We start from the raw sequence: 61,507 nt of genomic DNA, 5'->3' as shown, positions 1-61,507 counted from the left end.
GCATCACCAATGATGAAAGAGCAAAAGTAGGTAGTAAGTTGGACCCCACCATCACTAGCTTAAGAGAGAAAAATGAGAGAAATCATTTGTTTATTACTTATGACTAGGTAGCAAGCATGTTACTTGATATGAACTACTTATATAAAATATGAAGAGAAAATAAAACAACTACAGGAAGTAATTGTTTTACTTAGCAGCGAAAGGATTGATTCGACCACGAATTATCCTAAACACATATTTAAACTTCTAACGGTGCATTTAACATAAAAATTGTACACATAAAAATTTCATATTTAACCTTTCTGGCAATCAAGTTTTTTATTTTGTATTGGTTCAACTGAGTTATTTATAAACAACCACTAACTCTATCCCATAATATAAAGAAACTAGGAAGGATGGCGCCCGTTGGCTGCCCTACCAAACAAAAAAAATGAGTTAGCGGGTGATATGGGACATAACAATATAAGTACAGCGGTAGAAATATGTTTAAATTTTGGTTTGTTGATATACTTTTTTGTTTATTTTCATCATTGACTATTTTTTAAACAAAAGTATGAAGTTTTTGTTGATTACTAACGTTGTAACGTTGGTAGGAGGAATATATATAGGCAATATTTAAATAGTTGCATGAAAATTGTATGGTACCTTCGAGCAATGTTAGATGCAGCAGCATTCATAGTAGAAGTATGAAGTATACGACGCAATTCTATGTGTCACGCTGACTAAACAACAAATAGAGTGGAAATAAGATACAAAGCATTTTGATAAACCCTAAAATTGGTGCGATAGCTTCAGTTGACATGAAATGAAGCTCGTAAACATAGTGGGCAAAATATGGAACAAAAGAATGCACTATCAAAAAAATGTATAGAAAAAACAAATGCGGGATTTTTACTTTTGATGAAAGGGACAGTGACGATGCGTTTAGGCTCGAAAATGTCACAAGCGGAAAAGAGCAACGTGCTCAGGGACGAGAAAATACGAAGAGCAAATAAAACAACTACAGAAAGTATCATTGAACAACAATATAACAACAACACTGACAGGTGGGAGCTGTGAGATGAGACATAGAAGAAAACAATCAGTTAACAGGACAATAAGAACAAGACAATATAAAGGTAAAAAATGAAGGTAATGGAGAGAATGAAACCTGTACCACTACAGAAACAACCCTCGATTTATGCAGTCAAACGACCAGGAACCCTTGAAACACCAATGGACATGGTACAGATCATGTCCCCTATGAAATAGCAAAAGAATATAATGCATCAATTATATGATAGAAAGAAACTCATAATCAGTTAGTAGAAGAAACAAAATGTGGTGTACATATGAAGCATGGAAGATAAAACTAAGATAAAAAAGAGTACCTTGCCATGGTTGATTTGTTGGTGGAAGGGGCAACGTGACCGTGATGATTAAGCAAGAAAATGATATATGAAGCAGAGCATACGAGATGAATGAGCAAGATGAGGGAAATCTGATAGGGATAGCTTGCTATAGATGGATCGAAAGAAAAAAACAGACTATAAACTAAACCGAACAACCATTATACCCATCATTTTTGCTACCTGTGATGTAGATTGCTACCTGTGATATAGGGCCTTGCAGCCTATGTGCTAAATGTCAGTTAGAAGAGGTTAGGTCAAGACGATGAGGGAGACAATAGACTAATCTAAAACCCATGGACGTTCAAAGTGATAAACTGATAGTAGCTATTTACTGACCCACAACGTAGCTGCTCGTGGTACATAATTTAAGTCCATAGATAACACGAGAGCATGAGGGAGAGCAGCCAATAGAAAACCAATACAATAACGAATAGCTAGTTGCTTGGAGCAACGTGGGAGGTAGCACTGCACGGCCTACAACTAGAAACATATGGACGTGAGCATGGTGCACGCTGGCCCTAACAAAATAAGTCAACCATGGGCCCATGTAGTAGAAAAATGAAGGAGCGAACATGGTGCAATGGCTCATAGGTAAGCAAGGTGTACTTTCCAAGAAAGCAATAAGTGATGTGAACATGGTAGAAAGAAAGACTGGTTCCATGGCCTATGCCACAGGGAGCAAAAAATATGACACACAACAGAGCCGTAGGCGAAATCACCTACTACCAATGAGTTGGGTCCATTATAGGCCATAACAGTCATGATATCACAAGGCCCACATATCAGTAGTATAAACGTATGGAGCAATTCCATGGAAAATAGCACATGATCTGACCAGTCAATTAATCATGTAGTCCACCAGTGTAAAAGCTGCAACAACAACATCCCATATGGGTGCACCGGCCTGGCTAGCTGCATCGGACATAACAGTACATAAGTGAATACGTTGCTAGACCCACCCAACAACCGGATGTACCATGGTACACACAGAGAAAAATAAGCTCAAGCAAGGCAATCACCATCGGATAAGGATCGAACAACCAACACACACGACACACGAGAGCGCATCAATTCTAATGACACTCTAGCCCTAGTTAACATGGCGAACATCGATGATGTTCACGGAGGTCCAAAATCCTCTTGTGCGAGCAAATAGGGTCAAGGTATATACCTAAGATTTTAGCTATAACGGTGGCAGAAAAAGAACTAGAAAAGCAAAACTAAAATCATAATGAGAACCCCCCCGGTCTAGCCGTCCACACGCAGGCCGACCAACCGACCCACCCCGACCGGCCGCGCCGCAGCCACCCGCCCCTAAAACCCTAAACCCGTCGCCTCCCCTCTCCACAATATATACGCACGCACCAACAAAACGTCCCCCCTCTCCCTTCCTCGTTCGACGGCCATGTCGCTCGACGGCAGCTTCTCCACCGCCGCGGCCGCCGCGCGCCTCCTGGCGCGCTGCCCGGCGCTGCGCGGGGACCCGCGCGTCCTCGCGCTCGCCGCCGCCTCGGGGCCGGCCCCCTCCCGCGAGGACGTGGCCGCCGCGCTCGCCGAGCCGCTCCTCCACCCGCGCTACACCGTCCCCGTCGTCGGCTGCTTCCTCCCGCTCGCGCCGGCGCTCCTCGACCGCGCCGTCGAGCTGCTCCGCGCCGCGGGGGCGCACGCCCTGCGCTCGGACGACGCCGCGCGGCACGGGGAGGAGGCAGGGGAGGGGGACGTCCGGGTCGTGGAGTTCTACCTATCCAGGGGCAGGGGCCTGCGGCTGCACGAGCTCGCGTGCCTCGCACTCGCCCGCGCCCTCGACCTCGCCCCTTACTTGCTCAGGTAGAGTGACGGCCATTTCCCCTCTACTGTATGCTGTTCGTGGCTGTTTTGAAGCACAAGCGAAACTAAAATATAATTTATGGGTAAAACTTTTATATACATGTTCTTAGTGATCTAAAACCGAAGGCTGCAAAATAAACTACGGAAACCCCCCTCCCCAAAAAAATTCTCTCTAAATTTAAGTTTTAAAATTCAAAATTTGGCTTATAAGCACAAGCAAAAAGATGGGGCTAGTGTTGCATAGTTGTATTCGATGCAAAATTCAACTCGTCAATTTAGTTCTGTGCTCAGCTCACCGGAACAACTGCCACTCCTTCCACGCACAAGCCTCGATAAGCTATACGCCTTCATGCTCATCAACCTAAATTCTGTAGTTTCAATGTTTTGAAAAACTGGATGATTGTTTTGAATTTGAGTTCGTCTAAGTTTGGGGGGGGGGGTTAATGTGTTAAGCTTGTTTGGATTTAGTCCAGCATTGCACTTCTCCTTGTTATTATCTTTGATGGACACTGTTATGTATTGTATGGTTTGGTTCAAAACAGTCAAATATCAGAATTCCCACGATCACAATTTTGTGTGTGACAAGAGAAACAGGCACCACAAAATACTAAAACTTGTGCCGTTGTAATGATGAAATTAGTGGAGAATTATGCCATTTTCTTAGGTGATGCATAATCCCTAAAAGCCCAGTTGTCAAAATGTAAAGGTAATGCAGTCTAAAGTCTAAGGTCATGTATACTGGGAACAAAGAACAACAGTCTGTTTGTGATTAAAAGTCTAATTTGTCCTGTGACTGCACTGAAGGAAAGTCTTGCCTCCTGTGGATGGTTAAACATCAAGTAGCAGATCACTTCACCTGTAACTGACCTAGAAGGCAATATATACAATGCGGCCTCCATTGTGGAGGTTAACATGCTTCATCAATAGGTTACACAAATTTACACTGCTAACATGATTGCATCTCTACACGCCAGCATCTCCACTGTGCTTGGATCACTGATATGGTCATATCTTCGGCACTCAGCAGTGCCAAAGTTTCCTGTATCCCATGCAACAATTCCTGCACCCGCAACTCCATCCTGCAAGTTCAGTGCTCCATCAGTGTTCAGTTTCATCCATCCCAAAGCAGGTCGAGCCCACTTCTGAACCACAGCCAATGGGGGGGGGGGGCGGCTTCCTCTAACAAAGCTAAGGCAACGGTTGACTTTCCTCGGTTTCGGCCTGGGGGTGGAGCTATCTCCTGTTTTGGCAAATCTGGCGAGCTGGAATCCTGTATGGATCAATATGAAGCTGACATGTATTAGAGCTTAAAATTCCCCCAGTAGTGAGTATCTTAGCTAGCAGCTGATATATGTTTTTAGCTTACAGATTGTATGCTCTAGTATGTCATGTGCTGGAAGAATAATTTAAAAACCATTACCGGGATACAAGGAATTGGAAGAAAAGCCTGTGTGCACTGGTTTGTCTGTTTTGTAGACTAGAAATTTTTTACACACGGCCACCACTAATGAATCATAGCGCACATTTGATTTGGACTTTAGATAATCCTATATCAGACTACTACGGCTGTGTTCTTTTGCCAGCTTATTCTTAGTTTTTTTCTTGGTTTTTGTGTGTATGCTCACCGGATGGCTAAACGGTGTGTTTTTTGCAAAATGTTTTTATATAGAAGATCATCAGCTCGACTTTCTAACATAAAGTTTCAACTTTACAGTGATTAATTCCATCGTTTATACTATTAATTAAATAAATATAAAAATAAGATAATCTTTCATCTAGAAAATAACACAGCCTACTTATTACCATCACTTTCATCTCTTTGACCATTTCACTTACAATTCTCTATGCGACCAAAACATGCAAGTGGAAATACACCATACAGTGACCTAACAACTTTGTCTATTTTTACTTGTGGCAGATATTTACTAAACTACTTTAAGTTTGCTCCACCACCTTTCCAAAGGCTTCTTCCTGGGGTTTTTTCATCGTCAATTCCCATCAAGGTTATATCAAGCAAATTTCTCTGTCTTTTCTCCTAAGTCACCATGCAGAACTTGTATCTATTCTACAGCTTGTTTGAAATGCAATAGTCCTTGGCTGTCTTCCAACTCACTTACTGATGTACATACAAACAACATTAGGAGTACTTTTTCCAGAAATTAGTGCCACCTACTGAACCTTTTTCCCTTGACGGTGCTCTTGCCATAGCTTATTATCTTACTCGATCTTTACCCATATGTTAATCATTGCCAGTTTGCCTAAGAGCTACTTTATTGTGTTTGTTTTATAGTTGTATACGCATTAGGTAATATTTTCATTTTGAGGAATGCATTGGCTCAATATTATGGGAGTTCTTTCCTTTTTACCCCTGACATCTTCAATAGTTATGTTCTTTTCTTGAAACCATGCTATTTTTGTTCTGTTTATCTGGCCAATGCTTGCACATCATTCCACTAGCAATTTGCCCACCTCAATGTAGTAGCAAGAACTCCTGCTAATATTGTACCTGATATTGGTATATACCTAGTACTTGCAAAATTTTTTATTATTAGTACATGCTGTTTTTTTAATTAGGAAGACTATATTGGGTCTAGGGATGGCAATGGGTAAATACCCATCGGGTATTGGTACCCGGACCCATACCCACCAGTAAAATTTCGTACCATCAAAATACCCATACCCGTCACGGGTAGGAAAATTTCTCCAGACCCATACCCGCTTGGGTAAACCTTACCCATCGGGTTACCCATGTACCCACAACAGTTTAGAACAATCTAATCTGTATAGTTTACATATAGTATATTACAGTAGACACTAGATACTTAAGACATCACACATTCATACAATGCGATGGAAAAATGGATGGATGGCTTAAATACCTAGTGTTTTGGTTAATTGGGCTGAGCTAATTTATTATTGGGTCAGGACGTGCATTTCAACTTGCGGGTATTTATTACCCATGAGTAAACGGGTACGGGGATCATAGGAATGTTCCCATGCCCGCGTACCTGTTGGGTGAAGATATTTGCCCGATTACTTACCCATGGGTGATATATTTAGTTCATACACATACTCTAATAGAGTAAATACCCATCGGGTCTTGGGTCGCGGGTCTCCGTAGCCATCTTTAATTGGGTTCAAGTACGATCAAATAACAAAATGTGCATGTACTAGAGTGTTTTCCATATATTGCTCAAGTCAAGACAAGTTCACATAGAGGGGATTCATGTCCTTATATGCTAGGACTTGCAAACTGACATGAGCAAGCATTCACTAAAAATCACAGCTCATTTGCTAGCTAGTTAAAACTCAAAGCACAGCTTAAATCTAAGTTAGCTTGTACTGTGCTTCATGTTGCTTACCAAGTCAAGCTAGCAATGAAACTACTAGAATACTAGTACAATGTGCAGCCTTATTGACATGCACATACAGGAGAATTCACTCAATCCTTTTACAGCTTGGGAGTAAGAGAGCAAGTTGGTAACTCCGGTCTCATGCATCCATTGCCGACACATGCAAGCAGTTAACTAACATTTTGTTGCAAAGTAAAATGTTATGAAACAAGAACAGAGTAGTACTTACTTTTACTTCTTTACTGTCCATATGCTCTAACCGACTTAAGTAAGCAAATTTATATCTTGCACATGCATCTCATGTGCTAGTCAAACTCAAATTTACTTTTCTCTCTCATGAAAGCAAATTAATTTTCCACAGGCTATCGTTATACCGTACGTATATTTGCATATTCTTCATTGGTTTGTTGTGTTTTAGGTCAATGGGGATTCTGGATTGTCCATGGTTTTATTCTGTAAATTTCCAATTTTGACACATCCCATTGCCTATGTGTTAACCTGTTTTTCATAGGAATACATAATGTCTAATTTTTACTGGGTCATCAGTTGGTCTAATATTATGACCGGTGATAATTAATTTTATTTGTTTTCCAGGGACTTCATTTGTTGCTTGATGCCACCCAAGTATCATATCGGTTTCTAGAATTGGAGCCAAGAGTATTTTGTGAGGAATGGGACTGGTCTTGCTTTTTAGACCTTGTATATAGTACTGCTGACTACAGTTTAGTTGACAATTCACTTCATAGTGTTGTGTTGGATTTAAGATGGTGTGCTATACAAATACTCATGGTGGTTCTGAAAGTAAGTGATGAGGCTGTTGAAAGTTTTGGTCTAGGAGCAGATGATGCATTTACATGTTTCTTGAGGTTCTTTCTGATACTTCCATCTCTTGTATGGTTTCCACTGGATGTTGTTCAACATAAATTTATGATAACCGGTTATGCTTTTAGATGGAAGGAGTTTTGCACAGATACTTCGTTGGAGAAAGCCTCTTTATATCTTCAAGCTGTAGAAGTCAATTGTAAAATTGATGCAGATGGACTCACTTCTTTGTCTGATTCTATGCCAGATTGGCATGAGTTTGCTGTGGGAAGGCAGCATAGCAATGGAAGTAACATATGGTGTGAAAAAAACTTTCCTCCATTCCCTATTTTTCTGTATCTTTTGTTGCACTCATCTTGCTTATACTAATTTTCAATTTTTCCATCTGTTAGTCCATTTGTGCTCACTGCTACTTTGAGAAAGAGTTATGAGGTAGCTTTAATGGCAGTAAACCAGAAATGGCCCATACTTCTCTATGGTCCAGTTGGTGCTGGAAAAACTGCCCTAATTAACAAGCTGGCACATATTCGTGGAAATCGAGGTATATGTTTTCTAATTTAGAGCCAATATGAACTATGTTTATGGACTCTGCTAGAGATTTTTTGTGCAACTGCGCAAGTTGAAAAAAATCACTGTTAGATGTATAAAAAATCTATATAACCTAATTACAATTTTGACGAAGCACTGATTTTATCATTTCTTCAGATCGCAAATGAAGGGAGTTGAGTGAACCTAAAACTGGTTGCTAGATTCATTGGGCCTTTTTGTGCACATGGTCTCAGAAAGTTGTCTTTGCAATTTGGTTTTCAATAACTCTCAAGTTTTCCATGATAACGTCTTATTTTGTTATTGAATAGTTCGTTTGGTATTGATGATTTGATAACAATGTTTTCTACTTTGTTCAAGGATTGTCAGAATCTTGGATCCTTTCAGGCTTTTACTAATCATGCCATACCCAATAATGCTGGTAATGTTCTTTGCAAATGTATTAAGTGCTAACAGGTATTTTTATTTGCAGTGCTCTTCATCCACATGGATGAACAAATGGATGGCAGGACCTTAATAGGAAGTTATGTTTGCACAGAAAAACCTGGTGAATTCAAGTGGGCTCCTGGTTCTCTTACTCAGGTCTGGAGTACTATTCTCTATTTAATTGATTTTATTTTCATATATTTCTCTTACCATACTATGATGAGCAGGCTATTATCAAAGGTTTCTGGATTGTGTTTGAAGACATTGACAAAGCACCCAGTGATGTGCAATCAATCCTACTACCTTTATTGGAAGGTTCAAGTTTCTTTTCAATTGGTCATGCAGAGGTGAATTAGCCTTTTCATTTTGTTTGTTTTAGATAATTATAATATGGAGGTTGGATATTTTTCTAGATTCTCTGTATATCTTCAAACAGCAGAAATACTTCATAAATGCCAACTACCTGGAGGTCTTTACTTGTCTGAATGTATAATACAGGCAGTTGAAGTTGCTGAGAATTTCCGTTTATTTGCTACAGTCACCACCTCAAGGGTTGATGTATCACATGCCCCGGAAGGTTTGTCCAATAGGTTAAATATCTGTATAACGTGTATGTCTTGCTGTACTCAACACTATCATAAATTTATTGCTGGTAGTTATGCTCTGGAAAGTTGCATAGAAGTATAGAACTACTGATTTATGTTTTTGCTTCGGAATCACAAATGCATATTTATGTTTTAAGTCCTTAATTGCGATTCTACATTTCCACAAGCTCAAAATATGAACCAAACTAGTGCCATCTGCTAACTCACAATCATTGTTTGTTCTTTCTTCAACCAGGAAGACTAAACTTTAGTTCTCTGTGGAGAAAAGTTATGCTGGGAGAACCTAACCGAAAAGACATGATCGATATAATTCATGCGTGCTATCCAAGCTTGGAAGCTATTTCCGCTAAACTCATTGGTAGATGCAATCTTCTTCTATTATTTTATTAACTATGTTGCGATCGATTAGTATTCCTTCTGTTCTTTTATTTGATTCCGTTGACTTTTGGATCTACATTTGACTGTTTGTCTTATTCAAATTTTTGTGCAAATGTGATTATAAGTCATGCTTAAAGTGCTTTTAGCAATGAATCAAATGACAACAAAATAATTAATAATTATGTAAATCTTTTAAATAAGACAAATGGTCAAACGTAGACTCAAAAGTCAACCACGTCAAATAAAAAAAAGCGGAGGAATAACTTCTTATATGTAATGTAGATGCCTTTGAAAAGGCCAATTTGCTGGTATCTTGCCAGTTTGGTGGGCTCAACTTAGCTGGAGGTCCACCTGAATGTCTCACGCAAAGATTTTCATTAAGGTGCATATGTCTTGAAGTATATTCCTTATTTGCACATTCAGTACATTCTTATTTGCCTATTCGGTTTCACAACTATTCTTTATAGGGATCTGCTCAAATGGTGCAAGAGAATACGTGGAGTTGATCTCAACTTCAAGGGTCTGGGATTATCATCTAGTTGTTGCAAATTAATTCATCTTGAGGTTTTCACTTTCTCCTCCTATTGATATAGTTTGGTAGTCCCTGTAATCACAACTACTACCATTGTGGAACGCGTGAACTGTGCTGGAAAGCCTTTTAAACTCTGTATCTGGATTGGTTCTGTGGTAAATACTTATGATATCATCTCTCAAGAGTTATACCACTATATTGTAAAGAATACCTACGGCACAAAAGTTGTGCTTAGATGCTATAAAAGACTAACTGAAAAAAGTTGACATGTTTTTCTTTTAGCAATTTAAGACTGCTTTGACAAATGGCAATATTAGTATTATTCTGCTTTTACAAACATATCATTTTGGGAAAGTGAACTGTTTTGTTATTGTTTTTCATTTTCAAATTTGGATTAAGGGATCATTCCCAACATATCACAAGAGTTCTATTATCCTTGGTTTGATTTCCCATCCCATGATGGATTTCTAATCCCTAGGAGCCACTCTAATTTTACATAAAATTAGAAGACTATTTTAATATTCTAGACCTAGATGCTGAGTGGGGTGCCACCTACTCTGCCCAGGGGTCCATCCTTTTAGAACATCTACTTACAGTATTGTTGTGTACTGTCATTATTGTCACAAATATAAGGGCATATATTAAAATACACTGTCTACCGGGCTTTATTCTTAATGTTGTTATTTTATTGTTCATGAACATTGAGAAGTAACTTGAAGAAGTTCTATCCAGCCGTTGGTTTTACAAGTTCTCAGGCACATTTCTAACCCTCTCCTTTTAATCTAGGCTGTTGATGTTTTTGCTTCCTCTTTGTCATCTCCGGATAAAAGACTACATGTAGAAAGAGAAATTGCTAAAATACTATGTGTCCCCCATGGAGCAGAAACCATATATCCTTCTGACAAGCCCATTGTCCAGGCATGTGTTTATTGTTTGCTATATGTAACACCTTATTCATTCGTCTAGTTTTCATGGAATTAATGATTCATAATACACAGGCTCGTCATACTGACTTGCAAGTTGGCAGAGTTACTCTCCAGTGCAGCAACAAACCGGTAATTAGCAATTCTTTATTTGTGAAACATTTTTTGGGGCTACTCTACTGATGCCCCTGTTCAAATGTGCAGGCTCTTATTCAGAAAGGACCTTTTGCTGATATTCGGCGTACATTAGAAGTTCTTGAGAGGGTAGCGTGCTCAATAAAGTTCAATGAGCCTGTTCTTCTCGTTGGTGAAACTGGCACTGGGAAGACTACTCTCGTGCAGAATCTTGCTTCCTGGCTTAAACAGCCGTTGACTGTGGTGGTACTGACAAAATAGCTACATGACTTACTCTAATAAATCATGATTGCATATTTACCACTGCAAAACCGTTGATTATCAAGTTTTTTTGGGTCAACTTGGTTGTTTCCTCTTATGGCGTTCCAAAAGAAAATAATAGTATTACATAGATAACATAATCTCTTGGAAGTTCCTTTCCTCCATGTTTTAGTTGTTGAGTCCTCACAATCACTACCTTCTAGAATCAAGCACATGGTGCCTTGACAGAGAATAGGTCTCAGGATGGGCATGTCATTTGCAAGATGATTCTTGTTAGAATGTCAACATTTCTTTCCAATCTTCTGCACGTGGTAGGAGTTCCCACTTTTGGAGTGACTAATGTAGGAAGTCAAAATATTCTGTGGTGATATGCAAGTTAAACTCGTGCTGCACAATCTTTGACATTTATAGCGCACTCATATTTTTTCTTGATTTTTCCAGAACTTGAGTCAGCAAAGTGATATTTCTGATCTCCTTGGTGGATTTAAGCCTGCAGATGCTCGATCAATATGCTTTCCTCTTTATATAGAGTTCAAAGATCTTTTTTGTCGAAGTTTTTCTGGAAAGGTGTGTCTATTTGACCTTATTTGCAGTTAGCTTTAAAGCTTAATTGTGCTATTACTCCAGTAGATTAGGTTCAATGCTTTATTATTAGATAAACCTTAAAACATAAAACATATCATATATGGCAGTCACTTTTGTAGGCTTAAGCTTTTGGCACAGGGGTGATTTAGCTGTGCCAAATAAGCTGTAGAAGTCAGAAGACTTGATTTTCTTCTTATTTATCAGCATTTTGACCTTTTCAGGACAATGAGGCTATTCTTCACCATTGTGATGTGTATGTAATGGAGAAAAAATGGAAGAAGTTATTACGCGCTTTGACAAAATGCGTCGAGAAAGCTCAGAAGTTAATTGATGTTAGTTTGAGGTCTAACAGTGGTTCGAAGAGAAAAAGGTCCTTACCTGCCCAAGTTATTTCTGACTGGGACTCCTTTTTGTCCAGGCTAAATGCGGCTTGTAGTCAACTTGGTTCATCATCTGGTATGTCATTTCAATTTGTGGAGGGTGCTTTTGTATCAGCTTTAAGAAATGGCCATTGGATTTTGCTTGATGAGGTTAACCTGGCACCCCCGGAGACTCTTCAGAGAATTGGCGCTGTACTGGATGGAGAGAGTGGAACACTGTGCCTGGCTGAAAGGGGTGATGTGGACTATATTGAGCGCCATCCTTGCTTCCGGATGTTTGCATGCATGAATCCAGCAACTGATGCTGGGAAAAGAGAGCTGCCATACACTTTTAGGAGCCGATTTACTGAATTCTTTGTTGATGATCTTATTGATGATGATGATCTCCGTCTTTTTGTCACTAAATATCTGGATGGCCTGCATGCTGCTAAAGGAGTTACAGACAACATTGTTCGATTTTATAAAGCAGCAAAAAAGGAATCCGAGGAGAAGCTGCAGGATGGAGCTAATCAGAAGCCCCAATTTAGTTTGAGGTCTCTCTCTCGCGCATTAGCTTATATTAAAAGCGCAGAGAAAAAATTTGGCTTCAAGAAAGCTCTTTATGATGGCTTCTGTATGTTCTTTCTAACAATGCTGGATGCCCAAAGTGCTAAAATCATCAATAACTTTATAGTATCTCTTTTGTTGGATGGAAGAGTGCCACCGCAAATTTCTTTTGCCGACTACTTCGTTGAAAAGCCTATGCTAGTAAATCGTTCTGAATCTGATGAGTTTCTGCGCAGCTATGTGTTAACTAAGAGTGTCACCGAGCATATTGTCAACCTTGCCCGTGCTGTTTACGTTAAAAAGTACCCTGTTCTCCTGCAAGGTCCCACATCAAGTGGCAAAACTAGCCTTGTCAGGTTTCTTGCTGCAAAAACTGGCCATGAATTTGTCCGTATCAACAATCATGAGCATACGGATCTTCAAGAATATCTTGGTACATATGTTACTGACAGTCATGGGAAGCTTCAGTTTCAGGAGGGTGCTTTGGTGAAGGCTGTACGTGAGGGCCACTGGATTGTGTTGGATGAGCTAAATCTTGCACCATCTGATGTCTTGGAAGCTTTAAATCGGCTATTGGATGACAACAGGGAGCTCTTTGTGCCAGAGCTTCAAGAAACCATACCTGCTCACCCTAATTTTATGCTCTTTGCTACTCAAAATCCACCTGTGCTTTATGGGGGACGTAAAATGCTGTCTCGGGCGTTCCGCAACCGTTTTATTGAAGTGCATGTTGATGAAATCCCAGAAGATGAGCTAATCACAATCTTGGAGCAGAGGTGTGCAATTGCCTGCAGTTATGCCACAAAAATGGTTCAAGTTATGAAAGATTTACAAATGCATAGACAGAACAGCAGAGTATTTGCTGGCAAACATGGTTTCATTACACCACGGGATTTATTCCGTTGGGCAAATCGGTACAGACTTTTTGAGGGGAAGTCATATGAAGACCTAGCGAAAGATGGCTATTTACTTCTCGCAGAGAGATTAAGGAATGACAATGAGAAAATTGTTGTTCAAGAAGCATTGGAACGCCATCTTCGTGTTAAACTCAGCATCTCCAACCTCTATAACATGGTACCAGTCTCATCTTATATGGTATATTGCTAATTTTTTGTTAATTTCCTTGCCATAAAAATTATGGATGACTACTTGTTAAAAATGCTTATTCCTAAATTACATTGGATGTGATATTATGATGTGTGATGCTGCCATGCTGGTACTATATGGTTAGGGCATTCTGAACTAAACAATTTCTAAAAATGCTTGCATGCTACTCAATAGGTTCTAAATCATAAATATATAGAAGATGTTGCATACTGCACATCACTGGGATTTAAAAAAATGCTTTCAAAAACCAGTAGCCCACAACATGATACTGAATTTACAGCTGGATGAATTAACTTAATTCATCCTACATTGAAAGCAATTACTGTAATGCTACCGGAACATCTTATTGTATGTTTTTATTTGGCTTAGTTGATATTTCCATTTGACCCAAGGGTCATCTTGTTTAGTGTCTTTTGGTGTCAGCCAAGGCTGCCTAGGTGCTTGGCACCATCCCCACAATGGCCTCTGAGGCTCTGAGCTGATGTTTCCCAACTAGGAGGCTGACTAGCATTCTAGGTGCTTGACGCCTCTCTTCATTTGCTTGCCACTTTCCAGCCTAGAATGTACTGAGATTATGCTAACTGCTGGAAGCTACACCGGAAGGGTGACTGTAGATCAAGCACCCTGCCAGACCACCTGGGGTCCATTTTCCTTTAATAGTCTTACATTGAGTTTGTGGTTGATGCATTACACGGTGTTGTGCTTCTTAATTAAGCTAATGTGGGACATCTGTAGTGAAAACATTATTGTAACAATGAGTTAAAACACAGGCTAAAGGGAGCCCAAGTTCTATTCTTTGATTACTGTTGTATGTGCATTCAACTGGAACTGTTATTAACCGTGCAGAAAGTTTCTTCCAAATATTGTTTATTGCATGAAATATTGCACAATGCTTTTGAGTGCTGATACATTTAAATTCAACAAGCCCTTTTAATCTGGCATATCATCGAGTGGTTCTTTGTGATTGCAGGAAGTCAGCTGTGACAATAACCTATCTCGTGAATCTATAAGACTGAGAGTAAAAGAAACCATTGGAAAGTGAGTTCTTTTTTACTTTAAAATACAACATTTAACTTTTCTTGATCTAATGCAATATGTATTTGGTCATGTTTGCAGCATCACGTGGACCGAAAGTATGTGGAGGTTATACTTCCTCATTGAGCGTTGTTACAGGTCACGTGAACCTGTCCTCCTTGTTGGTGAAACCGGAGGAGGGAAAACAACTGTTTGCCAGGTCCTAAGTGCTGTCCTTGGAGTGAAGCTACACATTTTAAATTGCCATCAGTATACCGAGACATCAGATTTCATTGGGGTGGGTTGTTTATCTTGAAATCATGGCCGGATTCTGTTTTGCTACATCCCATTGTTTTGTGCTTTTGCAATTTTTTCACTACTGTCTAACTGTTATTGGCAGGGGTTCTGTCCTATACGTGATAGGTCAAAAATTGCATTGGAATTCAAACATCTTATTACAAAAATGAAGCAGATGGAAATTTTCATTCATGTTGCAGGAGATATGGTATGTTACTTTGATTCTGGCATACATTATTTCATCCCTGTGCATTACGACAATTATCAAATAAATATACAACAAACTCTGAGTTAAAAAATATCATCTAATTTAATGACAAAAGATCCTACAACACATGTATATGTAAATTCACCCACATATGATCTAGATCGACTATGCATAGAGCAGACCATCCACTTCAATATTTTTTAAACAGTAAGATTATATATATCTTCTGATGTGGTCTAACTGATATTCCATTTGCAGCCACTCCCCACTGATATATCTGGAGCTGTGAGTGTGGTGAATAAGATAAATGAAATACTTGATAGATACAGAAAGGAAAAAGAACTGTTTCCGCAAGTACCACCTCATGATCTTGATATCATGGAGCAAATTAAGTTGGATCTGATGCAACTTCACAAGAGGTGGCAAGCAATTTTCCTTTGGCAGGATGGATCACTCGTGCAAGCAATGAAGAATGGGGATCTTTTCCTTATTGATGAAATTTCATTAGCTGATGATAGCGTACTTGAACGTCTGAACAGTGTTCTAGAGCCTGAAAGAAATTTGGTATGCTATCTTTTTTGGGTTGCTATTTTCAATTCAAACTCCATGCTTATTCCAATTAGTAAAGTAGCGGGGCATACAACATTGAGATAATTAGGTTAAAGAAAAGGAACCAGCCTTGCAGATTAATGATCTAATTGATCAAATTGCACGTTTAGGGGCACAAATGATGAAGTTGTAGTTTAACAGGCCTATTTTAACATAACTACTACGGACATCATAATCTATTGCAGATATAGTTTGTGGCTTTGTGCATTGCTGAACTGTTCAGTTTCAATCCATATTGTAGATTTATGTGTCAGTTTGTGGTATCCTCTGGAATTTACATGTCGAAAGTCCTTAAAACTTCTGGTAAAATATTTCTGTTGCAGGTCAATGTAAGATGATTCCTGTTTATCAATGCTTAAAACATGAAATTGTATGTAAACTGAAGCATCAACCTTCAGAACCCTACCATATTGGCCAATGCATCCTTACCTCGTAATGAAAAGGAACCAACCATCACAATTTAAACATTCAGGATATATATTTCTTATGCATAATACTTTGGGTATTTAAAATCTTTTTTGTCCTTGCTAAAAAAGAGGTACCAATTTTGCAATGAGTCATACCAGCAAATTATAGTTTTGCTTAGCTGTTTCTTGGTCCCACCATTAGTCCATGAAAGATTGCTTGTCCTACATTGACTGCTATTGCTTGTGAGGGTGTACTCTACCTTTGTTTATCTTATCATGCTCTGTCTATCCACTGATGAGATTCTTTGATTCATAAGTGCGTATTAAATAATACTGTAAGTTTTTTTTTTGAGCTTCAGTTTCATATTAATGATTACTCCTACTTTTACTGTTGTAGTCACTGGCTGAGAAGGGTGGTTCTGTGCTAGAGAAGGTTGTAGCACATCCAAGTTTCTTTATCCTTGCAACAATGAATCCAGGTGGTGACTATGGAAAGAAAGAACTTTCTCCAGCTTTAAGAAATCGATTCACAGAATTGTGGGTTCCTGCTGTTGCTGATGTTGATGAACTTAAGAGCATAGCTATAGAGAGGTTCACCAAAGCTGAGGTTTCTTGCTTTGGAGATTGCATCGTTAATTTCTGGATGTGGTTCAATCAATTGCGCACTGGAAGAATGCTCACAATACGAGATCTGTTGTCTTGGATTTCATTTGTCAATGTGACAGAGGGAAATCTTGGTGCACAACAAGCTTTAATACATGGTCTATTCCTTGTTTTACTAGATGGGCTCGCATTGGGGATGAGTGTTTCAAAAGCTGAGGCTACTGAATTGAAAATGACTTGCTTGTCCTTTCTTCTGGAAGAACTGCGGAAGGTTGTGGGGAAACAATTAAACTTAGACTTAAATGATCTAAGGAACTATGGCTGGGGTCATCATACAAGAGAAATTAATATTGGCCAACCAGATCATTTTGGCATCGCACCATTTTATATTGATAAAGGTCATTTTGCTTGTAAGCAACATGGTTTTGAATTTATGGCACCAACTACCAGTAAGAATGTTTTCCGAGTGTTGCGTGGCATGCAACTTCCAAAACCTCTTCTGTTGGAAGGTAGTCCTGGAGTTGGGAAAACAAGCTTAATTGTTGCGTTAGCTGGATTTTCTGGTCATAATGTTGTTAGGATAAATCTATCTGAGCAGACAGACATGATGGATCTTTTAGGTTCAGACTTGCCAGCTGAAGGGGAAAACGGAATGGAATTTGCATGGTCTGATGGTATTCTTCTTCAGGCTTTAAAAAATGGGAGCTGGGTTCTGTTGGATGAGCTCAATCTTGCTCCCCAATCTGTCCTGGAGGGTCTGAATGCCATTTTGGACCACCGTGCTGAGGTCTTTATTCCCGAGCTTGGTCAGACATTCAAATGTCCGCCGTCCTTTCGTGTCTTTGCATGTCAGAATCCTTCGTCGCAAGGTGGTGGGCGGAAAGGCCTTCCGAAGTCCTTCTTGAACCGCTTCACCAAGGTTTATGTTGATGAGTTATCAGAGAGTGATTACTCATTCATATGTAAATCACAATATCCGTCAATTAAGGACGACATTCTAAAAAAGTTGATTTCCTTTAACAATAGGCTCTACATGGATACAATGATACATAAGAAGTATGGCCAAGAAGGATCTCCTTGGGAATTTAATCTACGTGATATTATTAGGTCTTGTGAGATGATAACTGGCGCTTGTGTGACAGCATCAGGATATGCAGATACTTCAAAGGTTGACTGCTTTTTAAATACAGTCTACCTTCAGCGAATGCGAACTATAGCTGATCGTGAGGAAGTTGTCAAGCTTTTTGAAGAGGTCTTTCAGATGAAGTATAGGATTCATCAAACAAAAATGCTTTATATTAATCCACAGTGTTTGGTGGTTGGAAGTGCATCTATTAGAAGAAATCACTTCCACTCCTGCAAAGTTCAGAATAACCAACTCAACATTCTCCCTGGTACCCTTCATAGCATTGAAGCTGCCATGCACTGTATCAATCAAGGTTGGTTGTGCATTCTTGTTGGACAACATTCATCTGGGAAAACTTCATTAATCCGCTTGCTTGCTCAGTTATCTGGCAATACATTAAACGAAGTAAATCTGTCTTCAGCAACTGATGTGTCAGAATTGCTGGGATGCTTTGAGCAGTATAACTTCTTTAGGCACTATAAATTGGTCATCTCTCAAGTTGAGCGTTACGTTGATGAATACTTCAGCCTGAGTATTGACATACAATGGAAGAAATTGATTGCAGAAAGGAAGAAATTGTTTGTAAAATGGTTCGAATTTGTACTTGCAAGGAAGTGCTCTTCAATTCACACTTCAACCCTGATTGAAATGAGCAAAAATTCATCGTTGCCATCACTGAGCTTGGTCGGCGACATAGTTGAGCTTATGAAGTGTGATCTGGAAATGTTTGACTTGCCTATATCCTTTAAAAAAGATGACTTGAGTAAAACACTGAGGTCTATCTATTACTTGCAGCAGAGTGAAGCTGTTCACCAACCTGTTAAATTTGAATGGGTTGCTGGAGACTTGATCAGGGCCATTGAATATGGTGAATGGATTGTTTTGGACAATGCAAATTTTTGTAATCCTACTGTATGTTTACAAACCCTCATGGTTTTTCCTTTGGTCACTTTATTTTTTCTTTTGCTAACTGTTCTATTTTATTAACTTCTATTGTAGGTTCTCGATAGGATAAACTCTCTTGTTGAGCAAGAAAGGTTAATTGTAGTTAATGAATGTGGTCTTGTGGATGGGAACCCTGTAATTCTGAAGGCTCATCCCAAGTTCCGAATGTTTTTAACAATTAATGCAAAACATGGTGAAGTTTCGAGAGCTATGCGAAACAGGGGAGTCGAGATCTTTCTGATGAACCAAAATTTAAGTATAAAAGGTTGCAGCAATGCATCTGAGGACAGTGAGAGGAAGGACATTATACGGTTTCTAGCTTCTTGTGGTCTACCAAGAATGGAGTTGGTTTCGTCAATGACTGAAGCACACTTGTATGCAAAAGCTGCTGGATTGCGTCTTGGTATAAATATTACACTTCTTGAGATAACAAGATGGGTTCAATTGTTCAAACAACTTCTAATTAAAGGAAATCAGTTTCTTTGGAGCCTTCATCTAAGTTGGGAGCACACTTACCTGCCATCATTGGGTGAAGTCAATGGCTCTAACATTGTTGAGGAAGCAAAAATTAGGTTTTTGGTTCATTTTGATGGTGGTTCAACTGATTTGCATTATGGATTTTCTTTGTCCTTGCCTGGTGGTTGGCCAATTGAACAAAAACTAAAAGACTTCATCTGGTATTCAAAGGAAACTTGTGTCCAAAGAAATTGTATGTATCTGCAGTCATTGGGTTCCCAATGTGCTGCTTATCAGATAAGCACTTTGAAAAGTAATGCATCCTTGTTGGGACCTATTACTAGCACCCACTCATATGTTCTGCCTGCCACGAGCTTATTTGAACTGCAGTTTCCAACCATTTCTGATCAGCGGTCTGTCAAGCCTTGTGTAACTGGTCTTTTCAACTCAGAGTTAGCTGATCAGATGCTTTTTATTGCCGCAAATTGGGTAATGGAGCAATCTACTGAAAATGATCTTAAATTGTATGCCATATGGTTCAAATGGTACAATCACCTTCTCCAGCCTTACTGCAACTTCTTTGAGAAATACGGAAATATTCTTAAGCAAGAAAGTGACCATCCTATTTGGCATAGCATCCTTGAATGTTACAGGGAAATAGTTGCTTATCACAAGATTGATGTTGTTGCTCACCCTATTCCATTGCTTTCAATGAAATTGCTGGATATGGCTTCTTGCGTCACCCTTAAAGATTGCCATAACCGGCTTCGTAACTCTCGTAATGGTCTGAGCTTGTTGCGCCTTACACTGCAGCAATGGCAATCTGAGACAAATTTTCCTGATCATGGTATAATGAAAGTTACTATGCTGCCAGCATTGAAGTCCCTCAGATGCTTGGAGGGTGAGGTACTCAAGATGGTTGTGGAATCATGGAAGCTGCTGCAGATATATTCCTGTCTCCTTGATTATCATAGGTCAATATGGAAGATGATACTCCTGTCTCAGTTTGAGGGTTTACCAGTTGTTTGGAATCTTTTAAAGAAGGAAATACTTAAGTTGCAACCAAAATTTCCAGTAGAAGTCGGTGTCTTTTTGGTAAGTAACCATCCATATCTTTTTCATTGTGATTCCATAAAATGACTGCAAAATGACACCATCGTTGTACAGATGGAAAGTGTCAATCTCAACAGCCTCCAAGATTTCAGTTTACATTATGACAAACCAACTTTATGGGTTTATGGTGGCCATCCTATTGTTCCATCATCTGGCGGAATCTTCTACAAAATCCAAGACATCTTAGCATTTTCTGCAAATGTTTGGCCAAGGAAGAATCTTTTGAAGGGACATATTGATGGTAATTTTGGAGTATATATTATGGGTCGGAGCATTTATATATCCTAAGATTTTAATCACCTTCTGTTGCTTGCAGACAATCAACACTTAATTGATGCTATGTTGTCAGCCAATCAGGACCTTAGAAACCTTGCTATGGAAGGTACTCCTATATTTTTCCAATAGATCATATTGAGGCTGGTAGTTTAGAATTAGTTCCATGTTATGCCTATATTCAGAGGCTGCCCTCTGTGTTTGTAGAGTTCTTTCTTTGAGTAAAATTCACAAAACTACAGATAGTTTGATCAAATTGTCACAAAACTACAGATATAAGGGTGTGTATCACAAGACTACAGATCTAACACCAATTTTTTTCCACAAAACTACAAATTTAAGGCATTGTATCATAAAACTAATGATTTAACGCTATTTCTAACTTTACAGTGCCTTGCTGATTCTACTGTTTTTTTTGGTCAAGGTCTTTCTATGAGTTTTCTTGCTGCAACTATTACTGAGGAAGATGATTCAACAGTTTTGGCCCAATTGGATGAAGTTCACAAGGTTCTTTTGTACCTGGTGTAATTTTGTTGTATGATACATTTTCCCCTATTTTTTGTTGTCTTACTATTTTTTCTTTATTTAGAGGCTTGTTGAGAAGGTTGGCTGGGAGAAGAAAAATCTTGAATTGTCATTGAAGGCTTCAAGTGCTGAAGTAAAATTCTGTTGCTCTGTCTCATCAGATGCTTTATGTAACATACACGGTTTCAGTGGTTGGGTAGCAAGTCTTCCTTTTCTCAACTTGAAGAGCCTGAACCTGGATACTGTTTTACTGCAAAGGCTGTCCAAGTGTGCCCACTTGGACTCCTCTGAACCTCATCAGGTTATCCCCTTCTCTCTATGTTTATTTTGGTACTTTTCCTGCAACAACTGATAAAGTGATAAGTGGTAAACCCTTCAGATTTTGAGGCATGCATAATTTCCTAGCATTTTTCTCTTATGACACAGGTTATTGCAAACACTGAATATCTGCTCAAGTATGCTATGGATTTCTCATTGAGATTATCGTCAAGATCTCCCGTTGAGTTTACTCAACATCAGATCATTTGGTGGATTCAGCATGCTTGGGCTAGAGTTGATAACGGTAAAAGGCGATCTCTGCATTTTGGACAGAACATATCAAATTATTTTTTTAACAGCTTACAAGTTGGCATTCACATGTTATGCAGTTCATGTAAAAGTTTCTAGTTCTATTCTTGAAATGTGGTACAACTACCACACTTTTTTGTGGACATATTGCTCTGGAAGACCGAAGGTTTTTCCTCACAAGACTCTTCATACAGTTCCAGAGTTATATTGAGATATTCATGATTCCTTTATCATCTGATTGTTTCATTTTCAGGTTCAATTCTCAATTACCCATGATGAAACCTGCGACCTTGCACACCTGACCAAATTGGATGCAATTGATACCATCATGTATGATTTCTATTTTCATCCATTTTTTTTCCTTTGTTTTTGAAACAGTGAAGGGATCTTTGCTTTTGATGGCTGTTGTATTTCCCTGCACCTAACTTCTGGGATACTGAGATGTTTCTGCCTTAAGGGATACCAACTGTAAATAATTTTCTTAATACCCTATGTTTCTGCAGCCAAGATAATTTACATGTGATGGATTATCAGAAGAACTGTTTAGTGCTTCGAATTTCATCAAGAAGCCTCTGGGAAGGTGTTTCATTCATGGGAAACTTTGTTCTTAGTCTCCATTCTTCTGCCAATTCCCTCTTTAAACAGGTAGCACTCCATTTATCTGTGTTTGCACTGGGGCACCCTTTGGAATATATATTCTGATGGTCTATTGCAGATCATAGTTGTCCATAAGAAGCATTTCAAGCAAGAAGAGTATAGCAAGTTAGAGTCCATCCTCTTACAACAGTCCGAACATTGTGTAAAGGTTTGTGCACCATTCTTTTGTCATAGTTTGAAACCTTACGTGGTACATGTGGTTGCAAGTTGCACAGCCGTTATATTTATTTATTTAATCTGTGCCACCCCTTAAGCTGATGTGTCAGGATGCATTGATGCTACATAAAAACCAATATATTCTTGTCCATTTTAAGGGGACTGACTATTAGCTTTGTTGGATTAAGTTATATTTGGGAAGTTTTGGGTGCAATGATTTGGGAAAATGGATAACTGTAGCCTTGATTTCCTGTGCATCTATTATAGATATTTTTGTCTATGTGAAGCTAAAATTGATAAAGTAGCTTGGTTTCTTGGAACAAACACAGTGCTGTATATGACAAAATAAGACACTTACAATACGACAGAGGATACAATTCCCAAAATACGAAACAAGGATAGTTTAATACATTTGCACGGCGGTTGCTACAGTTCTTGTTCAATCTATAATCAAATACCACACCTTTGTAATTTTCTTTTATAGTCGTAAACTTAGCCAGCAAGCTATGGTTAAAGAGGCTGTTCGGTTTGAGGAACCAAATCATCTAGGATAGGTAGATCCATCGCAAGATCATTCCTCAAATTTGGTTGGATGACTCCATTCCTCATTGCTTCACTTGGTATATGGCCCTTCTGTCCCAAAATATAAGAAATACCGGAGGATAACACATCTACTAAGAAAGTAGGTGGAATCGAAAGGTGGATGGTTGTGGTTGGCTGAGATGAGGAATTAGGTGGCAAATTTAAATCTTAGTGGGGCATGGTTGTGATTGGTTGAGATGAGGGAGTAGGTGAAGAACTTGCTACATTTTGGGACCAAGGGAGTACTTTTGAGGGATGAGGTTTTGAGGGATTGGCCTATTTCATTCCTCAAACCAAACACACTATTTAGGATCAAGTGGTCAATGGATCGTCTCAACCCCCAAACCAAATAGCGGTGTAAATGTATTCCATGGTTTCATTTTTGTCTTGTCATTTCTACTTTTGTGTGTCAACAATTTCTACTGACAATTGTGACATTTTTGTTGACAGCAGTATTATTTCACTTTTAAGCTTTCTTTGCTGGTGGTTTGTATTTTCATGCATGGCTTGCTCTATTTCAGAAAGAAGATCTTGACACTGCCTGTGCACTGTTATCCTGTTCAAGTCATGGAGTACTGGCTTCACTCTCTGGCTCACATGAGCTAATAGGGTCCTTGCTTCTGGAGCTGCACTCACCGTCCTCACAGGGTGCGTTCTTTTTGGATCTCTTCTGAATGAATGATTGAATCGCCACTTTATAGTTTCTGAACCATTATGGTCTTTAGGTCCCTTAGCATAATCTAAATTTGTGTACATATATCGTTTTTTCTTTGAATTTTCTAATTGTTGCTACTGTATTCCAGTTCATTTTTTGATATAGTGTTTTTTTAAATGGTAACCCAACACAAACTTTGATATCTGGAGACATTACTAACAGCATTAAGATGTGGCATGAGCTGTGACAAGTCATTTGCACTTGTCTTTCCTTACTGTACTTTTTTACTGGGAATCATCTAATGCATGGTATTTTGACTTTTGCCCTTTTCTTTGTTAAAGGTCTTGTTTGTTTCAATAGACACTCTGCTTTTGATTTTTTTGCCTTTACCCTTGTTTTTATTTTCCCGAGTTCTTGTCTACTTCAATATATACAACATGCTTATTTTAACTATTAACTTTTCATGGCATGCAGGTTATTTGATGCATCTTGGGGCTGCTTGGGTGTACATTGGGGAATTGCGTTTCCGGTTATTGTTGAGCTCATATAATCCAGATCCTGCATTTGAATCTGCTTTCATGCACTCTCATATCCTGGAAAAGATTTCACTACTGGAACTTGAAGGAAAGGTGAATGGTTTCTTATTTCTTGGGTGCATAATTTGAACTATGTCCTGAATTAACATGCTATGCAGAATGCTGTACCATGTAGTAAGCTGTTTTTTATTTGATATTGAAGTATCCTTTGCCACACCTTTCTCTTTACTTGTTATTTAGGACATTAATAATCTCTGATATACTCCTTTGACCTTCACTTTGCCTTATCTTATATAAACAGAATCTTTGGTGGCATAAGTGAATGTGTTTTTCATGATACATATAATTGTCATTTTCACATTACAAATCTTAGTACTCCCTCCGTTTCATGTGTAAGTCACTTTGGATTTATCCAAAGTCCAACCTCTTGAAGTTTGACCAAGTTTATGGAACAATATACTAACATACACAACACCAAATTTAGTTTATTTAAATCCACCATTGAATATTTTTATAGTATATTTATTTTGTGTTGAAACTTGAAGAGGTTTGACTTTGGACAAACCACCCAAAGTGACTTATCATACGAAACGTAGGGAGTACTTTTTTTGTACTAATATTTACCAAAACTGCACACATTCTTAAAAATGACATCTATTTGAGAATGGAGGTAGTTTAATGTTACTGTGATACTGTATCCCAGTTCTTTAGGGAGAAAAATCACAACTAGTAAGATTTGTAAGATATTTAAAGCCTGGGAAATTTCTGGTGGTTGTTCTATAATAGGTTCGTCATCAGTGTGAGGAATTGGCTGGTTCCAGCTCTGCAAAAGATGGGTATGATCAGAAGCTATTGCAAGAACTCAAAACCAAAGAGAAGAACATTCGGGGAAAGGTATATATGCCATTCATTGCTTAATACTTAATTTGGAGTTTTAGATATTTATTTATGTCCCATCATATGATATTTCTAAAGTGCATGATAGTTGATCCAAGCTGCTAGGATTTCTTTCACTGGTTATTCCAACAATAGTTGAGAACAGGCTGTGTTCCTGTAAACATTCATATTTTATCTTTTAGGCGCAAGCGAAGAACAGGACAGAATAATGCAGTATGCTTTGTTAATGTTTTAAATATGAGTGCAGCTACTTGATGAATCTACCCAGGACTCTTAAAAATGTCATAGCAATCTGTAGCAACCAGTATGTGTGGCTCTATTCTCAGCCAAGGGTATGCTGGATATTTGTATAGATATGCTATGTTTTGTTGTATTCATATGCTTTCTCTAGGCATATTGGTGATCCTCCAAGCATGAATTGTTAACAGGTGTTACTAATCAATATGTATTAGTATAGATCTGCTTGTTATTTTTCTTATATAGATTGTTAATGCTTTGATAATTATGTATCCCCATACACTTTTTGCAGGTTGTATTTCGACCTCCACAGTCTAAGCATAAGAGCATGATTGCAGCATGCTGTGAGTTTGAGGAACGCTTGTCTGAATGCAAGTCATTGTTGACTAGTTTAAATGGCAACGAAATTGGGCAATTAGTGGTTGATAGAGTCTGCAATTGGCAGGTTAGTTTGGTTGGGACTGATTTTGTTGTCTTCTAGCTAGAGTAGTTTGTTCTAGTGGCAGTTATCGCTCAGCTATATTGATTGGCCTTACAATTATGTCATGGCAGATAACATCAAGAAATTTTATCAAGAGACTGACAGAGGAGTATGGGGAATATGTTGATTTGATTCAACCAATTCAAGTTGCTGTATATGAAATGAAACTTGGGTTGGCAATTGCTGTGTCTGGTTATCTTGAGAAAGAATATCTGAAGAAGATAAAAGAAGATGATATTGAACGAGCTCTGGTAAGTGTTGCAGCTATGTTTGAATCATACTTGGTGGTGCACTTCTTGTGACCAGATTTGTACCCGTGTCATCAAACAATAGCTGATAATAGATATGCCTTAGGCTATTTTGTCTCCATATATATTCACTAGCAAAATGCCTATATGTTGTTACAGAACTAAAATATCACATCGGCACATTGCGAACTGTTTTGAATTTTAGAGCTTAAGTGACTTCTACTGTTCTACCATATGTTAGGTTTAGAGAGGGGATGAACAGTGGTCCCACCATCCCTACTCCCATTTAAAAGAGTACATATATACACGTTAAAAACAGAATTTAGTTCCTTGCCTAGTGACTGAGAAAGGGCATACTCAATATATGATGCTGATGATGCTACTTTAATATTTTTCTGTGCTGCAGGGTGCAATTTTTGCTATTATGCAATTTCCCAGTGCATCTGTTACTGGCAGTGTCTCAGTTGACATGCGAGATTTAACGAAATATGGAATTGATAATCAACTGGAAATTCGCTACAGTGAGGTCAATGACCTTACGATGTTGAAGAAGCTAGTTGCTGTGTCAAGTCAATTGAATGTTGCTGAAGTGGTTGACAAATTGGTTAGTGGATGGAAGTTCGTACCATCTTATTCGATTCATGTTGTTTCTCTGGTCATAAAAATTTAAAGATCAAGCATTTAGTAATGCTTCTTTTGCACCCATTACAGAGGTCTCACTCCCAGATGCTAGTATCAATCCATCATATCTCTTTAGTGCGGACAACATACCGTGTTGGCTATTCTCTTATCCTGGATAAAACATCTTATCTGGTAAGTATTTTGTGTCATGTTCAAGGATATAATATTTTGTGGCGAAGGGGAACATACTATATTATAATAGAAGGAAGTAACAGGTAATGGACTTAAACCTCGACGGCACAACGGAGCCGAACTCACGCCGCTCAGACTAGACATGGCCGGTGGGCACTATGATGACTCAATCTAATGGCTACCTTGACCTAGATAGGGCCCTCCTTATACCAAGTACTTCCTAGATTATCATACCCCACCGTCACTGTCTTGCCTGTGCGGCTTTGAGCTAGGCTCCATTGCGGCGTCAGGGTTCAGGGCCTCTAATCACTTCTATTATAATCTAGTCTGCTCCCCTTTGCCCCAAAATATTCTGTCCTTGCACATGACAACTCGGTACTCATCTTCACAATTACTCGAAAGGGAAGGTGTGGTCTCTTACCTGCTTATTTTTGCAGTCATTAAAGGAAACTTTTGACCAGTTTACAAGCATGTGGGTTGACATGAAATCTAGTTTGAAGGCCAGGGAAAATGATGATTCACAGTACTACAAGTTCCGGTCCCGGATCATTGATATACATGACATCTTTAAAGGAGATGTGCCATCACTTTCAGATATGGATGCAGAAGACGATGCTGTAGCAGATGCTGAAGAAAAGTTAGAGCAGGATTTTCTTAAAATTATGGTATCCTCATATGTTGTGGGTTTCTTTTCCAATGCCTCAATTTCATTTTTCTTATTTATGTATCAGTGTTGTATTCCTGTTTATTTCAGGAGAGAACTGATGAGCAAAACAGTGTTGTTGAAGACACATGGGATCTCATACCAGAATCTATTCTGAAATGTATTGTAACAATACATAACCAGTTATTTGGTTCGCCAGACCTTGTTGAGAAGGTAAATAGTTGTAGGAGAAAGAGATGTAATCTTTTTTGAACTCCAGAGCTTCTTGAACACATAATAATATTTTGTGACACTAGGATACCCATAGGGTTTGGGAAATGAGAATAATGCTCTACCTTCTGTTGTTGCATGTTTCCCAGTCTAGTATCTATTAGATCAACGAAAGATAAAAAAAAAGAGCTGTTGTTGAATAAATGCTTTTGTATTATCCTGTACATTATAACTAAGTGGTAGTTTCCTTTGTGAATTTACTTCAGCCTAGTAAATGCCGAATTAGTGACGATCAGAAGATCCAATCTTTTCTAGACTCGTATGATCTTGGAGCAAGAATACTGAAAGGTAAAGTGCCATGTGTCATCATTTCGAGCAGTGCGGTATTTTGACTTGCAAGAAAATATTTCTGTATTTTGACTTCAAGTATTTCATGATTATTTTTCCAGACTTGCCAGAATTGGTAACGTCAACATTTGATGAGAAACTCATGCCTGAGCATCTACTTCGTATTTGTATTGAATATCGACAAACTTGTGCACCATCTCAAGAATGCAGCAACTATAACACTTACAAGGTAGAGGATATTTTAAATTGTGCTACATTGATGTTCAGTTACTGTCATATCTGATACATTTTCCTTTTGCAGGATCAGAATCCTTCTGTACTGTTCAAAATGGTTGATCCACTGACTGCACTTCAAGAAAAAGTTAGATACTTTTTGGATGAGTGGCCTGGTCACCCTGGTCTTCTGAAAATATTAGACATAGTTGCTTCCCTTTTGGCAATGCCCCTGAGCACTCCGCTTTCAAAGGTCTGGTATCCATAAAGTATGTGTAAAACTTATTTGGATCTAAGTAATAATTATCACACAAATTCCTTATTCTTGAAGGCATTACTTGGATTGCAACTTTTGGTTGGGAAAGCTCAAACATTGCAAGAAAATGACTCCAAGTTTTCCTTTAAAGGTAATCCTGAATCTTGAGTATCCTTTGACTGTAGCAGGACATGGAATCTTGCAATATATCTAGCATCGTTTTTTGTATCTCAGCTTCAGGTGGTAAGAGTGTAAAATGTAGAATGTTGAATGCTATGGTGCTTTGATAGTTTTATTGATCTCACTTCCAAGAATAAACACACTTCCCACTTGTCTATTTATTACTGCATTTTTTTGTAAAACCAGACCAGCAGTTGAGAATTTAATATAGATTCCCTCTAGTCATAAATATTTGATTTTTAGGACAAGGATTCGGTCAAACTTTTGAAACTTTGACAATCAATAACTTTTTAAACACTTAGGCCCTGTTTCTTTCAGATTAAGATTATTATAATCTAGATTATTGAGTTAGATTACTATAAGCTAGATTGTTATAATCTGTAGTAGAGTAAGCTGTGAGTTATTTCTTTCTTAGATTATTAGAGCCTAGATTATTCGGTTTGCAAGTCTAAAGAGGAAGTGGGGTGGTATGGTGAGTAATTTTTCACCCAATAATCTAGAAAAAGCTCACCTAAATTAGCTTATCAGATTATAATAAGCTGGACTCCAGATTATAATAAGCTACTTCAATAAGCTGTCTGTTTCTTTCAGCTTACTCCCAATAATCTGGATTATAATAATCCCAAGCCGAAAGAAATAGGGCCTTAGTTTAAAAACAAAAACAAATGTTGACCCAAGCCAAAAGGAATAGGGCCTTAGTTTAAAAACAAAAACAAATGTTGATATGGTAGATCTGCCTTGAAATGTAATATCATAATATTATAAACTTAGATTTTTACTGTCCCCGTCTCATATTATAGCTAATTCTAGCATTCAAATTTTATCTCAGTAAATAACTACTTCACCCACCTCCTCATCTCAACCAACCACAACCAAACCATCTCATTAATTTTCTTCAACTACTTTCTTATCTCAACCATTCACAACCATCCAATCCCTCATTTAATGACCCCATTCCTTAAATCTTTCCAGAAAGGGCAAACATATGTATATTATGAGATGGAGGGAGTATAACATTATTCTAATATAAAATTGATGGTTAAAGGTTCAAAATCTTGACCGAATTTGAATGCGCTGATTAATGGGACAATTAGTACTATAGGATTGCAGTATTTCTTGGTCAAAATTTGAATCTAGAATTGCATTTATATTGGGATGGGGTTAGTAGGATTTTAGGGATCATACCAGAAAACCGTCTGTAAACACGTCGCTTTATGAAAATAAAATGAAAAACCTGAGGTTTTGTTTTAGCATTGCCTTAAAACCTAGGTTTAGTGAAGTTCCTGTCATATGTAAGATTCTCTTTTCAGTCCAAGACCAAGTGTTATTCCTTCAAGCTGACAGTTATATTTGTCTTCTTGTGTTTTGTTGGTTATGATTTGTTGTGTGCTCTCTCTTCTCTTTCCTCTTTTGCCAAATGTTCCAACATCAACTTGTATTAATTTTCTTTTGTCCACAGACCATCTTCCACCATTATTCATTATCATGTCTTCATGGCAAAGGCTTGAGCTAGAATGTTGGCCTACACTGCTTGAGGAGGTGCTGGGGAAGTATGAAAGCAATGCTCTAAAAGTGAGCTCTACTATGGTTTGCAACATTTGTTAATAATTTATAATTGCTTTTTTGGCTAACAGAATATTCTTGGACTTATGCAGCTATGGTTTCCACTGCGAGCATTGCTTACACAGTCCTCTGATATTTCATCGAATGATGAATTATCTATAATCAAAAGGTGTCCATCTGTGTTTACTCTCTCTATTTGTCTGCCTATATGTTTTCTAATGTATTGCTGACCTTAAATTCAGTGTTGAGGAGTTTATTCAAACATCAAGTGTTGGTGAATTCAAGAGAAGATTGCACCTCCTACTTGCCTTCCATGGTGAGATTTCTGATGGTGCTGGTGTTGGTGCTTATTCTAGGTGAGATCAAGAGACCTGGTTTGCCTTGTTCCACTTTGTTTAGCACAGCATGATTGTTAGTTTCCTTTCTCATTGCCCATTATGATTTTTCACCATGATGGAAACTGCATGCTTTGTTTGAAAATTTGCATCAATTTTCTAACTTGCATTTCTCTTGATAGTTCTTTGCTGAAGAAAATCAAGAATATTCTGTACAACATGTTTGGATACTACATGCAGTTCTTGCCACTGTGAGTTAATTCTCTGTGATTTATTTGAAGTATTTTTGTTCATTTCATCATGGTGGGTATTAGTTGACATTTTCATGGCATCAGTGTTCTTGAGCAAATCGAAGCTGGTAAAGGATCCATAGAAAAGGACTTGAAAGATCAGGTCAAGCTTTACCGTTGGGAGCAAGATCCACACAGCACTTCTTCTATTGAAAATTTCAAGAGGACGAGGCAAAAAATTTTTAAGCTTCTGCGGCGTTTCAATGTATGTGGTGATTGCTTTCAGTCAGTTTCTTTTATGTGAAAATGCACCAATTGGGCCATGATTTGCAAGTGCTATCATTTTTTTAGATAAGTGCTATATGTTGCCATTACATTCTGCAATTGTTGCCATAAAATCTCCAATTGTCTGTCCCAAATTTTGAATCTATCTCTTTATTGCAAGTCATAAGAACTGGTACAGTATTTGTTTCCAGAAAATTAAGTGATATGTAGATTAGGGGCTTTAAGCTTAAAGGGTTGCTTACTGTTTATTATTGATCTCGGCATTCATTAATTATTTAGAAAAATGCATTTAATTGGATGTTCATTTTATAGGATATTTTGCAAAAACCTGTGATAGTCCTGCTAAATCAAGAATCAACGGCAAGAAAAGTTCCATGTTGGCTTGATCAACAGAGGCCTGAATCAGAGTTTCCCGTTGACACTGGGAAACTTAGCGAAAGGTTGTCCCATTAAGATATGAAAATTTTGCAACCTCACCTATATTGTCTACTTAATCTGATGTCCTTTCTGCCAGGTTTTTGTGGTACACTAAGTGGGTAAATCAGGCTAAATTATCATTTCAAGCTTTAGAACAGACAAATGTTACTGCTATTGGAGTTCCTCACAACAAAGGTCTGAGGCTGCACCCATTCTCTCTCTGTCTGTCCTCATGTGTTTCAAAACTGCCATTTTGTGATCTCCTTTCATAGTGAGATTCTGAATTTTTATTTCAACAGAGTTTTTGCGTGTAGTTTCCCACTATAAAAACTGCCGGCAAGATGAAAGTGAACTTGAGGACAGATTTAAGTTCTTTTGGGCGGCAATTGAGCGCATTTGTAATGCAGCTGATTTCGGTGCTATTTTGAAACATGGTAAGAAGAACCAGAAGAAAACTGCCCTATCCAATTTGTTCAAGACACTTGAGGAATGTGGGCTATCAAAGCACAGATCAATGGTTCATGAGGTACATTACATGTCAAAAGCTTGTCTTCCACATCCCCCAATTTTTTCAGCTGCACATTTTCTGCAAGAAATTGAAAGCAATACACTGTAATTTATGGTTCCATTTCAGTGGGGAAACGAGTTGGATGCACCAAGCCCATTTCTAGAGCAGTCATATATCATGACACATTTGCTGCAGCAAGTCACCTCACAGAAAATATCTGAAGATGCTAGCGTTGCTCATGCTACACTATTGAGCACGAATAACTGGAAAAGTGCAAACCAGCACTACTTCAAATGTTTGGCAATGATGCAACAACTTCGACAAATTTCCTTGAAATTCAACAAAGATCTTGGTTTAGAAGAGGTCAGTTTTTCTTCTAGTATTCATGTACTTGGGTGATTCTAGTATCAAATTGTCATTTATTGTTTGAACAATTTGCAGGTTAATAGGGCTACATCATTTATGAATCATCTTTTGTCCACGTTGTCTGAACAAAGGCATTTTGCTTACAATATGTTTGAGCAACTGAATGAGTTTCGGCATGCGATTTTCTTGTTAGGTTCTGGAGGTACTAATTTCTTGATCTGTGCATTCATTTTTCTTGTTTTGAAATTGAAGTGGTAAATTTCATAATTCCTTTGTAGGTGATAGCGACTACCTATCGTCATGCCAAAGTGTACTGCTGAATTCCATGTGGCAGCAAAAGGTAGGTTTGCAGTATGAAAGGTTCACAGTTGTTTGGGTTGACAATTTGACTTATCCTTTTTCCATTTTTATGTAGGAATTTTTTGACAACATACTGCCTATGATCATGGACACAAACTTGCTCCTCAGTAACTTCATGCATTGTCATTGTGACCCTTGTGACAACATCCAAGTAGAAGTTTCTGCAATATCATCTCTTTTTCAAAAGTTCGTTACAAGATTTTCTGAATCGAAGGTAAACTTATTTGTTTTTACCTTCTGATTGGGCCTGTTTGGCCAACTATTAACCTCTAGACCAGGTTAAACGTGGGGCTTATAATTGGGTCTAATCCAAGGACATTAAGCACTATTTCTATTAAAAGCTTCAAATAAGTTGGGTGCTAGTGCATTGTGGCTAAGACAAATACAAGCTTGCTTATTGGAGAAGCTACACCTTTGTCAAGCAGGCCCTGAATACTATTTCTATCCAATCTTCAGCAATATGTGCCTAGTAACTCTGTTCTATTTTACAGGACTTGTTAGACACACACTTACTTGGATCCAATAATATGATTGTTGGCTCGCACAAGAATATACCTCTTGCTACAAGAGAGATGGAGCAACTTGTTGCTGCAAATTGCCAGCTTATCAACATGTTTAGGGAGGATATCCAAGTTTTATGCCACCAGGATGTTTCGATGAGATCTGTTAAGAAAGTTCTGCTCTCTCGGTTTGAAGAGTTGCTGATGAAGGTTTGTGTTAACAAATTGTCTTGTATTTTGATGTCTAGACTGTTAGCACCGAAGTTTTTTTGAATTATCTGCATTTTGACTAGCTTTCACTTTACTGTGCTGCACATAGGACAAGGAGCTATAGATCCCACAAAAATGTCATGGAACTTTATAGCTTCTTTAATTGCTCTATTCTATTCTTATAGGAGTGTCTCATTGGAAGTATACCCTATTCTGGGGCAGTTATATGCACTTTACATACATTTTGTTTCAAAAACTTCTATTTTACTTTTCATCTCGTCTGTTTTCTGGATATTGTGATGCTTAAACATGCATTATTGGCGCAGGGGGGTTTATCAATGGCGATTTTATCCAGAGAAGTTGATGAAGACAAACATATTTTATCCTCTGGTGTCCAACATGATCTTGAAGCTTCATACGCAGAAGCTTTCAATGAAATCTTTTCACTTGCTATTGGTGTTGTTGGAAAACTTGCTGATCGTGGAATATCCACTGATGGAACCCATGATTCATGGGAAGGAAATATTACTTTGTGGAAAGATATTTTGCAGACATATGTCATGAACCTTGAAATCTGCCATTTGTGTGATTCTAGTAAAAAACTTACTGTTTCAGTGGTATGCCCCTTTACTTTGTGCACCTCATTTTTAGATCTCTACGGAACTGGATGTATTTGCTACATTACCTGATTCTCACTTATTACCAACAGAGGAGGCTGGTCGACATTAAACCTGTGTTGTGTTCTAGTATAGAGATGCAATTAATGCATCTTCATGCTTTGCTTGGTTTGGTCCTGTCAGCGGCTGAAGGCATTCTTTCAGAACTTTTAGAAGCTCATAGAACAGTAAGTATTTCATGCTTCAACAATTTTCTACTGATCTCTTTTTCCCTGTTTCAGGTAAAACAGTCTTAGAAAAATTTCTAATCCTCTTTTCTGATGGTTTCAGACATCTGAAATGACTCATGCACTTGGGGACCTTTTGATTCATCTATTTGCGGAAGGCTTTGGTTCCACAGATGATACAACTGAAGATCCCTCAGATGGACCACAACAGGATGCAGCTGGAACTGGCATGGGTGAGGGCGAAGGTCAAGAGAGTGCAAGTTCTAAAATACATGATATATCACAACTAGAGGGGACAGCTAATGAAATGGTTAGTGCGATCTTACCATGCTTCCATTCCTGACTCTCTCCATTGCAATTTTGTCCTCTTTCGAGTTAGAATTGAAAGAAAAATATGGAACCTAACCATTTTTCCTGATATTGTGAACAGGAAGCTCTATGTAAGCCAGATCAAGCTCCTAAGAATGATGATGATGCAATTGAAATGCAAGAAGATTTTAACGCGGAATTATCTGATGTTTCTGAGGATCCTGAAGGCAAGGATTCAGAAAATGAGGATGATGACATGAACTTGGAGAATCAGATGGGTGATACTGGTGATGCAAGCGAAATGGTTGGCAAGAAATCTTGGGATAAGGACGAAGATGATCCTAATACATCCACTGAGAAGTATGAATTGGGTTCATCCACCAAGGAGACAGAGAAGAATGATAGGGAACTGAGAGCAAAGGACGAGGGTGCTCTTGAAGAAGATCTCATGGAGACAGATTGTGATGAGCAAGGCAAGAATAATAATTTGGAGGATGATCCTACTACTGGTGAGGATGTTGATCAGGATATGGATGATGTAATGGACAAAGCTGATGCCTATGATGATCGTACAGGACCTGAACTCCCTGAACCAAAGGACGTTTCTGAGGATGTGGACATTGAGGGGACAGACCATATGGATGAAATTGATGCTGACGGCGAAGAACTCAGTCCAGAAGAGGAAAAGCCAACTGATGGGAGTTTAGATGCTTCAGATGATATGGAGGGTGAAGAGGCTGCACAGCATGGTGACAACGAGATTGATGGTGAACAGGAGCATGCTGAAGATGGACAGATGGAGACAAATAACATGGAGAATGAAGAACAACAAAAGATTGAGTCACTTGAGCATCCATCACAAGGTATGCAACCCAATAATGTTGAACTGGACTCTAACAGAGAATCTGAATCCAACCTGGCCAACAGCACTGATATGAACACTGCAACTGCTCCTTCTGTTAATTTTTCAAACAATGAGGTCCCTGGTCTGGAATTATCTATGCCCAACTCTGCTGATGGCTCTAGGTTATTATCTAACTCCAAGCCAGACCTACAGACTGATACTGAACTATCACAGCTCAAACAGACGAATCCTTTTAGGAGCATTGGAGATGCAATGGCGGACTGGAAAGAACGAGCCAGAGTCTCAGCTGATACGCAGGATCATCAACCAGATTCTGAACACCATATTGATGATGAAAGTGCTGCTGAATTTCGTTATGTGCCGGACAGTGAGCAGAGCACCTCTCAGGCACTGGGCAACGCAACAGCTGATCAAATTAATGAGAACCTACAAGTCAAACAGTCTTCCATGGAGGATGAAAACCATGTGCAGAAAGAGGAACATAATACTGAGAGGACACCTGGAGATGAACATAATCTTGAAGTGCCGCACCTGCAAGCTTCACAATCACGTACCAAGTCTGAAAATGCCAACTTTGAGCATAGAGAGTTTCAAACTGATACATCTGTTCAGGATTCAGTCCAAGGTGAAACAGATAGCACTTTTGGGGATTTTGTTTCGTTCAAACAACCTCCAACAGATGAGAGAATGGTTTTATCGGACTTAGCCAATGACAGGGAGTTATCTACCCAGATGGAAGTGGACGCCAGTGATGAGGATATGAAAGGTGCTATTGTTGACTGGAAAAGTGTTGAACTCACAACTATAAAGTTGTCCCAAGAACTAGCTGAGCAATTGCGCCTTGTGATGGAACCAACTCTTGCAAGTAAGCTTCAAGGAGATTACAGAACTGGAAAGAGAATAAACATGAAGAAGGTACTTATATTTCTCACGATATTGTCTTATTCTAAAACAAGCTCTGCAAATTTTAATGTATTCACTATGTGATGGAGTATTGCCCTGTCCTCGCGATCTGGTGTATATATATATGGCTCGTGCATGCAGATATTCAGGTGGCCGTCATGGTCATGAAGCAAATTACATACACATGTGCTCCCTCCAATTTCATAATTCTTATCGTTTTAGATGAGAGTGTGGTTAAATTTTTAAAACTTTAACTATTAATAACTTCTAAAATATTTTATTTGAAAATACTAGGATAACATGTATAGATAAATCATAAAGAATATTGCTCTTCTTTCAGGTTATTCCCTATATTGCAAGTCATTTCCGCAGGGATAAGATATGGTTGCGCCGTACTAAACCTAATAAACGGAATTACCAAGTGGTTATTGCTGTGGATGACTCACGAAGTATGTCCGAGGGCAAGTGTGGAAAAGTGGCTATTGAAGCATTAGTTACAGTCTGCCGGGCCATGTCACAACTTGAGGTTGGACAGTTTGCAGTTGCAAGTTTTGGGAAAAAGGGAAATGTCAAGGTGCTACATGATTTTGATCAGGTCTTCAATGGAGAAGCGGGAATGAATGTAGGTTTGATGAAACTGATTGCACGCTCTTCTGTTTTCCAATAAACTAAAGTCACGAGCTGTTGCTCATTTTCCTTCTCTGATGACAGATGATCTCTAGTTTGTCCTTCGAGCAAGACAACAAACTTGAGGATGAACCAGTTGCTGATCTCTTGAAGCATCTGAACACAATGCTTGATGCTGCTGTGGCACGGTCACGCACACCGTCGGGGCAAAATCCACTTCAGCAACTCATCCTAATAATATCCGATGGGAAGTTCCACGAAAAGGTACAACTATTTTCCGTCACTTGAGCTTACAGATCTCTCAGTGCCTATTTTTTTGGTTGTAACGTTTGCTTCGTGTCCATCAGGAAAATTTGAAGCGTTGCGTCAGGAACGTTCTTAACAGAAGGAGGATGATCGCATATGTACTCCTAGACAGCCACGAGGAATCTATTATGGATTCACTGGTACGTACCTCCCGAGTTTCACTAACATGGTTTGCACGGCTACGTAATTAACTGAGCTCGAAATGCTTTTGACATTGACGTGCAGGAGGTATCCTATCAAGGTGCCAAACTAACCATGGGAAAATATATGGACTCCTTTCCATTCCCTTACTACGTCATGCTGAAGAATATTGAAGCACTTCCTCGTACGTTAGCTGACTTGCTGAGACAGGTACAAATTAACGCATGCCTTAGCTCCTGCTATTTACTAGCTAATCTGACAATGGATGATGCATTGATGAATGATCTTTACTCATCTGTTCTTCTGTTCTCTGCTGCAGTGGTTTGAGCTCATGCAGAGCACTAATGAATGATCTTTTGGATGCTCATCGGAGCAACCACAGGAAGGATATCCTCGCGGCCCTCGCTGTAATTTGTGTACAGAATACGAGGGAACCAAAATTTTGACCTGTACTAGGCTTCTGGCTACCTATACTCCGATAACAAGTACTGTTCAAGGCCTGTGCTGTGTACAAAATATACCACATTTCGTTGTAGATTGCATCTGAGAAATGCAAGAAATTTTGTAGCTACTACTATGAAGAGCTAGTTATTGATTCCCCTTTTTGCGCTCCAAATCATCGCACAGGAAAATCCTCTTCCTCCCAGCTGGTCACTGCCCTCTCAATAGGAGCTGTGGCTGTTGTGCTGACATCTGTGCCATGCAGGGTACTAGGCATCGTCCTTCCCTAACGGGGAATTCCCCATCGGGTCATCACCACGTCCCCATCCTCGCCCCTGCGAACCATGATAGGGCTTATAATAAACCTATCCTCAATTACCACGGTGATTTTTTCTCCGTAGTTTTCCCCGTTTTGTTTAACCAATAAGTCTTTATCATAATTTTGCAATCCGTTGTAGGCGGGTATAGGAGATGGGTATAGGAGGCGACGTGCCAACGGTCGGCAGCCCCATGCAGGGGGCATCATGTTGGTGTGAAAGGTGGAGAGGGGCCACACTCGTGAAGACGGGTGGACGGAGACTTGCAGGCGGCCGTCGACGAAGAGGGGGTGCTGCCGCAACGGAGGACGGCGGATCGAGGGGAGGAGGGAGGGTCGGGTGGCGCCGCCACGATGGGCGGCCGTTTGACGGAGAGACGACGCAGCGGGGAGGGGGAGGGTGGCATGGTGGGGAGACGATCGGCCACCAACACAGCAGGAAGGGGGTGTGGCGTGGCGGGGCGATGAGTGGCCACCGTGGCACGGAGCCGCCGCGGAGAGGAGTGGGTGGTCGTCGGGCTCCTGCTGCTCGGTGCAGATAGTGGTGGAGGGGACGGCCGGTGTTGCTAGGTTGAGTGGTTGATCCACATTGACTAGGTTAGGCTTATATATTATGCCCTTTGGGTTTTATTTTTTGGGCCAAAATCTTCTAACAGTATAAACAGGTCACCGCGGGAAATGAGAACGGGCCCGTCCCCGCTAGCCCCGCTGGGGATAAATTTGATACCATTTGCATCCCCGTGGGTAGTATATTTCAACCATCCCGTCCCCGTCCCCTAATAGGTGATTTTACTGCGGGGAATCGGGTTTTTACTTCTTATATTTTCATTTGTACTCGTCGAACTTTAGACTATTAATCTTTCAAATCGCTAAGAATATAGTAAATTTTTATTTTAACACCATTAATTTCCTCTATCCGGCATCTTCGGAACTAGGGGTAAAATCAAGAGGAATAAAATGAGTATTAAAATGGCGGTAAGAACCATTTTTCTATACATATATATATATATATCAGATTGTGTGTACCAATTAAAGACAAAACTGCAATCACTTTGCATGTTTTGGCTTATCATTTACCCCCACATCCCTATCCCCGTCCAACGTGTACCTGACGCCTGCCACCGTCATCCTCATCCTCTCCCAGTAACGGTCGGGCCCCACCTTCCGGACTCCTTTGCGCTCTGGGGCCCACTCGCATTGCCGACTCCCAGAATTTTTTCTAAAAGGAGAAAAAAAAATTACAAAACCGTTTGCGCTCGCGCCACCCTGTGGGCAACCCAGCCACCGCTGGCTTTGTGCTGGACTTGTTTATTCCCTTTTTGTTCTTACTCCATTCATTGAGTTTTTTTTTTTGGAGGGAAGATCGATGTTCGATGGTGGACATAGCTATGGAGTGTCTGATGTATGATGAGTGCATTGAACTCTGTAGGCAGATATTTTTCTCCAGCTCACTCTGCAAGTGCGGCTGAACTAGGGGGCAGCCACTCCATGTTGTTTAACGTTTTTTTAAATGTTTAACTATTTATTTTATTTAAAAATTTAGTATAAATATAAAAAATAATAAGTCGTGGCTCTCTTAATAATAAATTGATAATAATTTTTGAATAAGACAAATGGTCAAATATTACAGGTAAAAAAAGTCAAACATCTTATATTATGAAACGAAGAAAGTATCTTTTTTTAACAAAACTTCTTGTTATTTCACACGTATAGTTGTTAGATGTCAGTTTGGTCAGTGAATGGTTTAATGAAAGTGAATGGTTTAATGAAAGACTGAATTAAGAAAAACCCAAATACAACCTAAAACACACTATCCCTAATAATTTCCCCTACGCAGGCAGGCATCACACTCATCTTCGTTTGGTTGTGCGTGTGATTCAATTATGTATCAAAGACACGAAAGTTTATCTCTACTACTATAATAATTATATTGAGATTTGATAAAATATGGAGGAGGAGAAAAATATTATTGTAGCACTGCTTAAGTATTTGTAAAAACAGTCTCAATGCATATTTCATATATCAGTAAAATTATTAACTTAATAAGTACTATGACACTAACCTAATCTAATAAAACCTTACGGGCACAAATAAAACCTTACGGGCACAAATTAAACACATGTGATTCCATAAGAACCGGTGCCGTTCACGGCACCTACCCCCATAGGGGCAGGCACAAAATAGGACGAACACCCCGTTACCGCCATATTTGAAGGAGAAAACAGAGACAGAAAGAGGAAGGAAAAAAAAAACGTGTCTTTCCCCGCTATAAAAACCGCCCGCCGTTTCATTCCGTTGTGTTGTTTCGCTCATCTTCGTCTCCGCCGCCGGCGACGCGTTCGTTCTCCTCGGCGTGAGCCCAAGAACCGGCCGTCTCCACCTGAGCCGAGCCTGAGCTCTCTCGGAGATGGAGCTGAATTCTGAGCAGCACGGGTAAGCAAGCGCAGCGAGCGAGCGTGAGAGAGATTGGTTTTGGTCCTCTGGTTTTGATTTTGAGCGATCTGGTTCCGTGAAATTCAAATTCTCACCTGTGTCTGTGGTCGTTATGAAGCTGCGCGCATTACACGAGGGGATGCAAGATCAGGGCGCCCTGCTGCGGCGAGGTGTTCGACTGCAGGCATTGCCACAACGACGCCAAGGTTGGTCGGGGTTCTAGTCTTCTTCGCTTTTTTTTTCTTTCAAATTTCAATTTTTTGGGGGTCCAGTTCCTCTCCGGAGAGAGGAAAGTCGATCAAACGGTGTTGATGCTGGATAATTTGTCCGTTGCAGAATTCGCTCGAGATCGATCTCAGCGACCGGCACGAGATTCCCCGCCACGAAATCAAGAAGGTGCTTGCTCTCTGTTCGCTTCTCACCATCTGCTTTCCTTTTCTTTTTTTCTCAGTGCTGCTCTCTGTTTGCCGTCAAACTTATCTCAATTCGCTACGTCTGATAGAAAATAAGGCTGCGACTGCGACTGCGACCTGTATTTGATTGCGTCTCCGGAGGGTCCCGTACCTCGATTTCATAAAATCTATCAATTTCTTCAGGCCAAAATTTAAAAATCCAATTTTGTTTGTCATTTAAGTCTGGTGGTGATGCATGCCTGGGGCCACTGCCATGAAGTGGCCAAGAGAGCTCCATACCTGCACCCAAAGATTTTTCTTTTCCCTTCTTGAGATAAGGCCCTATTCTCAAAAACTTTTCTTAAAAACATCACATTGAATCTTTAGACATCTAAATAAAACATTAAATATACATAAACATTAAAACTAATTACACAGTTATGGGGAAATTGTGAGATGAATCTTTTGAGCTTAGTCCATGATTAGACATAAGTGCTACAGTAACCAACATGTGCTAATGACGGATTAATTAGACTTAAAAGTTTTGTTTTGCGGTTTTCAGGCGAAATCTGAAATTTATTTTATAATTAGACTACGTTTAATACTTAAAATATATATATGATCGTACGTGTGAATCTCTCTCAAAATTTTTTTCTAACTGAATGGGGTCTCCATGGGGACAGATTCTTCTTGATATTTTTCCATTCCACACTCCACTTGCCACAAGGGCTAGTTCCATACTCCATCCGTCTATAAATATAAGGGATTTCGACCACTTCAGTCCGTCCACGTGTATAAGAGATGACAAAGCATTTAATCTCTTAACCTGTTAATTTTTGTACCTTTGTTGTGATCTTTCTGTTGAAAATAGCAAAATCTCTTATATTTGTGAACGGAGTGAGTACTTTTGTTAGCAGTGACCAATCTGTGGTCCACATGATTGGTTATGTCCATGTGACAGTGTCACTAGAAGGATGCGGCTAGGAGAAATGGGGTGAGAGGCAGAGCAAGAAAGGTAAAGGACAAAGGCAGGTCTCACCATCAGCCAAGATTAAACTCAGCTGTGGTCATCTGATTGATTGATTGCTTACTGAATAATTGAGTACATGATTGATGCAATTAGACAGTTTGGATATGTAGATTCATTATGTGGCTCAACAGGTGTCCATAGTTAACAGTGCTTTTTGCTGGGAAGGCCCAGACCGGGCCAGCCAATTTCATTAAGAGGGGAGAATGTACAAAAAGAGTTACAAATTGAGTTTACAAACTCAGTGGAGGTTGCTGAGTCCGGTGTAAACCGGGGAAACTCTAACGAATAAAAACCGAAGAGCTATTCCTCACGTTCTCTAAAATACCCCGCTAGTTAACAGTGCTTCAATAGTCAAACTGATACTGCAATTATTACTGATTATATCCTGGGGGAATCTAGTGGATAAGGATTTCAGTGGCTGTTACGCTCTAGTCATTATCATCAACTTTGCTAACCAAAGATTGTCGAATCACTGAAACTGTTTTACTTTGTGGTGTATCACAGGTTATCTGCTCTCTCTGCAACAAAGAACAGGATGTAAGTTGTCCATGTTAAAGTGCAATAGAATTTCCTGAGTGTACTACAGTTGAATTTCTCGAGTGTACTGACTTTTTCTGTATTAATCACATGAAAATTGTTCACTTGATCGACAGGTACAACAGTACTGCTCTGGCTGTGGGGCATGCATGGGAAAGTATTTCTGTGGAAAATGCAACTTCTTTGATGATGATGTAAGCATATCTGGATAATTATGATTCAAAGTTACACCCAAGTTTCTAATGTGGCGATGTAATTTTGTTTCAAAACTATTTGATGCTTCTCAACCTGACAAAAGTACTGGTTTGGTTTGTGCCAGGTCTCAAAGAACCAGTATCACTGTGATGGATGCGGCATATGCAGGCAAGTCCCAAATCTACTACCTCTATGAAACTTCTGATGCATTCACTATATTTTATTAAGAATGATCAATCTTGGATACATTCTCTATTTTCTTCAGAACTGGTGGTGCAGATAAGTTCTTTCACTGCGACAAATGCGGTATGTTGTTGTTCATTGCCCTTTTTTACCTTCTCGCCAATTGTCTCTGATAAAAAGATTGGTCTAACACTCGCGATGTGTCTGTCATCTAAACAGGTTGTTGCTACAGCAATGTGCTGAGGGATTCTCATCACTGTGTAGAAGGAGCAATGCATCACAACTGCCCTGTCTGCTTCGAGGTGAGTCTTGCTTTCGACAAAATTTGGTATTCAGAAAAACAACATTCCTATTTTTTCCCCCACAATTTTTGATCTGACATAACAAATCTTCTCCTTTTTCCAAATAATAGTACCTATTTGACTCGACGAAGGACATAAGCGTGTTACATTGTGGGCACACGATTCATCTGGATTGTCTGAACGAGATGAGAGCGCATCACCAGTAAGTGTTCTCGAGAAACTTATGGTGCAATCTTTTTGTTTATAATTATGTTTATAAATTGAAATTTAAATATAAAGTAAATTTTAGAGTTTTTTTATTATATTTTATTTTTTAGTCTTGTCTTTTAGATAGTTAAAAACACATATATAATTCTTTTTTAACAAATATACCATTTATTTTTTTAATAAAAAACCAAACAATCACCCTCGAGTCCTCGCCATGTCTGATCTTCCCCCCAGCTTCGCGTGCCCGGTGTGCTCACGGTCCGCCTGCGACATGTCGGACGCGTGGAAGAAGCTCGACGAGGAGGTCGCGGCGACGCCGATGCCGGAGTTCTACCAGAAGAAGATGGTAACGACCACCATTCCTCCCAAAACCCATTCTTCAGTCAGTGAAACAATGCGTGCCTGAACTCTGAAACAACATCCATCTCTTCCTCTTCCTCCTCTTCCAGGTGTGGATCCTCTGCAACGACTGCGGCGCGACGTCGAGCGTGAGCTACCACGTCCTGGCGCACAAGTGCCCCGGCTGCAGCTCCTACAACACCAGGGAGACGAGAGGCGGCCCTGCAGCCGCGCGCTCCAGGGTTTGATCCGCATCAGCAGCAGCAGCAGCAGACCGAGTTAGCATGCAGCAGCTCACACAGTTCACAGCCAAGGATGCAATCGATAGCTACAAACAAGAAACAAGATTCTAGCATGTAGAGACAAGATGCATGTAGTCAGAGACGAGTTGTTCCTCCGAATTTAGCCGGGAGAAAAATGCGAAGGCTCGCCGTCCGGAGAGCACAAAAAATAATAAAAAGAAAAAAAAGAAAAGGAAGATGAAATCGAGAGAAGGAATGTCGTTTGGTGCAGGCTTTGCACCAGGATGGGATGGTGATTTTTGCCTTGCTGCGTGCAGCAAGTTGAAATAAAGCTTTGTTGATCGAAATGGGCCGTGGCCCACAAGCCCGTACGTTTGTGTTTCCAAGCTCCAACCATTTACTAAATGATAAATTTATATAGGGTTTGTCTCTCTCTCTATATATAAAATCTTTGCTTGTTGCACGGTCCCTGTCACAAAATAACTTTATTTTTTACGTATCCTATACATACAAGTACAAAAAGTAAAAGACAACATTCTCTTCACTTTATCAAGTTCAATGTTATTGTCTCGCAACGCATTTGTCCTTTATTTTTACTCGCTACAATACACAATAATTGCTTGAAAAATAAATTTATTTTAGAATAAACGAGTAGCCAAAAATGATATTATTCAGGATGGATGAAGTAAGAATTTCAGGCCACAATCAACAGACAAGCAGACGGCGCCACATTGCCACATTTTCTCCCTGTCATTTTCACATATCATTGTTACTTAATTATACAATAATAAGTTGGGCTCGGTTGGTCTTGACCATGCACTGGATGAAATATTGAAATCAGTACAGCAAGTGACACATAATCGGAGTACTTCACCTACTGAAATTTGAAGACAGATGAAAGTCTCAGCTCCATAAATGCAGACAGCCAATTGGCCTAGCCAAACGTGCACATCTAGCCAATCCCTAGAGCCCGAGTTTTAGGAACACTAAAAAACTAAATTATTCTTTATTAATAGAGATACAGTATTGATTAGTGGGTATGTGATGAGTATTGAAAGGATAAAATGTCTTGATTTACGAACCAACAGTAGACAAGAGAAGTTGATTTATTTTAGGATACAATTTAAACTCCAGAAACTGATTTATTCTGAAACAAAGGGATTTAGTAATATCAGACTTTTTTTTCCCTCATATGGTTCGGACGATAGCCCATTTGACAGAGGTCGAGAAAGAAGTAACCGGTTAAAATCTAGAAAGTTTTTTTAAGGTTCTTAGCTTATAGTTTATCTTTTAGATTATATAACTATACATTCTCATAATCTAAACATGAATCTTGACTGTTTGAAGAGTTAGAGGTTCTATAAGAAGTTATAGATATCAAAAACTTCTTCAAACTACCCTACTTTAGAGCATTCCCAACAGCTCATCTATCACATCTTTTATTCTGAAAATAGAGAATGGAGACTTCAAATTAAGCTTCAACAGACCGACTATCTTATCATCTATTTTTAGAGATCATCCATATTAGAAGAGAAAACATTCATATTTGGATGATCTCTCCATCCTTCAAAGAAATATAGAGGATGTCATATATGGATGATCTAGTGGAGTACAAAGAGATATGAAGGATGAAACTAGTTTAGATGATCATATGAATGACCAAATTTATATGAGCTGTTGGGGATTTGCCTGAAGAAGATATCCTCAAAAGGTGACTCTCATACCAATGTACAAGTGAGCATCTTAGCTACTAAACTGGTCAATAATCAAATTCATAATATCTTTTGTTTTTGTCAATGAACCTGTCAGCCATTTTGTCCACTGCAGGTCACGACCAAACCGGTCAGTGTGGTGGGGGTGGGGCCATCAGCCTACGGCTTAACCAATAACCATATATATGAAATCTTCTTCTATCTTCTTTCCAGTGAGCCATCTCATTCGATTAGATGAAAAGGATTGCACAACAAATTCTCGGTGCCCATCCTCTTTACAAATCACCTGTCCTGTGATGCATATCGTGCTATGATATCATGCTCTTCCTCCCTGTCTACCACAAAATAAAAAAGCTGGGATGTTTTATTTCCCTTTTACAACTAGATCGTCATAGTGTCGTTGATTCGACCATCTGTTGCCCTTGAAAGTACTCCCAATGTTCAATATTTTTACCCTATCTTTTCGCTTCTGTTTTTTTATAAGCTAAATTTTAAATTTCTAATCTTAAATTTAGAGTTGATTTTAGAGTCTTTTTATCAAAGTTTATTTTTCAGCATAGCTTGACTTTTAGATCACTAAGAATATGTATATAATATTTTTATTTATAAATTATTTTTCGTTTGTAATACGTTGTCAGAACAATTATCCTTTTTTCACCCAAAAATACTTATTTTTTTACTAGAGGAGTGCACAGCTCATAGATAATATCGTGCCAATGAGGCCTCCCTAGACACTCGTAGAAAATATATTTGTTTCTCTTATTTGTAAGTTGCATGTAACTTCTTGTATTGAAACTTCCAACTTCCCTATAAATTTGGTGTAGGAAAATGTTAGCTTTCTTCGCATGAATTTGCAATAAATATTTAGGATGAGTTGTTTTGGGTCAAAACAGGTTAAATCAACTTGCTCACATAAAACAAGATAAGTCATAAGTGCATTATTAGTTACACTAATTATTTCAAACTTGAGAAATGAGTTTATTTGTGGTTTTAAAGCAACTTTTCTATAGATTTTTTTCAAAGTGTAAGTAATAATGTGTTAATGACTTATCTCGTTTTGCTTGAATAAATTAGTTGAGAGCTCCTTTGGAACAAAGGAGTTTTGGAGGAAATTTGAAGGATTGGATTTCTATGCAAAAAATTCTTATATGGCCATTTGGAACAAAGTATGCGTCTTCTAAATTCTTGTGATTTTTTTATAAATGCCTCAAAACATAGGGCGCGTTCGAAACCGACCCGGCCACCTTATCTAATCAGTGCACGTAAAACGAAGAAAGCCATTAGCACATAATTAATTGAGTATTAGCTTTTGCAAAATTGAAAAATGAATTAATCTGATTTTTAAAACAACTTTCATATAAAACTTTTTTTCAAAAAATACACCGTTTAACAGCTTGAGAAGCATGCGGACGGAAAAAGAGGGAAAAGTGTTACTGCTTGGTCGGTTTCGATCGCAGCCATATGAATTTTAATTAGTGGATTTTCAACGTGAGGTCCAACCTCTTGAAAAAAATTCCTTGTGTATATCTCTCTTCTAATTCCCATGTTTTTATTGTGCTCCGTCCAAGCGGTTATTCCTATAGTTTTTCTGTGTTTCTCCAATTTATAGGGTTTAGGTTGATAAGACACTCTAATCATCTATCTATTCCATTTGTTTATTTGTGTGATTTGAGAATAATGTGTTCCAAAGAAACTCTCAGCCTGTTTCAGTTGATCAAAAGAACTCGCCCTAGTGTTTGAACTCCGGAGAATCTGAGCTGCGGCAGCTAATAAACATACGCCCGAGGCCCTCAAAAGCGTCGTCAACGCAATCTTGGTACTGAAGATATGTAAGTGTAACAGCTAATTAGTGGTTGCAATCATGCAAGCGTATGTACATAGTGCATCTAAATAAGTATTCCATAATGACACCTGGAGTCCTGGAATTGAACATATAGGTACGTAGCGGCCGGGCTCCGGGCGTGGCCGGCCACGGCCAGGTGTGTCGTGCGACTGCGACATGTACGTTTTTTTTTTCTCCAGCGCGACCATGTCCCTATCAACAGGTATGCATGATATCTCCACGTACGCACGCGTAATTTTACGTATAGTACAAGTGCTACCTGCCTTTTCTCGTACAGTGTCGCTTTGTTTTAGATTTATTCTTAATCAAATAGTTTCAAGTTTAAATAAGTCTATACTGCCTCTCCATTCCGTATTATAAAATATTCTAGGTTTGCCTATATTTATTCATGTATCAATATACATGTTTTGTATATTTATCTACATTTATTAATATAAAAATAAATCTGGACAATGTTACACAGTCTTATAACGTGAAAGAAAGGGATAGAATAAAATATACTGATATATACATCATCAAATTGGTTCTATAAAATGAATCATTAAATATATTTTTATAGTATATTTATCTTATGTTAAAAATATCTTTTTATAAATTTGGTCTAACTCCAAGAAAATTAACTTAGTACAGACCAGAAACGCCTCCCGGGTCATGCCCGGTTGCCATGCCATAGTCGTGATCAAGCTCACGCTATTATATTCGCCCGCCTAGGCGAGAGAGATCGATCCTCCGTCCCTATCCAGCCGCGGTACGCTTCTGCTGCCAACCACAACACGAGTCGACCTTTCCACCCTCTCCTCCAGCCTCCATCGTCGCCCGCGCCAACGTAACACCCAGCCCGTGAAAACGCCACGCCACGCCACGCGCACACGCGAAAACAACCAAAAAAAAACCACCCCCCCGCCCCGCGCCGCGCAAACGGCACGTTGCCCCGCTTCGCTTGCCCAGCTGCCGCTGCCGCTGCCGCTCGCTGCCCCCGTGCGAATGCGATAAAAGAAGCAGCCAGCCAGCTGCCGGTGGTGGTGGTGGTGAGTGTCACTCGCTCGCCCCGGTCAAAGCCAGCGAGCCAGCGCGCGCGGCATCCATCCGTCCCGCCCGCCTGCGTGCCACCCGCTTCGTCTCCTCCGCTCCGCGGTGTCCCCCGCGCTCTCGCCGCTGCTTATCTGCGGGCGGGGCGGGCAACCGCGAATCTGGGTCTGAGGGTGGTTTTGATGATGGGGTCGCCGGGGGCCGGGAGCAGCGGCGGCGGCCACGAGTGCTCCTTCAAGATCCTCCTCATCGGGGACTCCGCCGTCGGCAAGAGCAGCCTCCTCGTCAGCTTCGTCGCCGCCGCCCACCTCGACGACGACATCGCCCCCACCATCGGTACCTCTCTCCCTCCCTGCCCAGTGCCCCCCCCCCCCACCCCCTCGGCCACACCACGACGACGACGACGAGGCCCCCGCGTACATGGATGGATGCAGGCCACCGATCGCCGTCGCGGGCGTACCACTACAGCACTAGCTGCTCCTACTGTAATTCCGCGAGGATGCTACCTATCTGTCGGTGCGCGATTCGCAAATCCAAACCGAAGGAGGTTGGATTTGACATTGGACATACTCATGCAATGCGCCTCAAATTGTTGCTTCAGATTCTATACTCCAATTCAAACAAGTAGAGCATCTTGTACTAGCTAGCTGGGAGCCTGGGAGTATTATTTTGCAGCTCAATTAATACAGCGACCAGTTTCATAGGGGCGATCCTAATGTGGGAGTTCTCCCTTTCCTTCTTTTTCTGATTCAGTTGGAAGGATAATGGATCAATAGTAGTGGTAGGTGAAGGGTTAAGGACTTGGTGTTTTGGTGGACAAACTTTGTCCTTTTTCATGTCATAGCTGTTTTCTGCCTTTGCTCCTACTACTGAACAAGGTCCCGGCTTTCTTCTTGTTGGTTGGCCAAAGTTGGGAATTTTTGGTCCATGCTGCTAAACTGGTAGCCCTTCGACTTTGGTCTTTACTACTACCCTCCATTACATATTATAAGATAATTCAGTTTTGTTGTAAATCGAATTTCTTCCAGAGCAATATTTCCAACACAAAACAAATATACTATAAAAATATGTTTAATGGTGAATTTAATGAAACTAATTAGGCATAGTAGATATTTTCGTGTTTTTCTATAAGCCTGGTCAAACTTGAACAAGTAACGTGTTAATGTTGTAAATGAGAAAGTAAATTTAACCAGTGCAAAATTCTACATGGTCTCATCTTTTCTCTTATGCTTATGCTTATAAGGCAAAATTTGAATTTTAAAACTCAAATTTCAGGTTGGTTTTGGGCATTTTTCATCGTAGTTTATTTTCATCCATAGCTTTTAGTTTGTTAAGAACACTTAAATAAACGTTTTATTCATAAATTATTTTTTTTGCAAATAAGCCATAGAAATAGCGAAACGATGAACTCCTACATCACTTGGTCTTGTGTATGATATGCTGTGTCATACCTGTTATTTCACATGTTTTCTAATATTTGTTTCACACTGATTGGCAGGAGTGGATTTTAAGATCAAGTTCCTTACGATTGGTGGAAAGAAACTGAAGCTGACAATATGGGATACTGGTGAGTTCACAACTCAGATTGTAAAAAGTTGCCTGCTTTTCGATGATATTTAGCTTCAGGCGGGAATATACAATGTTTGGAAAGCCTTTCTGCACTTTGATGGTGTAAACAATTCTCATGCAACAGTAGGTGGTTGATGATCTGTCTCTTGTGTAGTGATAGAATTGTTCTTGGTACAATATTATTCTGAGGGGCCAGCAAAAGTTTGCTCGAGATATTAACGTTAGGAGTGAAGCACAGATCATGATATGGTTTATGGGCACTTATTCGGTATATCCATCTAGAGATTGTCCTTCATGTCTAGAATTTCAGCATGGTTTTTGATCTAGCAATTAAAGAGGGCCTCAGTAACTACTAGTTATGCACGCAATAGTTATTTGGTGTCAGAGGAGTAGTTGAATTTTTCCTGTACAGATCTGACGACGATTGGACATCTTGAGATCTACTAGTGGAAGCTATTGCAAGCACCAAGTAAGACAATCCAAGAACAGTAAGAACATGCCTAGACTTCAATAATTGAGCGCCCTAAACTAACAATTATGCTTCACTTTTCTATGCTAACATACTTTGCTTTTCACTAATTTTGACGTTCGACATCCTTTTCTGCTGTCATTACAATTTGGAATTGTTTTTGTGATTGCTTTGCACCTTATATATTTGGTGCTGTCCCTCCATGTTGCACCTGCCCTCTGCTTACATCATTGCAATAGGAGGTTCTAACTTATGATTCACAGATTTATAGCCCCACCTGTCTAGTTTCTGCCTAAAATATTTTGGTTCATCCTCCCTGGTACCCCCTTCCCTCCCTACCATCATTCCCATAAGAGATTCCAATATTCCAAACTTATAGCACTTTACGTTACTTTCTCTAAATTTGTTCAGTATTTAACCATTTTATCCAGTCCTTACAACTGCGGAACTAAATGGATCACACTATTATCAAATAGAAAATGAATTATTTTATGGTATTTCCAATATCTCAAATCTTCTAAAAGCACTGTTCTGTTCTGTTGCAGCTGGCCAGGAGAGGTTTAGGACGATTACTAGTTCTTACTACAGAGGCGCTCAAGGCATTATTCTAGGTAATAACAATTTTGCTAGGTAGGATTGATTGCTCAAATTATAAATATGTTGTTCTGCACTTATCTAATTTGTAAGATCATATCTTGTAGACCTATTAAGTTTGTATACTCACTATTAGGTCAACTCCCATGTTTTGTAACATATCAATGCTTGTTTCATTTTGAGAGTTTTGCCCCCAATAAGTTGTTCCGCCTTGAGTAATCATGCGAAACAGAGGTCAAAAATTGATTGTATAATCCACCGCATTGTATATTTTTAAACTTTTATGAATACTGCTTTGAATAGGTTGTGCCTAGGTTGACTATGCAGAAATACTTTTGTTCTGCCATCTGGTCATTTTGTGTTCTTGTTTTCATGCTTCAAATAAGATGAATGTCTAATCTGTTTTGTTTACTCCTAGTATATGACGTCACGAAGAGAGAAAGCTTCACAAATTTGGCTGATGTATGGACTAAGGAAATAGAGTCCCACTCGTCAAACAAAGATTGCATAAAAATGCTTGTTGGAAACAAAATTGACAAGGTACTATTTGGTCAAAACTAGTTATTTCTTGGGAAAAGTTTGTGATCCTGGTCTTTTGTGAGTTTCTTTTATTTCATTGGCATTAGTTCCACAAAATAAAAAATTACCATTGAAGAGCCTCCCATGGGAGCATAATTAATTTTTTTTTTACAATCTTGATGGTTCATCTTTCAGGAGGACGAAAGAACTGTCACAAGAGAAGAAGGGCTTGCCTTTGCAGAAGAATCTGGGTGCCTGTTTCTTGAGAGCAGTGCAAAAACACGAGATAATGTTGAGAAGTGTTTTGAAGAACTTGCGCTGAAGGTAAAGCTTGATGTAGTTTCTTTTCTTTGATAACAGTAACAGTTTTGAATTTTAAGATATTTATAGTTTCTGATTAAGGCCATGTTTATTTTTACGTAGGATTATAGTAATCTAGATTATTAAGTCAGATTACTATAAGTTAAAGTAGGTAACAAATGGTAAGTTAAAGTAGGTAGCAAATGGTAAGATGAGTAATTACTATAAAGTATCCAAGGTCAGGGGGTTTTTCACCACGCAAAAATCTAAAAAGAACTTTTGGAGGAGCTTATCAGATTATCAGATTATAGTAATCAGGCTCTAGATCATAATAATTTGTCACAATATCTATTTGTTTGTTTTAGATTATTTCTAATAATCTAGATTACAATAATCTTAAGTGAAAACTATTAGGGCTTAAGGTACTAAGTTAAAACAAATATTCTTCTTTTCTAAAGATTTATATCATATATGGTTTTACCCTTCTTGTTGATGCTTTCCATCTGTAGTGACTAGTGAGGCGTGTAAAGTTCTATTAAATCTCATGTCTGTTCCTTATTTGCTAAAATTTGTGATCATAAACACGAAGAAAGTGTGTTGCAACTTCAGTTTCTTGTTGGCTATACGAGTCAACTGATGATTTTGCTATGGCCCAGATCATGGATGTCCCTAGCCTCTTAGAGGAAGGCTCTTCTTCAGTCGTCAAGAGGAACATTCTGAAACAGAAGCAAGAAAATCAGGCAAAGCAAGGTGGCGGATGCTGTCAATAGATCATGGCGTCCAAGCAAGATTGTGGCATCCAACCCGAGCTGCTGTTGTGTGTTTGTAAATGAGTTGTATCTAAATGATCTGGGAGTAAATAGGGGCGCAAGGGAGTCAGCTTGTGAGGTTTTGGAGAGTGATTAAAATTGATTTTGTACAAAGAACAGCATTTTTCCTTTTATTTTTTGTTTTTCTGCTCATTTTTTTATTATCTTAACCGAACTTGCTGTCTTTTGTTTATCTATTGATTTTTTTGTCAGAATTACGATGAAGTGACCAAAAACTTGTCGATGACAATTCTAGGTAGAACTCAGCCCTGTTTAGTTGTCAGAATTTTTTTTCCAAAAATATCACATCGAATCTTTGAATACTTAAATGAAGCATTAAATATACATGAACATTAAAACTAATTAGGATCTTGAGCGGATCTTTTGAGCCTAATTAGGATATAATTAGTCATAAGTGCTACAGTAACTAATATGTGCTAATGACGGATTAATTAGGCTCAAAAGATTTATCTCGCTATTTTTAGGCGGAATTTGAAATATTTTTTTTATTCGAGTTCGAAAATTTTTTTAATATCCGATCAAGCGTTTGATGTGACTTTTTTACTAAAATTTTTTTACGACTAAACAAGGCCTCAACGTTGATGTCAGCTACTGCAGACAAATCGCTGTCCCATCCAAAATTACTTTATTACCCCTCACAGAAATAGTTTGCTAACTGCCCATGGCTGGGAATTTTAAAGCAGTTATTAACCCAACAGAAGAAAAACAGAACTGCAAGTTCAGTGGAAGGACACGATCATAAGCAATTTCGTGGGAGGGAGCAATTCACTCGGTACTAACGAGTGTTCCGCACTACGGCACTAGTAACGGTGAATGAGATCGGCGAATGCTGCAGGGTTCTTCGCGTAGTGATCGATTTCAGCCTACAAGCCAAAAAAAAGCAGATTAATATGGGCCAAAGATTACTAACTGGTCGAAGTAGCATGTCAAGAAAACGAAGAAAAGGGTTTCCTTTTTTAAGCTAACCTTTCGTACTGCTATGACGGCAGTAACAAGTTTATCACCGATTAAGTCATGCAAGATTTCGTCTGCAGCTAGTGCTTCCACAGATTCTGTCAAGTCCTGCGGCATCCTTTTGAGTTTGGAGGCATAATCTGCAGGATTCGATTCTGCAAAAAAGGACACAATCACATGACATATTTGCAGTGAAATTCTGAAACTATGGACAAAGCAATGAGAAACTTCGTACCAGTTGGTTCAGGCAACTTAAGGCCTTTTCTGAGTCCATCAATCCCAGCAGCAACTATAGCAGCAAGGCCCAAGTGCGGATTTGCGCACGCATCGAAGGCTTTAATTTCGAAGTTGCTGACGAGATCAAGAGGTATCCCAGGTGGGCATGCAGTTCTCAGTGGAGCCTCCCTGTTCTCCTTCCCCCAGCACTGGTATGCTCCGCTCCATGTATTTGGCTGAATTCGGTTGTAGCTATATACAGAAAATCCAATGAACGAGATTGTTAAAAATAAGGGTACATGACAGAATGATTTGAAATGGTTGCTAGCTATTCTGGCATTTATCAAATGAAGTATATTGACTTGTCTAGGTTCTAGGGCGCATTGACACCAAATTGAGTTGCAAAAATGTTCATCAAATTAGATGGGTAATCTTGTTGCTTTACTATTATATATTACCTGTTTGGGTGAGGAGCAGTAAACGCCAAGATTGATGGAAGATGATGATATACTCCAGCAAGGAAATTTTCTCCAACTCTTGACATTCCATAGTAATTATATTCACTTGACCCCATGAAAACATTCTGATCATTCTCCCATAAACTCAGATGCACATGAGAACCGGATCCTATATCATTCAAGTCGGGTCTGGAAAGTGTCCAGCAGAACAAATTATCAGACACTAGATGCTGAAGTCAGGTTCTATTTTAACAAATTTTCAGCTTAGGCAAGCTGTAGAGTTATTCATCCATGATCATAAATATCGAAGAAACAAGTTTGTCTCACAGATATGACTTGTATGAAAAACTGATCCATCAACTTACTTTGGAAGAAAAGTCGCAAGTAGCCCGTGCTTTCGAGCAACTGATTTAATAATCTCACGGGCATATATCAGTTTGTCAGCAGCAAGACTGCACAACACATACTTCAGGGCTATCTCAAACTGCCCTTTTCCAGATTCAGCATGCAGCTGTTACATTTTTGTATTTGGAAAAAGGCAGGAGTAAATCCATCACATCATTTCATATGACATATGATCCAAAGGTAATAAAATAATAAAAAAAGTTCTAGTTCTAAAAGTAGTGCCCGACAAAAAAGATAGAACTATTTACCTGCTCAACCACAATATCTGCAGCTTTAAGAGAAGTATATATTTCTTGCAACATAGATGATGCACCATCAAATGCTGTAGTTGAGCAGTAGGGACTATTGTCAAATGGGACCCACAGCTCCTTTTCACCACTGCATGATCATTTAATTACCGAGTAAATTGCATATTTGCCATTATCATTTAGCACAAATAACACGGAACTTTTGACAGGTGAATTTTATAGAGGTGGAAAAACTGTGTACCTTACTAATTTTTTGCGTAGGTAAAATTCATTCTCAAAACCTGCCTTCATTGTCTGAAAAGGACAAACACCTTAGCATTAAAAGAAAAGGTAGAAACCAATAGAGTTAACCAAAAAAAAAAACACTTCTCGAAGGTATATAAACAAAACCATGGGCTTGTGATTACCACATTAAACTCATCTAGCAGAACTTTTGTGACTTTTCTCAAGGTATTTCTGGGACAGTACTCCCAGGCTTCCCCAGGCCTTATTTGCATTTCAGCCATCACCATTTCCTCACGCCTTGACCTTGTAGCAACAGTAATCCACCGTTATGATGTTCAGAAGTGAAATTATTCAATAAAGAACTAATGTTGCCATCATTAAGTAAACTTAGGTATACATTAACAAGGATGAAAACGAAATCAATATTATAACAGGTGGCCTACTTGGAAAGGGTATCATTGAAATATACATAAAAAAACAAGTTTACCATGGAAGCCTCAATAATGTTGACATATCCGGTACAAGCCTGATCTCTCCTACACCAGTAAGGTTTGATCCATCTGCTGGACCATCAGTAAATGAAGTCATTCCCATTGATGCAAAAGTCAGACCAATACCCTTCTTCCTTGCAATATCATAAAATCTTCCTGCTGGCACAACCTGAAAATACGATCTTTTGATAAAGAAATATAATTTATAGCTCCATTTTCTCAGAATTTATTGTTTTTTAGAAAAAGGAGCTCAATCATTCACTAAAGGAGTAGGTACCTAGGTCTACAATAGGATTTTAACCCCATTGGATAGGGCGGTTCAACAACCTCCTTACTACCAGGTTGTTAGCTTTTTCCCCTCAAGAGTTAGTAGTAACTATTGCGACATGCAAAGCATGCAGTTATTCAGCAGTACCACAAGTTCTACATTCTTTGAGTCCATTTTTAAAAAGGAAAACAAGAACATGCATGAAAAAGAGTTCATGAGAATTAGTATTATTTGTGCAGAGCAGCATATAGTTTAAGACAAACATAATAACAGGATACTTTCAAGCCATAAGACAACTAGAAATGGCAAGACTACTTTATATCATGTTAACAATGCAGTATATGATAGGAAAGATATGCTTACGCGGCACCTATGTTGACCTGAAGCATCATTCCAGACAACTCGAACAAAGAGCACATCTTGTTCAGATAGAAATATGCTGTTGTCAGTGACGGTTGTTATCTGACCGACTGATCCATTGGCAACATTCAACTTGTATAGACACATTGCATTTCGTCTAAATATGTCCTCAATTGCGTCAGTAGCTTCTTGAATGCTAAGGTCACCATCTTCACATGCAGCTGACAGAACATGGTAAACAACATCGCGTGCCCTCCTTGCACCTGCAAATTAAGCTCTCTAATTTTCCCCAAGATATTTAATATATGTACTATATACATAATGAATTTTCATCCAACTTATGGAATAATTATGGCTAAAGAATTTACCTAGGTAGTATGTCTCTGGAAAAGCATAACCATCTGTGCTGAACATGACCTAGAAATGGAAAGCATGACATATCTTCAAAATTCGCAAAAAATTGTTGCAGATATATAAGTGAAGATACCACACCCATCAAGATTCTTGCATAGTAGATCAGAATGGAAGTCTTTTACAAAGGCATCTTGAGGGAATACTACAATGAGAACTAACATAATGAAATTTAAATGTACTTCACGCATGGAGGAGGTAATAGAAATTTCCAGACCTCTACCTCTAATGCAAAATATTGGAGTAATCCTACAAAGCAACAAATATTTAATGGGATTTGTATTATGGAACCTTGCATGCTAGTGCAGTGGTTCCTGTGTTTATCAGTTCTATTTTTTTTCCTAGAACGCCAGTTCTATTCATATATCAAGATTTTACATGGTATGATAGAACAGGGACAATATGATGTTGAGTTACCAAAAAGAAAAAGACAAAGTTCAGCTTTCCATAAACCAGTGGAACATAGAGGAAAAATGTTGGTTGTTTCAACAACCTCAAAATTTTTGTAGAAACAATTATTCAGAAGACAGATATTTTACCTTCTTTATGGGAGCTAGCTCAAGAAGCTCTTTAAGTGATGATGTCATTCCCTGAACACTAAGTTTTGGAATTGCCAGGCCAAAATCAAGGTATACCTGTCCGTGTTTTGATTAAAATAATTTAAACATAAAATCCATCAAAGACAATGCATAATTCATCAGGTAAGGATCCCACCTGGGAGTACACTGATGCAAGATAGGATGCTTCCTTTGAAAATGGATAAGAGGCATGTAAAAGAACAATTTGGCACTTGGAGAATCTTGCATCCTCAAGAACAGCACGCAGATGGAGGGGGTTGCACTTTCGCAAGTCTAGGTCCTTATCTCCAAAGCTGAAATAGGGTGGAAATTGATTGATATTGAAATGTTGAAAACAGAACGATCGTATTTTAGGAGTTAAAATGTTGTCATCACCCTGTGTGAATCTGCATTGGCAGGTCATATGATACAGCAATTTCAAGACTGCAAGTAAATAGATAGTCAATCAGGTTTTTATTTGTAATCCGGAGAGGCCTCTGACCTGAAAAGGATGAAATAATCTAGGTGTAAAATATTAATGGATGATCATATGTGATGAACTAAATTACAGTCAACAACATATTCTCTCTTTCCCCTCTCTCTGCAAAAAGTTGATTACCTGACAACTCCTTACGAAGTCCATCCTCTGCATCTGCCCTGCTAACATTTGGATCAATCTCTAAGCCACTTCTATATGCAGCTATGCTTTTCAACCCAACAATTTTGTTGGAAGCTGTGATAAATTAGTTAAGGAAATCAATACATTCTAAAACAATAACAAGCACTGCGCCTGAAAGAAATACGGGGAGGATATGATTTCAGCTTAGTAACAAAAATTTCAGTGAATGAGTCAAGTGTCCAGCTTGATACGCTGAATGATTCCTGAAAAAAGTGTGTTACTCATAGATGCTAACAATATTATGAAAGCGGACGAACTTTGCAAGACGGAGTAAAAGTACAACTTTGGAGGAAATGGGCCTTTAACCATAATAGCTGATCCTACATTCGAGGCACAAAATATCATGTATGTCACGTCCAATGCAGATAATAAACTTGTGGCTAGAGGTTCTCCACACGTCATTCACAACCAATAACAGTTTTTTTTTAAGGTGGTGGCAATAAAAACAGTTGGAACAACAAGACAAGAAAACATACACGGGTCAGAATGATAAAAAAAAATGCACTCACATCATTAATAATTGTTTCTGCCAGCTTTTCGATTCTTAGAATTCTGCCAACTGCAGGAACAAATGCCTTGTGTGCCTCCAGTTCAAGCATATTGTCAAATTGTATACCATCATCTATAAGAATCGCTGATAAGTTGGCAGCCTTGAAGCATTTCGAGCTTATGGACGACAACCCTTCAGCCCTCCTGAACTCCTCCACCTTCTCAAGTGAAGCTTCACAGTTGTACAACGCAGCGATGTCCCTGAGGCTTCTCTGCATTTCACGACGTTTCATTGTTTCAACGACTTAACAAACGTCTGAAACCGTCTATTCTCAGGTGCAACTAAATGACTATGAATAGAGAAAGCAACAATGTAGACAGTAGTAGCAACATTTGCAGGCTGGAACACACAGAGATCTATGGGCCATATGCAGGAGCCTACACTGTACAACAGAGTGCAGCCAAAATGGTCCACATCACATGCCGGCATGGACACTCGCTGAAACGCACATAACTTCTTCTGAGACAGAACAGGCAGCACTGCATCGGCTCGTCATGGCCCCTAGCAACGTTTCCATTCCATGTTCGTTCGCACGCCTCCCCCGGCCCCGCCCCATCCACCACCACTGAGCTCCTGACAGGGCAAAGAGACGGGACAAAAAAAAGGCGTGTACTACTACTACTACTACTTCACACTTTCACAGTGCTAGCTACACAACGGCAAATGGCAAAGCCGACACAAAGCCTGTGGCCTCTGCCATGCCACCAGTTAAAAGAAATGGACGGATTCCGCATATTCTTCCACTGATTAAACGCACCACCAATCTCGGTAATAAATGGATCATAGCGATGAGACGATAAGCTTTTGCTTTGATGCTATCCATTTTTTTTCATTTCTGCCCTGAAACTAGACTCCAGAAACCACCAATGGTGGTGGACTCGTGGTTGCAGTTCTGAACACACAAATTTCTCTCGGGCTAACCAAATCCGGCGAATTGTATTGGATTTAAGACGTAGAAACCGCATCACTCCATAGATTTTTTTTGTTGTTGTTGCAGATAGCAACTCTGCAGCCGACTCAATCGAGCACACACTAGTATTATACTAACCAGTTTGACGAACAGAGTAGGGGAAGCACACTAGACGTAGCCGTCGCGATCTCGAGCGGCACGGAAGTAAACGACGACGTAGAGGAGCGGGACACACGGAGAGAGGTTTGCGCGAGAGCGCTGTAGGCACGGCACGCACCTTGAAGGAGAGGGTGTGGGGCGCGAAGGCGAGCGCGTCGGGGGCGTCGGCCTCGGAGAAGCAGCGGAGGAAGGGGAACGCGGAGCAGGCGGCGGCGGCGACGAGGTTGTGCGCGTGCGCGTCCACCGCCGCCGTCTCCTCCGCCGCGCGCCGCAGCGCCGCGTACTTGTGGTCCATCTCCCCCTGCCGGTGCAAGCCCGATCCTCCCGGCCTCCGGCCTCGTCTCCGGCGGTCGTCGCGGTGGCCGGCTCTCCCCGCGCGCCGCTCCCACTCGCTCGCTCGGTCGGTCGGTGTTTTCTTTTTAATTTTTCTTTCTGCGTCCTCGTTTGACCGCGCGTGGATTTTGCAGCGCGGCCGGCCACACGGGGCGTGGGGTTTTTATAGGCGGAGATGGCACGAGGAGTGGATCGGGAGGAGGCGCTGCGCCGCTGCCGGCCACGTGCTCCTCTACAGGACTACAGCCGCAGCTACTACCACCACTCCTGCTAGTGCCGAGCACGGTTTCAAATACTTCCTCTGTTTACTAACTTTTCACATAGATTTATATATATATACATATATATATATATGCTATAAATCTAGACATATATATATATAAATTATATATATTTATTAATTAATAAATTTAGACAAGACTGAAAAGTCTTATAATATGAAACGGAGGTAGCACCATTTTTTAGGCCATGCTTGGTAGCAGACTAGCAGATCGTGTAACCCATGTGAAAACGTACTAAATTAATATATAATTAATTAATTAATTAATAATTATAAAAATTAAAAATAGATTAATTTAACTTTTAATGCAACTTTTCAATAGAAAATTTTATAAAAAACACAATGGGAATTATGCGCGCAGAAAAAGATAGAATCTCGCTGAACGAGCGTGGCCTTGGTCAGTCGGCATGGTATTTTATGATGGTTTTAATCTCATTAAATAACATACACGGAAAAAAACGTGATGTTGGTATAGGATTTATGATTAAAAGATGAGTTAAGTTTTATTAGGATAAAACTTTGTACACACATACTTAAATGAAATTAGATTGAAACCTCTGTAAAGAATACTTTATTTTATCTTCACATATTTACTCAACTTTTATTGGTTACTTGAATGTTCTGGTTACTTGAATGTTCTAAGTGATATGTTATCATAT

General features: G+C 39.3%; 4 protein-coding genes across 4 annotated transcripts; 3 read left to right on the top strand and 1 right to left on the bottom strand.

Annotated features, from left to right (window-relative positions):
- The first annotated feature begins 2,796 nt into the window (after window positions 1–2,796).
- LOC102706882 (midasin) lies at window positions 2,797–38,507 on the top strand. Its single transcript, XM_040528290.1, has 65 exons — window positions 2,797–3,218; window positions 5,137–5,221; window positions 7,166–7,692; window positions 7,786–7,934; window positions 8,412–8,521; window positions 8,593–8,712; window positions 8,864–8,942; window positions 9,206–9,328; window positions 9,631–9,730; window positions 9,816–9,912; window positions 10,667–10,798; window positions 10,879–10,935; window positions 11,008–11,184; window positions 11,641–11,766; window positions 12,006–13,784; window positions 14,788–14,855; window positions 14,934–15,129; window positions 15,232–15,336; window positions 15,595–15,900; window positions 16,750–18,993; window positions 19,081–20,577; window positions 20,650–20,836; window positions 20,912–20,977; window positions 21,293–21,375; window positions 21,458–21,694; window positions 21,820–21,955; window positions 22,041–22,126; window positions 22,214–22,290; window positions 22,464–22,605; window positions 22,676–22,765; window positions 23,877–24,003; window positions 24,485–24,639; window positions 25,333–25,440; window positions 25,973–26,125; window positions 26,233–26,412; window positions 26,816–27,013; window positions 27,121–27,222; window positions 27,660–27,887; window positions 27,977–28,099; window positions 28,363–28,444; window positions 28,546–28,673; window positions 28,746–28,910; window positions 28,989–29,064; window positions 30,553–30,665; window positions 30,749–30,825; window positions 30,899–31,012; window positions 31,174–31,242; window positions 31,327–31,486; window positions 31,819–31,946; window positions 32,021–32,118; window positions 32,223–32,449; window positions 32,558–32,794; window positions 32,873–32,999; window positions 33,076–33,137; window positions 33,213–33,371; window positions 33,649–33,867; window positions 34,194–34,484; window positions 34,577–34,711; window positions 34,815–35,021; window positions 35,142–36,800; window positions 37,129–37,410; window positions 37,500–37,679; window positions 37,763–37,861; window positions 37,947–38,072; window positions 38,182–38,507. The coding sequence occupies exons 1-65, from the start codon at window positions 2,797–2,799 to the stop codon at window positions 38,212–38,214; spliced, it is 16,230 nt and encodes a 5,409-aa protein (XP_040384224.1). The 3' UTR covers window positions 38,215–38,507.
- Window positions 38,508–40,834: 2,327 nt separating this feature from the next.
- On the top strand, window positions 40,835–44,844 carry LOC102711295 (E3 ubiquitin-protein ligase RZFP34-like). The gene is made up of 11 exons (XM_006661765.3): window positions 40,835–41,052; window positions 41,171–41,258; window positions 41,389–41,448; window positions 42,979–43,011; window positions 43,128–43,205; window positions 43,331–43,374; window positions 43,472–43,512; window positions 43,609–43,691; window positions 43,802–43,893; window positions 44,133–44,244; window positions 44,348–44,844. Exons 1-11 carry the CDS (start codon window positions 41,027–41,029, stop codon window positions 44,483–44,485), a joined length of 795 nt encoding a protein of 264 aa, XP_006661828.1. The 5' UTR covers window positions 40,835–41,026; the 3' UTR covers window positions 44,486–44,844.
- A 4,093-nt stretch (window positions 44,845–48,937) lies between these two features.
- On the top strand, window positions 48,938–53,583 carry LOC102711017 (ras-related protein RABC2a-like). The gene is made up of 6 exons (XM_006661764.3): window positions 48,938–49,399; window positions 50,562–50,630; window positions 51,647–51,712; window positions 52,114–52,235; window positions 52,410–52,538; window positions 53,171–53,583. The coding sequence occupies exons 1-6, from the start codon at window positions 49,246–49,248 to the stop codon at window positions 53,282–53,284; spliced, it is 654 nt and encodes a 217-aa protein (XP_006661827.2). The 5' UTR covers window positions 48,938–49,245; the 3' UTR covers window positions 53,285–53,583.
- A 266-nt stretch (window positions 53,584–53,849) lies between these two features.
- LOC102706601 (protein fluG) lies at window positions 53,850–60,694 on the bottom strand. Its single transcript, XM_006662348.3, has 18 exons — window positions 60,354–60,694; window positions 59,126–59,377; window positions 58,752–58,819; window positions 58,557–58,672; window positions 58,334–58,439; window positions 58,095–58,251; window positions 57,920–58,015; window positions 57,338–57,386; window positions 56,973–57,232; window positions 56,338–56,510; window positions 56,033–56,153; window positions 55,867–55,919; window positions 55,626–55,755; window positions 55,338–55,483; window positions 54,973–55,161; window positions 54,534–54,766; window positions 54,311–54,453; window positions 53,850–54,207 (listed from the first exon to the last, which is right to left on the bottom strand). The coding sequence occupies exons 1-18, from the start codon at window positions 60,528–60,530 to the stop codon at window positions 54,145–54,147; spliced, it is 2,532 nt and encodes an 843-aa protein (XP_006662411.2). The 5' UTR covers window positions 60,531–60,694; the 3' UTR covers window positions 53,850–54,144.
- Between the last annotated feature and the right edge of the window lie 813 nt (window positions 60,695–61,507).

The sequence above is a fragment of the Oryza brachyantha genome, chromosome 10 (assembly GCF_000231095.2).
Source record: "Oryza brachyantha chromosome 10, ObraRS2, whole genome shotgun sequence".
NCBI lineage: Eukaryota > Viridiplantae > Streptophyta > Magnoliopsida > Poales > Poaceae > Oryza > Oryza brachyantha.
The sequence above is the reverse complement of the archived record's forward strand: the minus strand, read 5'-3'. Positions and strand labels throughout refer to the sequence as shown.

Coding starts and splice junctions, on each gene's coding strand:
- LOC102706882 (XM_040528290.1), top strand. CDS start 2,797: ATGTCGCTCGACGGCAGCTTCTCCACCGCCGCGGCCGCCGCGCGCCTC. Junction 13,785..14,787: donor TCTCCAACCTCTATAACATG/GTACCAGTCTCA, acceptor TTGTGATTGCAG/GAAGTCAGCTGTGACAATAA. Junction 20,578..20,649: donor TAGAAGTCGGTGTCTTTTTG/GTAAGTAACCAT, acceptor ATCGTTGTACAG/ATGGAAAGTGTCAATCTCAA.
- LOC102711017 (XM_006661764.3), top strand. CDS start 49,246: ATGATGGGGTCGCCGGGGGCCGGGAGCAGCGGCGGCGGCCACGAGTGC. Junction 49,400..50,561: donor CGACATCGCCCCCACCATCG/GTACCTCTCTCC, acceptor ACTGATTGGCAG/GAGTGGATTTTAAGATCAAG. Junction 51,713..52,113: donor CGCTCAAGGCATTATTCTAG/GTAATAACAATT, acceptor GTTTACTCCTAG/TATATGACGTCACGAAGAGA.
- LOC102711295 (XM_006661765.3), top strand. CDS start 41,027: ATGGAGCTGAATTCTGAGCAGCACGG. Junction 43,012..43,127: donor TCTGCAACAAAGAACAGGAT/GTAAGTTGTCCA, acceptor CTTGATCGACAG/GTACAACAGTACTGCTCTGG. Junction 43,894..44,132: donor GAGATGAGAGCGCATCACCA/GTAAGTGTTCTC, acceptor TCTTCCCCCCAG/CTTCGCGTGCCCGGTGTGCT.
- LOC102706601 (XM_006662348.3), bottom strand. CDS start 60,530: ATGGACCACAAGTACGCGGCGCTGCGGCGCGCGGCGGAGGAGACGGCG. Junction 56,511..56,972: donor CAGGTCAACATAGGTGCCGC/GTAAGCATATCT, acceptor TCGTATTTTCAG/GTTGTGCCAGCAGGAAGATT. Junction 55,162..55,337: donor CTTGCGACTTTTCTTCCAAA/GTAAGTTGATGG, acceptor GACACTTTCCAG/ACCCGACTTGAATGATATAG.